This window comes from Pituophis catenifer, unplaced genomic scaffold (assembly GCF_029215685.1).
Source record: "Pituophis catenifer annectens isolate HBS135680 unplaced genomic scaffold, rPitCat1.0.hap2 SCAF_1, whole genome shotgun sequence".
In the NCBI taxonomy this organism is placed as follows: Eukaryota; Metazoa; Chordata; class Lepidosauria; order Squamata; family Colubridae; genus Pituophis; species Pituophis catenifer.
In genome coordinates, this window is record NW_027256881.1 from 284,621,727 (window position 1) to 284,693,815 (window position 72,089).

A 72,089-nucleotide genomic window follows, 5' to 3' on the forward strand; every position below is an offset into this window, starting at 1 on the left:
TAAATGAACTATATCTCTCATCTATCTATCTATCTATCTATCTATCTATCTATCTATCTATCTATCTATCATTTCTATCTCTATCTATCATCTGTCTTTGTATCTTTGTATGTAGATGATTATAACTCTTTTCTTTAAAAAAAAAGTCTGAAACAATGAACATAATTGTTTACTGGATCTAAAAAAGTGAGTCCCTCTCTCCCCCCTCTCTCTCCCTCTCCCTCCCTCCCTCCCTCTCTCTCTCTCTCTCATATCATTATAGTGAGAAACAAATCAATATCCAAATTCCTGTCAGATTGATTCTTGGAGGAATTTAATAAAAATACAGTTTTATAATTCAAATAAGAGCCCAGTAAGACATTGGTGGCAGTAAATCCAATCTTTTGTAAAATTTAAGTCACATATCTGAACACTACTACCTTCCAAAATTCAAGGAATTTCTCATCTATTTGATCATATTCAACTGCAGAGTTGATTCATCAATAAAGCATTGCAACTCAAGTGTAATGGAAGTGATTCCATTATGTAGTAATCAGCAATGGAGAAGACATTTATTGACTGATTTGAATGTAAAGTTAACTGTTTTTCCATTTTCAGTCTTTAAAATGCATGCATCTCTGAATTTTGCCACACAGTTTGCCAATTGTCTTCAAAAAGTAGGAAACCATTCACAAAAATGCAAAAAATGTGTTTATTTATTTAAAATAAATAAATAAATAAATAATTTTATTTCTATACCGCCCTTCTCCCGAAGGACTCAGGGTGGTGTACAGCCTATTTAAAAACACAGAAACAAAACCATAATTAAAATTTAAAATCATTAAATAATTAGGCTCCAATTAAAATCCCAGAAATTTAAAATACCCCAATTTAAAACGTTATGATTTGTATAGCTGCCCATCTCAGCAAACAACTCTGGGTGGCTCATATAAAAACCATACCTGAAGCAAAATGCAAATATTTAGATATTAAAGTATATCTACATAAAAACATTAGTTACCCTTGAAAAATAACATCTGCAACTGCTTTGAGAATGGGATAAACCAAAATTTAAAATGAAAAAGAGAGAAAGAGAAGGGGAGAGAAAAATAAAATTTGCAGACAAGACAAACTGAGAGAAATTCAAACCAATATATTCACACATACCGGTAATTATAAGCAGTTACAGGAGCTACTCAGTTAATCCATCTAGGGGCTCAGATCAGAGATAGGTTTCAGCAGGTTCTGACCAGTTCTGGAGAACTGGTAGCGGAAATTTTGAGTAGTTCAGAGAACCGGTAAATACCACCTCTGACTGGCCCCGCCCCCATCTATTCTCTGCCTCCAGAGTCCCAGCTGATCGGGAGGAAATGGGGATTTTGCAATATCCTTCCCCTGCCATGTCCACCAAGCCACGCCCACCAAGCCATGCCACGCCCACCAAGCCACACCCACAGAACTGGTAGTAAAAAATTTTGAAACCCACCACTGGCTCAGATGTGAACCTGAGTTCCACTTGATCAAGTCAGATATGTTCTCACATTAGACTGCACTAGGTCTCTTCAATGTACAGTAGAAGAAAAAGCAGAACAAAGTTAGTTTTTTAACCATCTTCCCTCCCCATGCCATTCTACTTCCCTTACCACCCTATTCCTAAAATGGGGCATCATTTTCTTCTTTTAAATTACAGAAGATGGTTGTTTCCTCTTATGCTGCTTTAAACATTTTCCCAGAATTAGGAATGGGCTGAGTACATCCATCAAGAATTGCTCTCAATTGGTGACATTTGCCATCCTTGCAGACAAAACATTTCTCAGGTCAGCACATACCCAAGATGGTAAAATTAAATCAGCCACCAGGCTAAAGTTTGTATCTTTAGATTATATCTGTAATTGAAATTAAAGGGGCAGTTTCTGGATACAGAAGAAACCCCATCTTTTAAATTTGGAGATGGGCTATTGATCAAGACTGGAAGCACATGAAAAAGAGTTAGTGATATGATTTAGGCACGAATTCTTCAAGAAAGAAACTTCTTTTCTTCTTAGAAGCATAGTTGAAAACAAAGAAATGAACGCCAACGATTTGTCAACTTGGAGACTTCCCAAGTTATATTTTAACTTCAATCTTACCTGACTCTAATGCAGTGGTGAAATGCAGCTGGTTCTATGCAGCTCGGGCAAACTGGTAGCGCCGGTGGCGGGAGGCTCCGCCCACCCACCCGGACGTCATCACATTCGTTTTTGACCCTCTGAGCATGAGCAGAAGGCTCTGCAGATGCGTGGAGGAAGTGCATGTGCTCACATTTGCAAAATCCATTTGTAAGTGGATTTCACCCCTGCTCTAATGCAATGGTCAAAATGAGCCAGAATAGCAGTCATTTCAGTCATGAAACAAAAATTAACATTGCTTTGCCTTGCTTTTCCACAGATATGGTACATATTTACAATCATGGACAATTCATCTTTTTGCCTAAGGTGACTGCCAGAAAGAGCAGATTAATCTTGCCTTGAAAGATCTTGTGTAAATAAAGTGGTATATCTTGTGGTATATCTTGCGGGATGTCTCCAATAAAATATGATGATAAAACCTGTCTGAAACGGATTAGTAGTGGCTAGACTTTCCTTTGAAGTGATATTGTTGGCTATTAATACACTACTCACTTCTAAAGAACACAATTAAAATGAGGACTCTGTCTGGGATTTCCCCAGTATTATTCCTGTAGTGCTTTCAGTGTTTATAGTATTGGTAGTTCTTGGCATTAGGTACTTAAGAATCAATTGATAAGATGCAATTAAAAGGAAATCATCAACTGGGAAAGTTTTAAAAAACAGGAAGACGTATATAGTCTTCTGTGTTGTCTGGAAAAGATTTAAAAACAGGAAGATATATATATACAGTACTCTGGGTTGTCTTGGGTTGATGTCTTACTAATGACCATTTACTAATGTAGAATGTAAACTGAAATTCCCCATCTCCAAGTGTGGAACATCAAGATGTGTCCCATCTGAGATTAAAGAGGTGATGGGGAGTCCAAATGACTCATGAGGGAAACAGGATAAGTTATGTGCTAGGTCTATGCAAAACTTCTAATAAGTATGTTGCTCACTCTTGAAACTGCCTCATGAAGCAACGTTGGCCTAAGACTGAAGCGATACATGATCAGCCTTGAACCTCCTCCATTGGTGGAGAATTGCTTCCAGGCTGGCTGAATCTACCTTTTATTAACTTTTTTTTTTTTTTAAATTGAGGTCTGCAGATGATGTAACACTGGAGGAAGCAGAGTCAATTTTTCGCTCTTTGGAGGATATTCAAAATGGATGCTTTATCTACCAGACCAGGAGTGAAATCCAGCAGGTTCTGACAGGTTCTGGAGAACCGGTAGTGGAAATTTTGAGCAGTTCGGAGAACCAGCAAATACCACCTCTGGCTGGTCCCAGAGTGGGGTGGGAATGGAGATTTTGCAGTATCCTTCCCCTGCCATGCCCACCAAGCCACGCCCACCAAGCCACACCATGCCTACCAAGCCACGCCCACAGAACCGGTAGTAAAAAAATTTGGATTTCACCACTGTACCAGACCATTAACATCCCCTATTTTAGGGTTTATTTTATCTTTAAAATATAAAAGTGCACATGTCTCCAAGCAGGAGCTCCGAGGAGCTTAGGGAGATGAAGCGCCGGAAAAGACGCCTGGAGAGTAGCTGGAGGACCAGCCGCTCCGAATCTGACCGAACACGGGTGAGGTCTCATATTAAGACCTACCTAGTGGCGATAAAAACGGCGAAAACTAGCTATTTTGCCGCTCTTATCGCGTCATCAGATAATCGCCCAGCCGCCCTGTTTAGGGTGACCCGCTCCCTCCTCCATCTGGAAGTGCGGGATGACCCCTTGCAGGGTCGAGCTGAGGATTTTGTGCAATATCTGTATGACAAAATCGCTCAGATTCGAGAGGGGCTGGCCTCTGACTGGGTATGTCCGGACGGGATGACTGAGGCAGGTCTTGAGAGTGTTATCTGGGGGGAGTTCGATCCTGTGACTCCCGAGGACATGGACAGGATCCTGGGACGGCTGAACGCGACCACATGTTTATTGGACCCGTGTCCCTCCTGGTTGGTACTGGCCTCCCGGGAGGTGACGCGAGGCTGGCTCCAGATGATTGTTAACGCTTCTTTGGGTGAGGGGGTCCTGCCGGCCGCTTTGAAAGAAGCGGTGGTGAGGCCCCTCCTCAAGAAGCCCTCTCTGGATCCGGCTGTTTTGGCTAACTATCGTCCAGTCTCCAACCTTCGCTTCGTTGCGAAGGTTGTTGAGAGTGTGGTGGCGCAACAGCTTCCCCGGTACCTGGATGAAGCTGTCTATCTAGACCCGCTCCAGTCCGGCTTCCGGCCTGGGCACAGCACGGAAACGGCATTGGTCGCATTGGTGGATGATCTCTGGAGGGCCCGGGATAGGGGTCATTCCTCTATCCTGGTCCTGTTAGACCTCTCAGCGGCTTTTGATACCATCGACCATGGTATCATGTTGCACCGGTTGGCGGGGTTGGGGGTGGGAGGCACCGTTTTGCGGTGGTTCTCCTCCTACCTCTCCGACCGGTCGCAATCTGTGTTGACAGGGGGGCAGCGGTCGACCCCGAGGCACCTTGCTTGTGGGGTGCCACAAGGGTCGGTACTCTCGCCCCTTCTGTTCAACATTTATGTAAAGCCGCTGGGTGAGATCATCCGTGGCTTCGGGGTGGAGTTCCATCAATACGCTGATGACACCCAGCTGTATATCTCCACCCCAGGCCACCCCAATGATGCCCTTGAAGTGCTGTCCCAGTGCCTGGAGGCCGTGCGGGCCTGGATGGGGAGAAACAGGCTCCAGCTCAACCCCTCCAAGACCGAGTGGCTGTGGCTTCCGGCGTCCCGATATAGCCAGCTGACGCCATCGCTGACTATTGGGGGTGAATCACTCGCCCCCACGGAGAGGGCTCGCAACTTGGGCGTCCTCCTGGACGCACGGCTGTCCTTGGAAGATCATTTGACGGCCGTGGCCAGGGGGGCTTTTTATCAGGTTCGCCTGATACGCCAGTTGCGTCCCTTTCTAGATCGGGACTCCCTACGCACAGTCACTCAGGCCCTCGTCACCTCCCGCCTGGACTACTGCAACGCTCTCTACATGGGGCTCCCCCTGGGGTGCACCCGGAGGCTCCAGCTGGTCCAGAACGCGGCCGCGCGGGGGATCATGGGGGCGACGAGGCGCTCCCACGTGACACCTCTCCTGCGCGAGCTGCACTGGCTCCCGGTGGTCTTCCGGGTGCGCTTCAAGGTGTTGGTGACCACCTTTAAAGCGCTCCATGGCTTAGGGCCGGGGTACTTACGAGACCGCCTTCTGCCACCAATAGCCTCCCACCGGCCAGTACGCTCACACAGAGTGGGCCTCCTCAGGGTGCCGTCCGCCAGGCAATGTCGGCTGGCGACCCCCAGGGGGAGAGCCTTCTCTGTGGTGGCGCCTACCCTCTGGAACACCCTCCCCCCAGAATTACGCATAATAACAGACCTCCGGATTTTTCGTCGGGCCCTAAAAACCTATTTATTCCAACAAGCTGGGCTGGCTTGACCAAATTTTTTAATTTTTAAATTGATTTTAAATTGGAAATGGTTTTAATTCGGCCAAAACATTTAATTATTTTAAATAGTTTTTTAGATTCACCATGTTTGTATATATGTCTTGTTTTTACCTTGGCTGTGCACCGCCCTGAGTCCTATTTTGGAGAAGGGCGGTATAAAAATTTAATTAAATAAATAAATAAATAAATAAGCAGGAATTTGCTGTCGAATTTTAGCAATGAGATTCTAGTGGGTGGAAATGATGGAAATCACACAAACACAGGTGGTGGGGATCTATGAGGGTCACAAGTTGCCAACTTCTTTTATACTGTGTCCTGAGACACAGGTAGGAACAGTTAAGGGCAGGTGCACTTAGACCATTTAGTGCTGCCTGAAGTTTCCAATTGTGTACAAATATATAATTGTCACAGTAGTTCAGTTAAGAAGCTACTGCTGCTTATCTCTATGCAAGATGGCTCTTACCAAAAATGAGAACTCAAGACATTACTACTTGGTACCAAAAAGATGAGAACTCAAACAAGTGAAACATTTATTAAGTGAGTTTTGCCCCATTTTACAACTTTTCTTGCCACAGTTGTTAAGCAAATCATTGCATTTGTTACGTTAGTAACATGGTTGTTAAGTGAATCTGGCTTTCTCATTGACTTTGCTTGTCAGAAGGCCGCAAAAGGGGATCTCGTGACCCCAGGACACTGCAGCCATCATAAATATGAACCAGTTGTCAAGCATCTGAATTTTGATCATGTGACCATGGGGATGCTTCAACGGTCGTAAGTGTGAAAAACGGTCATAAGTCACATTTTTCAGTTGTAACTTGGTAAGACCACTGTAACTTTGAACGGTCACTTAATGAACTGTTGTAAGTCGAGGACTACCTGTATGTGGTAGTCCATTATATCCTTTTCCAAGATACAGAGATTTGCATAGAAGTCACGGATTTTCTGACACTTTGCAGGTTTAAAAGATAAGACTACTTCTACGCTGCACATCATTTTATATTGGTCACTCATAACTGTCTTCCAATTGGAAACATAAACATATGAAGCTGTTTTTGAAAAAAATCCCCTGAGAATATACTGATTTTAAATGTGAAAGACTTGACCACTTTAGCATATGTTGCCTGCAAATTTCAGTAGCTCTTTTTAAAATATTAAATACAAACCCATGTATGTCTATTTAAAATTTGTCAAGATTCATTACTGATTAATGACCCTGTTTATTTCTAATTGTGCAAATGAGAAGAGCATGTAGATTTCCAATGATAGTCAAGAGAAGGAATGAAGATCTGATTTTTGAAATAAAGATTGATGCCTCAAATCAGGTAAGTAGAGTTCTGAGCTGATTCTAGATGAACTGGGTGAATCTCTGAATCCATGAAACAGGACCCGGCCGAAGAGGTTGTAAAAAAAATGCTTTTAAAAGGCTCTGACGATCCCAGCTGAGCCGTGCGATCATCAGAGGCTTTTTTTTTTACTTTTAAAAGCATTTTTTTCGGCTGAAGAGGCTGTAGAAAAAATGCTTTTAAAAGTAAAAAAAAAAAGCCTCTGATGATCACGCGGCTCAGCTGGGCATGGTGGGGGGGGCAGGGATTTTTGCTACTGGTTCTCCGAACCACCCGCCGCCATCACTACCGGATCGGGCGATCCGGTCCGAACTGGGAGCATTTCATCCCTGCATCCACTGTTTTTAGTTATCAGCAGTCTGTTTGTGAATACGAGTTCCAATTTAGCACATAAAATTCAAGTTAAAAGTCAAATTTAGGAACAGAACTTGTTCTTAACCTGGGGACTGTCAGTCTTTACAAATTAGCCAGAATATCATTATCACAGAAAAACATTAAATTGTTGATATTATGCATAGTTTATTAATGTTTAATCCTAAACCTTTTTGGTTAAGGAGTAGTACTTATTACCAAGAAAGTGCTTAGGCTGAACAAATGTGATTAACTCTAATTATACAAATGTCACATCTCACACGAATGTACAAAAGTGTGGAAGTGAAATGGGCAGAACTCCTGCATACACATACTTACTAGATATTAATTACACACAAATCAATCATTCATCCAGGTTTCCAAATTCATATATAGCTTGTGCAATAAAGACAATTTGATCAACATGCTAAAGTACAAAGATGCTTATTTTGAGTAGAACTCCACTGATTGATCAGTCCAGCTTGCTTGAATTATCATGTTGGCCTTGATCACACAAATATCCTTAGTTTTAGATCTTTCTGCAATGCAAGAATACTTACAATCTATTTCTCCAAGCCTAGCAACCATCAAACTAGAATTAACAGATAGCTGGTTGGGGAGGGGGGGAGAGTTCTAATCTAGAAAGTACCATATTCAAACTTAGAAAAGCAGCTGTATTAGGATAATCAAAATCATGTGCATGAATGAGGACAATTATCTTTAAGAGTGATGGTCAATTTAGAAGTTCTGATATTAATTTATGAAACAATTTGATGTTCCCATGACAAGTTGCTCTGTACTTTTTGGAAGAGAAGTAAGCTACCTTAGAAGTCAAGAATTAAGGTCTTATTTTTATTTTCCACATGTTGATAACTTCCCATTTCAAAGAGATCAGTCAGCAAACAGTCCATTGTAACTTGTACAAAATGATTGCCAGATGAAAACCAAAGGTATCTGGGAGCCAACTTAGGAAGGAATAAAACTGTCTTCCTGCTCAGCTCTTAATTTTCATGAATCAATAAAGGGCACCTGCAGGCTGAAACACACAATTCTTGGTGCGTCAGTGCATAAAGCCCTCGATTCACCTCTGTATTATTGGAAAACAATGCAGCCACAAAGAAGCCAGCAGGCCTCCACTATCAGACACACCTCATTCAGAATTATTTCCTTCTTTTCTTCGTGGCTTCCTAAGTTCAATTTGAGAGTTTCACTCATTGCCCCCACTTGCTCTTCCCATATTAAAAATTGATGTCCTAGTGGAATTCAATAGGGGTAGCATTTCTTTACCAAGGCAGCAAGTGGATCAGAAAGGAAGCATCAGAACTGCGGGTGGGAAGGGCAAAGAAAGAGGTGGAAATGGTCGGCTGGTTCGCCTGCTTCCAACAAAGCAGCAGAGAGGAAGCGGGGAGAACATCTGGCAGGCAGAAACACAGCTGAAGGCAAGGTCAGAAACAGGACTGGTGCTCAGACAGGTCATTTTATATGTACTTTGGGACTAAACAGCGGAATGAGGAGGGTGTAATGCTATCCCTTTTCTTTTTAATGCAGCTAAAGTGGTAAGTTCTGCTATATAGTCCTGTGTTCAGCAGCAAGCCTGTTACGACAACAGTGGTAAAAAATATCTGCACTGGGCACCATCTTCAGACTTAGATTGACAGTCGAGTTCAGTGTTTTTAGAGAAGGTAATTAAAGAGGGACAGAGATCCTATATAAGCTGATAAACTATACCAACACCTTTGCTCAGGTGTCACAGTATCTTTCGAGTGTTTGAAATGAGAAACGGCAGTGGGCTGAATGAACAGGAAAAGAATGAACAAAGCACTGAGTGTTAAGTTACTTGTAATTAACATTATCATGAAACTTCCGAATACATAAACTGACCATGGAGGTTTTTTTGGCTTTAAATGATCACTTCTTCCCATTATGAACTGAAATCAACAGCGAGCATAAGCACTCCCAAGATATACACATTGCAGTCACTTAGTAGTTTATTTTATTGGTATTGCCACCAAGTGTGCATGGACAAACCCATCAAGTCACCACGGTCTGAGCTTGAGGGAAAGTTCATCTTATTTTACCTCGAAGGTCACACATAAATGTCACTTTGAAATAAGCTGTGAGTCAATGTAGGTAAATATTGCCTACATTTATCAAGGGTCATACTTGTTCTTCCCTATTGGAAACGTTACTGAAACTTAAGTTCATATGATTCCACATGTGAATATTTTGCATGCAAATGAAGCATATAAAACGGGGTGTGTTGTTATCAAGAATAAACGGTCTTAAAGAAAACAGTCTTAAAGAAAACAGTGACCCCTAATGGCTAAGGCTGATTTTATTCTTTTTATTCCTTGTTCAATGTGGTACAGGTAGTCTTCATTTAGTAACCACAATCGGGACCAGCAAATTGGTCATTAAGTGAAGCAATTGCTATGTGAAACCGTGACTGGGCTTATGATCTTACTTCAACTTTGCTTTGCTTTGCAGACCTGCTAAGCTTATAAAAGGTCATGAAGTTATGTTATCAACACCATTCTAACTGTGAAGTTACTAAATGAGGCAGTCACTAAATGGGTATAATCTATACTATAAGAAGTTTGTTTCCTGCCTAAGCAGGGGGTTGGACTAGAAGACCTCCAAGGTCCCTTCCAACTCTGTTATTCTATATTCTAAGTTAAGGGCTTCAGGATAAATGCATGAGCAGCAGCCACATGAACCTTATTTTTGTTCCAAAACGGTTTCAATTATTGTATCATATATGACATAATAAAAACCTGTTATATATTTCTGTTTGTTGTATAATAATATTTAATAAGTTATTGCCAATTTATCCTTTAAAATTATATTAAACAGTTTATGTTGCTTTAAATAGTAAATATGGTCAACTACTTTGTTCTCAGACTCAAATACGACAGGGAATTTAGTTGTCGCAAACATCAGAAGTACAATTCATAAAAGGTTTCTGCCTTGCAGCTTTCCTAAATATCCCATTTGTTCCTAATTTGGCTCCATGAGTGTTGGGCTGCCATTAAACAAAGGTGTCTTTCTTAGGTATCAATCACATTCTACTTTAATATACCACAAATTTAGTAATAAATGGTCTAGTAATTTGTATCTGTACAAGTAGCATTCATATAAAAATACAAGAGATTAAGCAATAAAAACTCAAAATAAAACATTGGCCAGAAATTGTTTATCAGAAGTGATCACATAGAGCCAACAAGAAGCTAGCTTATATTCTAGTGTTATACACTAACATTGCAGCAATAAGTGATTCTTCAGTGATTCATCTGCAAATAATACAGTACAGCTACTCATATTTTATCCCCTGACACAGCAATTTTTAAGAGAGACAGAATTTAATCTTACAAACTTACAAATCTTACAAGCCAGAACTGATTTAGTGTAGAAGTGCAAACTTTCAGTTTATGCTTTACCAGAAAACAACTTCTCTGAGGAAACCAGATATTCAAGCAAAAAAAGAAGTGGAGTAGTCTTAGCTAGACTGTGAGCTATGTAAGAACATGTATGTTCATACATCATGCTATGTGGTAGTTTTCACCATGGGTTGTTGAAATCCACCACTTGGTTGACACATTAACACCACAATTTACAATACTAGACTCTATTAGCAATCTCAAAGCAGAAATGGCGAAAAAGCAAGAACAAAGTACAAAATAGAAAGTCATTAGACAATAATTTCAGGACTCTTTAATAGGCAGCTAAACACAAAAAGCATAATTAATTACAAATCCATAGTCATTAAAGGTGTTTTAGCAGACAAATCTTTTGATACAATTATGTGATGTTAGTCACGGTAATTTGAAACCAGTGCTCACAGAAAATGTGGTTTTTAGATACAAAGTCCCTCTTAACTACTCTTTAGCTTGCATTCCCTGTTACCTAAATCTCTTGTACATTGTACATCACACTCCTTAAAAGAGAGATGAATCAACTTTTAGCTCCAAACCTTCATTCATTCTTCTAACTAAATGTTCCGGTTTAATCATAAATTATCTGAACCATTTGCAAAGTTTACAGCTCATGGCATGTAGGATCCTAATATTTTTTGTCTAAATGCCACAAATTCAGATAAATATGCAGATGGCAGTAACAATGACAATAATGACAATGCAATAGAAAATATCAAGTGAAAACATGGAATGCTTTCAATCATAGTGCTGTAGGTTATGCAAACAACAGCTTGCAGCTACCCAACTAAATTTTCAAGGAAACCCAGAAAAAGTATAAGATAATTTCAATGGACAATAATCAAAATATAGTATTTGTGCGTGCTTTGACTGAAAATTATATGTTGGGAAGCTTCCTTGCCATATCAATATACAATTGGGATGTTGTCAGAAATGGGACCTCGTGCATAATTTCTATCATTTATGAATTTTATCTAATGTCATATGAGTAGACTTCTCTTTGCACATTGAAGCACTATCTTCCTCATTTCCATTATTCCCCAATTCTCCTATTTACCAATAGGGTCCATTCCCTTGACAGATTAATACATTTGGACATGACCTTGTGTATCTATTAATAAGAACCAAGTGAGCTCTTTGCATGAAAACAGGGTAAGCTTATGCAGCTGGGCATCCTCACCTCTAATTATTCATAGAATTATTTTAATTTGGTTTCTCAACACAAAAATCCATATAGTATTTAAGGTACGAATGTCTCTAAATTTATATTAGACAAATAGTTTAGTAAAACAATCACTGTCACTGACCATTGTCATTGTGAACTGATTCTTCACAATTAGTTTACAAAGAGCAGGATATAGTGCTTTTTCAAACCTATTTAGAATACCGGGAGAATATCGACCAAGTTTCATGCTTCATAGGCAACTTCATTCTCATATCCTACAACCAGCTCTGCATCTCTTCTTGATATCTCTCTGGATCAATGAAAGGCTTATCAATGGATCGGATCATTATGTCACCACAATATACACATTCAGCTGCCACAATATCATCTATATCAGCTTTTGTCTGTTCTCGACTTGGCTGACCTTTTCCTTGACCAAGAGTATCTGCTGTATCCTTATGGCGGTGATGGGATTTGGAAGGCTGGCTTGCAGCCAGCATCTTCTTTTGAAGGTCTTCCAGCTTAGCTTGCTTATAGGCAGGCAAGTTTGGGTAAACTGCCTGTAGAAGACAATCATAGTGAAACATGTGGCCACAAAGAAAAAGGTAAAAAGGACGGTTTAGAAGTGGAAAATCACACGCTGCACACTTTTCTTGTGGTTCAACAGAGCCATATTTGTTTCTCATCTCCTGAATGTCGTCCCTGATCCTTTCAGCACTTTGGGTGGCTTCCTCCATCTCTGTCTTCAGCTCCTCTATGTGCTTGTTATAGGCCTCTAGAGAGTTGCAGATAGCTTCCTTGAAATGATCGATGGTGACAAAGTCTGGGAAGAAAGGCAACACATCTTCAATCTTCAGCAGATTGCAACTAGAAAGGCAAGCCATGGCCTTCTTAACATCCCTCTCTTCTTGTACAACATGACGAGCAATCTTCAGCCACAGCTTTTTTCTCAACTCTTCATCCTCTTCAGGAAGATCTGCACAGGATTTTGCCATATCTACATCCACCTTAAAGAGGGAAAAAAAAAACAGAAAGAAGGGGAGGGGGAGAGAAAAGCAAACAGTTATCCTATCTCCTATCATAAAAACACACTGTTGAAAAAGTGTGAGGGAGATAATGTTGAAAGCAATAACACAGGGATACAAGAAGAGATATTGTAGCTATATGTCATTATCTTCAGCCAATACTGGATAATGTTTTTAGTAGTGGCAGATCATTTTAGAGATCAGATATTCTAAGATGCAACAAACCTAAAATTGTGGGAGAATAACATTTTCCTCCTTATCCCATCCTATCCCTTTTTGCTGGGGAATTCCTAACCTGAACTGTGCCTTCAATCTGTTTATGAGTTTCCCATGAACAATGTTAGTTGTTGTTGAGATAAAGTTGGCTACAGGTCCTTGATTTACAAACAGTTGTTTAATGACTATCTGAAGTTACTGCAACCTCAGAAAAGTTATTTATGATCCATCCTCAAACTTACAACTGTCCCACTACTTTCACAGTCACATGTTTACATTTTGGGTAGTTGGCAACCAATTTGTATTTAAGATTGCATCATCCTGCGGTCATGTGATCATGTTTGGTGATGTTTTTGCTGTTTTCTGTCATTGGATGAGCTAGATTCAGATTTACAGTGGATATAGAAAATCTATAAACCCCTGTTAAAATGCCAGGTTTTTGAGGTGTAAAAAAATCAGATCAAGATAAATCACTTCAGAATTTTTTCTACCTTCAATATAACTTATAAGCTCTATAATTCAATTGAAAAATAAATTGAAATCTTTTAGGAGGAAAATAATTTAAAAACATACAGTATGGTTGCACAAATATGCACACCTCTTATAAGGAGGGATATGGCTGTGTTCAGAATTAACCAATCACATTCAAGCTGATAGTCGATAGTAGTCAGTACACACCTGCCATCAATTAATATCCACATTTTGCAAAAACCTACATCAAGCGTGCTAAAAGTGTGTGGGAAAATAGTTCCAAAAAGTATGTTTGGCGAAAAAAGCCAACAACACTGCACATCACCAAAAGTACAACACTGCACATCACCAAAAGTACACCATATCCATCACAGTGAAACATGGTGATGGCAGCATTATATTTTGTGGCTGCTTTTCTTCAGCTGGAACTGGGGCTTTAGTGGAGGTGAAGGGAATTATGGACTGTTCCAAATAGCAGTCAATTTTGGAACAAAACCTTGGTTAAAAGGCTGATCATGAAGACGAATTTTACTTTTCACATCTCCAAATCAACAAGAATGGCTACACCAGAAAATCAAAGTTTTGGAATGGCCAAGCCAGAGACCCGAATCAAATTGAAAATCTGCAAGGAAGATTCCCAAGGCAAGATGTTGCCATACTGGTAGGCTCCTATCTTAGAAGGTTGAATGCTGTCATAAAATCAAAGGTGCTTCAACAAAGTATTAAAAGGGAGTGCACACTTATGCAACCCCACTATTGTATTTTTTAAATTTTCCCCCTAAAGGTTTTGTTTTTCAATTGAATTGTATAGCTTATATTAAAAGAGGAAAATATTCTTAAATGACTATTGTAAAAACAGTCATAAAATCAAGTCCAGTCATACGGTGACATGACAATGACTTATTATCAGAATTCCGGGTTCAATTGTGGTTGTTGGTCGACAACTATCTGTAAACAGGCCTTCATCTAGTGCAGCAAGATAATTTTCATATTAGAGAATCTGTTCTAATAGTGTTTACTTTCTAATCAATAAATGTAATAGTACTTTCCTAATTCATTCTTAGTCTTCAGTCAGCATTTGATCCTGCCTACCGTTTCAGCTTTTTAGATGATTAGATTAAGGCAACCTGTTATTTATACAGAAGCATATTTACCTGTAAAGCTAGATCAACAGCTTCTTCATACATCTCCATAACTTTATAAACATGAACACAAGCTCGGTGGTGGCTATGTTCTGCACAAAGCCTAAGTGCATACTTCAGGTCATAATGGATACTGTCAGCGAAGGTTCCAGCATGTTCCAAGTAAGACAGTAATGAGTCAGGCCGACACAAAGCATAGAGAGACAACAAATAATTGTGAATGGCCTCCTGAGTTTCTTCTAGCTCATTCACACAGAATTCCATGTATCGAATGGCTTCATTGATCTGCTGGGTACTCCCACTCTGACTGTAGGTGACAAGAGCAGGAATTAGCCTCTTGGCATCCAAGTCCTTGCCCATTTCAATCCAAGCATCTACCACTTTCTTGGGCATATGCTGGATCAAGATTGGAGAAAACTTGTAAAAGAGTTCCTCATTCTTGATTCTGGATAGGACTTTTAATGCTTCGTTATAATTTTCATGTTGACAGTAATGGGCTATCACTCGCTCATAATCATTCATTATGACAGCAAAGTATACCATGTGGTCGGTGTCCCCATGACTTGCCAACAGCTCATGAATAGTTGATCGATTGTTGCGGAGGGAGTCTTTGATTTTGGGGCTACTCAAGAAACTCCGGAACTTCTCCTTGGTTTTCTCATAGAGGTCTTGCTTTGCCCCATCCCCTTCCAGCACACCCAAGCGATTTAAATATAGTTCAGTTAACCAAGTGGTCAGCAGAGTTATTTGTGTTGTTTCAGACTGCTTCAAGCTAGCCAGTTTCTTTATCAAAAATTCCATCAGTGCCTCTTCCTGTTTAGCTTCAATAAACTTAAGAGCAATCTCCTCAAAGTAATTTTGGGTCATTGCATAACACTTTGCACTATCCAGATATCTCTTGTTTTGGAAACAGTATTCTGCTTCTTTTGCCAGCACAATATCTAGGCACTCAGGGCGGTCTTTACAGTACTCTTTAGCCAAATCAAATTTGTTGATATTCATGTACATCTTCCACACATCACGGGATTCTCGCTGAACGTTATACCGAAACACAACTTTCTCGGTGTGAATCCAGATTTGTCCAAATGCAGGATCTTTGATCATACGCTTTAGTGAGCCAAACTTTTCTAGGAATACGTCCTGGAAGACAACTTGCCCATTTAAAGTACATACAGCCTTCACTCTATCAGGAAAAAGCAGCAGAAAATGAAACTGGGTGAGCACTATGGAGATGGGTTTATTGGCTAGTATGTCTACATCAGAAGGATATTCCCACACTTGCTCATCACTCAGAACAGAATCAGGACGTCCGTAATCCAGAGAACCATACAAGACTCCATTACCCATCATCCAAGCAAAAGCACTGGGCGAAGAACGAAGCTTGGGAGTGTAGAATGCAATTTCACTGTAGCCAAGACTAGCTGGAAACTCTCGAAATCCAGGCAAATGATCTTCAGGCATGCTAAATATGGTGCCAAAGGCTTGAGGCTCTGACCCTTCCGGAATCTTGCCAACAAACTGGAAAAGCCTCTTATGAGTGGTGGCAATGATAAACCATTTCCCATCAACTCCTCGTTCTATTTCAAGGCAACAGACTGGGGCAGGACCAGCTTCCTCCTCCAAGGTATAAATCAGGCGGAAATATTGATCAGGATTAGTACTAAAGAGACTGCCTTCAGTGACAGAAATCTCAGCCTCGTATATTTGGCCTTGTGATGTTCCAACCAAAATGGGGCCAGTGTTTATCTCTGTGCCAAAAATTTTATTCCAACCCACACTTTCAATCAAATGACCTTTCCAACGGGAAAGAAGCCGTATCTTTTGAGTACTTCTATTCAAGTAGAGACACTCACTGCTATTCAGAGCAATGATAAGATGAGAACCTATAGAGAAAGAGGATAAAAAGGAATTAATCTAGAATTACAGGAAGGACCAATGGGAAGCTTGTATGTTTGAGGAAGGCTATGAATTTAAGATTACACAGCCCCCAAATAATTCAAAAATATTCAGGATTATATTTTTCAGGGTCCTGTTGGATAGTTTTAAAGGCTCATCTATGCTAGCCAACATCCAGTTTCCAATAGCTTAATATCTATAAAAAGCCATAAGGAAAACAAAACAGTAGATTTTCTGAGAGAAAATATACTGAGATAAAACACAAATAGTCAGAACACAATATTTATGCTATTTACCAAAAATATCAAATAGCCTTCTGCAATCCCTATTATCCTCTTACCTGTGTGGTCCAAGAAAAGCTTATAAACATTGGCTTCATCTTTTCGTCCAAGTTCAACCTGATTGGGCTCATCAGCCTTGGCTACATCAAGTCTACATAAAAAGGGAGAAAATTAAATTTGAAAGATTGGAAGAAAAGAGATAAAAACACTGTCATAAAACAGTTTATGAAGACAGTTTCATGCAATTTTTTTCAAAAATAGATTTTGCTTTTTTGTAAATCTACACTCACTTCAACAAACATCATGAGACTAAGAACAGCCACAATCAAGGGTCTATGATTTTATTGAGGCACAAATACTTTTTATTAATAGCAATAATAAACCGCATAGAACCTATCTGAGGGATAGGTCTTGCTAGTTTTCCTAGTTAACTGAATGAGCCACGGAGGCCCTTTGGAAAGTGCCCCATTACCAGAAGTTCACCATCTGGTACTCATGTACCTCCCTGCTAGGAAATGCTTTCCCCGGGGAGGAGTGATTGGGTCCACTTTTCCAGTATAATTTCTGTAATTTTGATGACTATTAAAGACTATGGTCTGAGGGCAAGTTATTATAAAAAATATGTATTTACTTTTGTACATGCAGTTAGTGGTCCATTTAATATTATTTTCACTATGGGTAACCAGTGGCCTATTTTTCTTTTCTTTCCAGGATAAACTTAACCTTAAACACAGATTAATACAACTGCTGTATTTGCATAACATGTTATGCTCAAATAAGTAATGTCATGGTCAAATGTGACCATCTGGTTTACACAATAAGGAAGAAAATTACAGAATTCCCCAGATGCAGAGAATAACAATCTATCCATTTTCTTTTTAGTGTAATTTAGTATGTTGCAAAAGCCCAAATGTAAAATAACAACATACAAGATTAAAAAAATTATTCAAAACGTGAAGAACTCAGAAATCAGTCATGAAAACTGACAATCTCAACATTTCCATAAAACCAGGAAAAAACTTCCTGTTGTCTTTCACATTTGAAATTATTTTAATACTAGGCCATTTTTAAAAATCTAGCCCAGTATAATCTACCCTGACTAGCAGAAGCTTTTCAGGGGCTGATGCAGAGAGGATATATCCAACGTTATCTGGGTACAAGTTGATTTGTTTTTGGGGGTTCTTTTTTTTGCTGAAAATATCAGCTATAGATTTTAAGATTTTAACTCCCAGAATACAGTCAGTATTTTTTTTTCAAGTGTGGGGTGGGATGCAAGCTACATTTTGCAACAGCAAGGTACAAGAAATAAACAAAAATATCAGTCTATTTAGTGTATACATAGTCTGAAGGAGAGGGCAGAGATGCATAAAGCACTGTCCTGGGTCAACATATATTTCTATTTAAGCATGAAACCCGGAGATATACCTGAATGTACAGTACTCTTGTCACTAATGCCGCAGAGGCTTTTGATAATCTTCCAAATGAGCTCAAATAAACTAGTGTATTATGACTGATTATGCACAAAACTGCAGGGACTTCTCCAATCACCAAGAGTCAACACAAGGAGGGAGGGAGGGAATTAAAATGGATCTGCTATAATGTCAATGGGTGCAGCAAAATGGAATGATATTAAGACTGATGGAACACACTCTGCATTGGTTTCCAACTTTTTCCAAACTAATTCAAAGTCTCCATGGCTATTTTTAAAGTCCTAAGTGACTTTAGATTCAAAATCTGAAAAAATACTTCTCTAGCTATATCAGCCTGCCCTATTTTTAAGATCTGCAAGGAAGGCTCTCCTTAAATATATCATATTCATGATGTGATAATTAGAGAAAGGTTATTCTCACAAAACAAATATTATGCAAAGATGCAACTGGCTCTAATCTTGCAATTATCGCAAATTTTGATTTCCCCACCCTTTTAATGCTTTAATTTGTTTATGTTTAATAAAGCACAGACAATTCTGTTCTAATTTCTTTTGAGGTCTCTAAATATGTAAATAAACTCTAAGTAGCGCTTACCTAAATATTATGTCTTTTCCAAGACTCATACACAGTTGGTTAGATGAAACAATCATACTATTAATCTTCTTGGGAGGTGTGAAATCAATTCTCTGTTTGTTAAAAATTGGTGTTTCTTTTTCCAGGCGAGCATTTACATATCCTTAAAAGCAAGAAAGAAATCAATAATTCTTAAAAAATAAAATCAAACAGCAATACAACCTAAGATTTTACAAGATTTTCCCTCCCTCATTCCAGAAAATGAAACCTCCATTTATGCTAGTTAGTTGCTATTGCTTTTATTATCTGATTGATTTTGATCCAAATTTTTTCCTCAATTCTGGCATAATAGGGAACGGAGTGAGGAAAAAATAGATGTCTTAAATCTTAAGATATAATATTAAGGCATCCACCTTGTAACAACCCGGATAGCTCCAAAAGTTGATCATGGCCCCCACTTATACTTTTACAATGACTTTTGACATGACATGGGACACAACCCATAAGATGATATTGCACTTTCCTAGTACAGGGTACCACTGAGATTTTATTAAGCAGAAAGAACATGTACAGGTAGCCCTTGACTTACGACCACAATTGAACCCAACATTTCTGTTGCTAAGTGGGACATTTGTTAAGTGAATTTTGTGCCATTTTATCATCTTTCTTGCCACATTTGTTAAGTGAATCACTGCAGTTGTTAAAATAGTAATCCCGTTCTTAAGTGAATCTGGCTTCCTTATTGACTTTGCTTGTTAGAAGGCCACAAAAGATGATCACATGACCCCAAGACACTTCAACTGTCATAAACGAGTCTGAATTTTGATCATGTGACCATGGGGTTGTTGTAATGGTCCTAAGTGTGAAAAATGGTCATAAGTCATTTTTTTCAATGCCATTGTAACTTTGAACGGTTACTAAATGAAGTATTGTAGGTCTAGGGCTACCTGTATTATAAAGTTTAAGTCTAGTCTTTTCCAAAATTTTGCCAAAGCAAGTATCTCTTCTTCTGAAGATCAGAGAGAAACTCACTGCGTTCAAGCAAACTGGAACATAACATAATCCTTATGAAACAAAACAGAATGTGTGGTCAAGTACAAATAGATAGCATCAGAGCTTTGAGACCACATATGGCTTTACATATGCCCACTTTTCTAGGCTTACATTTCTTACAAATATACAAAGTACAAGGAAACCCTTTCAATAATGTCTGCTAAAAGGATATGCCCAATATACCACAGGGTAAGTAATAAGAAAGGGACAACCACTTGTGGGTAAAATAATAGCAGTTTCACTGGGACTGGAAAGGGACTTTTATGCAGAATTGTGAGCCTGGGAAAATTTTACTGGTAATATTTATTCAGAAGAACAAGAAAAACCACAAGTCTTTTTTTTTTTTTTACAATTAAAGTTGTGTACTATAAATTTGTTTTTCATTTTACCAGAAAGAAATCCCTGTTTCAGCATTTGCAAACTGTTTCATTTTTCCAAGCAATTGGTCTCCTGCCACTTCTTTTTTGAGAAGTTCCCTAAGAATGGTCCTGCTGGCATATCATATAGCCACCTAGTGGCTGCCCTCAATAACAACTCTTTAATGTGAAGAAGGGCACACTGCCTTAAATAGAACAGTTTCAACTTCCCATTAATTATATTTGTTTGTTTAAAAGGGTGAAACAAACACTAAAGAATTGGAAGAAACTGTGTAGCTGTAAAGTATCATAAACGTTAGGTTGTTGGCTCCATTTCTTCTTTTTTTCAACTATCATATGGGTAGTGCTCGATTTATGACAATTGAGCCCAAAATTTCCATTGCTAAACAAAACTGTTGTTAAGTGAGTTTTGTCCCATTTTTATGTGACCTTTCTTGCCACATTTCTTAAGTGAATCAGTGCAGTTAAGTTAGTAACACGGTTTTTAAATGAATCTGGCTTCTCTGTTGACTTCGTTTTGCAAAAGGTAATCACATGACCTTGGGACACTGCAACCATCATGCAATTGCCAAGCATCCAAATTTTGATCATGTGACCATGGAGATGCTGCAATGATTTTAAGTGTAAAAAATGGTCCTAAGTTACGTTTTCAGTGCCATTGTATCTTCAAATGGTCACTAAATGAATGATTGTAAATTCTCTACCTCTATTTACTCTCCTTTAAAACTACCTAATAGCTTCAGAAGGACTATTATTCCACATACTACAGGAAGCAAGGGAAGCCTCTACTACTGAAATGACCTGAATAGGACCGAGAAACAGAATGAACCTTTTCAAAACAAGAGCCAGACTATGGAATTCATTGGCCTTCTACATCTGCCTCAGGATCTCTTTGAGTGTTTTCAACTACATTTTAGTGCCAGCTGTTATTCTCCAGATGTTGCACTGCAGACCACTATGAGAAAATGGTAAAGAGCAAGGATATAATTTTTCTTTAAAAAATAAGCAAACATATACTGTTCTAAGCTGAGGAAGGAAAAGGATGAGAAACTCATCTGAGAGTGGGAAATAGAACAGAGGACAGGAAGGAGTTGTACCAATCTTGTCTGGGACATTTAAAGATCAAAGCTGAGATCCTATTGCCCCCACACAGCTTAAACGGTTTGCTCAGGAGAAAGTAACACTAGGCTAAGGGACATTAAAATAACATACACAATCATTTAGTCCATTCACAACCAAAAAGAAGCTCTGTATTAAGCACTTCATTTTCTGACCAAAAATTATACTTCTGATTTGATTTTAAACTATATAGAGAGTGTTTATATATATCCTATGTTAACAAGAAAAAAAACCCAGACAATCAAGAATAGATTATAACAAATGTTGCTCATGCCAAAGTGTTAACAAAGTAATGATGTTAATATACTAAATATCTAAAAATAAGTTAATTGAAAAAATAGTTTTGTACAGCAATGCAAACAAAATGTGCATATTTTTCCTCTCTGAAGTTTCTCTGTCTTTCTCTCTCTCGTTTTTAATTAAGAAAGCAATATGCCATACAGCATAATCTTTACCCTTCATTGCTTTTCAGAGGCAAGCTTCTTCAAAACTAAAGAGTAAATGGAACGGATGCAACAAAGGCAGTCCAACTGAAAGCAAGCCCTCAAGAAATATAATGTATATACTGTGCACACTTAAAGAAGCCAGCAGATAGCAGGCAGCTAAAAATATGCAAAGGTTCACAATCCAAACAACTGTGGGCATTTTTTTTATTATTGCTTAGCCATAACATTTTTTTTAAAAGATTGTAGAAATTAATTCCAATTCTTAGTTAATTCTAAACTATAGGAACAATAATTTAACAAATACACCCCAAAGAAAAATAATCTTTTCTACCAAGATGAATCATATTAACAAAACAGTTATTGAGCAACCCTACTTGTGGTTTTATTAACTTTTTCCTCCCTGTGTCACATTGCTGCATTAACTTGGCACTGTTTTTCACTGGCTACTGATTTGGAATATGCAACACCATTAAGTCCATGCAACTAAGATACTGAATTCTTGGTCCAACGAAATGTTCAAGTTATTATGCTGCAGTCTTTTTTGTTTGGGTATCAGTTCTTCACTAATGCTACCTAGCGGAATTGAAAGTAAATATATTTTTTTACTTAAGGGCTTTAATAAGTTTGTTGTTTTTGTGAAAATAAATGCATAAGCTTTGCGGAGAGATGAGCAGCAAACAAATTTTAAAAATAAATAAAAATAAAAGAAATAAGTGATTCCTACTTAAATTCCTGGTTAAATACTTAGTGGTTAAATACTGTGTTTTATGTTTTTCAAATTGACTTTCCCTGTATCAGGAAACCACCAGAATGTTGGATAGAATGCATTAAAGCCACACAGATACATTAACGAGTCTTTAGATCCTAAGTAGAGCAACCATGGTATAATGGTCTAGACCAGGAGTCAGCAACCTGCGGCTCTGGAGCCACATGTGGCTCTTTCATCCCTCTGCTGTGGCTCCGTCACTCAAAATATATGTCACAACTGCCAATGTGTGACACCCGCAAGCACACAATTTATTGAGCTTTTCGACCTGTGGTAAGCCAACCATGGATAAATCCATGAAAAGAAAAGTTTCAGAAGAAAACAGAATCTTTAATTCAACTATATATGCTAGTTTTGTGGCCGCTCAGGAAACAGGCTTCCCGGTTCTGCCGAGCTGATAGCGGTGACAATATGACATCACCGAACTGGTTCTGCCCCCCCACCCCCCCGCATTATTCTTACCTTTTATTTGGCCCCACCCGCAATCTATTGCTGCCTCCTGAGTCCCAGCTGATGGCTAGAGGGAAAAAAAACTGTTTAAACTCTTGCCATGGGGCTTCAAAGGGCCGCCCTACAGCTGATCAGTGTTAAAAGAAAACAAATGAGTAGACCGGTGCCTGCAAAAATACATGAGTAGATCAGTGCCTGCAAAAATGAATGGTTAGATGGGTACAGCCAGGTAGACCAGTACCTCTGCTAAATCCTAAATAATTGTCACATGACCATCAAGCCATGCCCACAAAATAAGCCACACCCACAAAACCGGTAGTAAAATAATTTAGAACCTACCCCTGGTCCAAATGGCTGAGTGTTTAAGGTTGCTGACCCCTGGTCTAGACTTAAACAGTAGATAGTATCTTTCAGATTTTTAATTTGTTAAGTGACCGGATACTTATTTGGGGATGCAATTAAGCCTGCCTGCAGTCACCTTTTAAATCAGGACGAGCTATTTAAGCCAGCATCTTATAAAACCTTTCATCAAGTTTTGCGTAATTTTCAAGACTGCAAGAGCAATTCGAAGCACCCCCTGACGCTCAGCAGCAGCTCGACAGAGCTAATTCCCAGAGAAATAAGTGTAAAAATGCCGCCCGAAGCTTCGTGATCCGTTTTTTTTTTTAAAAAAATAAAAATAAAAAAAATAATAGCGGAAGAACCCAAAATTTGCTTTCAAAGCACGTCAAAACGAACCCCTTTAGTGAAATGCGTCCCTTTCTGAAACGCTGAGAGTGGGTGTGTCAGGAAAGGCCCGACATGGTACACAATTCGGCTGAGACAACCGCGGCTGCACACCAAGATAACACAGAGCCCATTTCGCGGGGAAGCCCGTAAGCCCACCAGCAAAAAAAGGGGGAAAAAAAGGGCGATATAAAGACGGCCAGAGCCCTTTTCTCCTCTCCTACCCGTGTGCGGGATGCCCAGGTTCACACGACTCTGCTGCGAGGAGGTGGAGTGGGAAAGCGAGGCCACATACTCGTCCAGAATGGTAGCCATGGCGGCGGCGGTTGCTACTGCAGTGGCTTCGGTATGGAGACCCCACTCTGTCCCTCAGCCTAACGATCTTCCCGATGACACCCGCCGGGCCTCAACGCCTCAGCCGATTCGCCTCCCTGAAAGGCTCGCGGCGCTTCCTGTTTCCTGTGGGACTCTATAACCATAGAGATGTTCGCGTGAGAACGGAGAGGCCCCGTGGAGCCGACCCTCGCTCGGTTGGGGAAAAGCGTCATTGTAGACGCAGAGCGAGGGGTCAGCGAGACGTTGCGTCCTCCCGGCGTGGAGAGGATGGACAGAACAACAGAGGAGCCTTTTTCCTCTTCTAACCCAGGAAGGTCTTCCAACCATAGAGTGAAGAGGCGCGCGCGCGTCCGTGTGTGTGTGTGTGTGTATGTGTGGAACAGGGGAAGAGAACAAATTTTGCCAGATTGCAGAAGTGCAAAAGGAAAAGGGCCAGTATTACTTGGCTTTGTCCTTTCAGCGCCCCGGTTTGATGTGAAATTGATCTGAAGATGTGTGTGTGTGTGTGTGATACACACACACACACACACACACACACACACACACACACACACACTCGAATGCACACCAGCTGGGGTACATCAGACCATGTTCAATCTGTGGTATAGTTAGTGTGCTGCATGAATCCAGCTGTACGATATATATATAGGCTGTGATCTATGGCTATGCCTTAACAGGATTTTGGACTTGGCTTTTTTAACATCTGGCTTGTGGGTGTTTAAATGGAATTTAAGGTAAACTGTACATACTGACATGTTGTTAACATGTGGACCCTAAAGAAGGTACTGCTGAGTCAATTCCTGGTCTAAAGAAGATGAGCTGCCACCCATCACCTTCATAGCTTATTAACATAGCCCATCCCAGACAATTTATGGATACCTTATAAATGTAATAGATTTCAGCAGGCACTTGTGAAATTTCCCAGCAATCTAGTGGGCAGTTCCATCAATTGCCTACATAGCCCCTGGTTCTTAGGACAGTTGCTCCCTAGATGCCTTTGTTTGCTGATCAGAGCTGGCTTCTTGGTTTACTGACAGTCTTTGGGAGATGAAGCAGCGGAAGCAATACCTGGAGCCCCAGTGGATGAAGAGAAGAAATGAAGAGCATGGGTACAAACTCAGGTTTGAGGGAGTAATGATAGTAAGGGAGGTGAAGTGTCTCTACTTTTCCTTCTTTATTATATGGATGGGTTGCCAGTCAATAGCCGCCTTTAGGGTGGCAAACTCTTCAAAGTAGGGAGACACAACTAAATCTATAATCTGGTATCTGTGATGGTTTTACACATATTCTGCTGGTAAAGTCATACAGATTTGCCAAAGTTTTGACTCTAGGAGGTCTGTGGGGAAGATTGGAGAATGGTATAGACAGCTGGATCCAGTAAGTAGTCAGAGAACTATTTCCTGCAGGCTTGAAAGAGGTTGTGCCCTCTTTCTTGATCCAATTATATTAGACAACCAGTCTCCAACATTCCCTAAAAAGAGAAGGTTGCTGGGAAGCAACTTCAGAGCATCCAAAACAAAGAGCCTTAGTTGGACCTTTTTCAGTTGGGATCAGGCCTGGACATAGGATGGAAATTGTGTAGTTCATGTTGCCTGATAACCTTTGCCAGAACCTAGATGGAGGAGTGTAGCCTGCTTAGTCTTCATATCCTTTGATATCACTGATTATGGCATCCTTCTGGATTGTGTGCTGGAGTTGAGGATTGGGGATACTGCTCCAGTGTTAATAGCCTTTCCTAAATAAATTGTTCCTTCTACTTTTTAATGTTCACATTAAATTATTGAGAGAGGACATTTGTTGCTTTTGCTTGTAGTGTATCAGTTGGCTGATGATACCCAGTTGGACATCATCTCCCAAGGCCACTCAAATGATACAGTTGAAGTTTTGTGCTAGTGCCTGGAAGCTGATGGGATAATTATATCAAAAGAGGGGGATTAATAATACAAGCATTTTTCTTCTATCTCTTTTGTTCTGTTGTAGATAATTTTTCTATTTTTTTTTAGTTTCTGCCATAATTGTATTCATTGAATAAAAAGAGGAACATTTCATTTTAAAATAAAACTTATCTGTACTCATTTAATTTTCCCATGAAATGAAAATAGCTCAGAGGAAATCATTATCTGAAAATCTATCTGTGACCAGCTTTTCCAAAGGAGGCATGAAACAAGAAAACCAGCAAGCTAGTGCTGAGTGCCACAGGGAAGCCAAAAAAAGGGCCTTCCTTTCCTGAAATAAATTCAAATGCTTGCTTTTTTCATCAGTATACATTCTTTTTTTATTCTGGGCAAAACAAGCGGTACATAAACCTAACAATTTTAAAGAAATCATTCCGGGCATAAATGTAATTAAAGATTAATGGTGTGTTTCAATCATTAAATCCATAAATCATTTTTTTTCTTTTAATGAAAAGTCCATAAAAGATTTTCAGATTTTACCACAATAATATATGTTGCCTTATTAAACTTGCTACATATAACCAGATTTATTTCCCCCACATACAGTAGTGGTTGATGTCATGTTAATGATTCCGTTTACGTCTTCATTGCTATTTTTCTCCTCTAGGTGGCAACTCTTACCAACAAAGAGTATAACAAAAGCTAATGACTAAAGACAATCTGTATCAAAAGGAGCCACAAAATATTATAGTGTTATTTCATGACTTTTGTTGTAGGAGGAAAAAAAGAGAGAAAAGTTGCTTAACTTCTTTGGAGTGAAGTTTGATGATTACACAATAAAGCACTCAGTTGTGCAGATTTCTTTCTGCTTCAGCAGTAAAATCTTATCTGCACTTGAAGTAAGATGGTAAAATACAGTATCTGAAATTGTTTTGAAATATTGACCATAACTGTAAAATTTAAAACATGCAACATGTAAAATCTAACTATAAAATCTAAAATACGCAACGTGAATGTTCCAAAATCAATATCAAGGCAATATTTTACAAATATTACAAAGTTAATTGATGATTTAAAAAACTTCAGAAAGCTATTCATGCAGAATGGGTTTAAATCTAAAAGAGTTTTTGGAACTCTTAAAAGTGTACAAGTATTTTCAAATATTTAATTAGACTAATAAATATAGAGTATTGCCTCAATGAGGACTTAATTCCTGCTGTCCTCACTTCTTAGCATAGTTACATTTTAAAAACCATGGATCTCTACTTTAAGGTTTTCTGGTTTTTTAGATAGATACCTAAATCCATTTTATCTTATATTCTGTTACTTTTTTACCATGTATATATAGTACAGATTCAGTCTACCATTGTATTTTAGGACCTAGTGACTTATAATTAGAAATTTTGGATTTCTAGTACTATACTTGGGAAATTTTTGACAGATGTTTGATATCACAAAAAATAAAGGTTTTTTTCCATTCAATAATCTAGTTTCTTAAAAATATGTAAATTTTCCACTGGTTTATAAAACAATAGGTAGTTGATCTCAGTGATTGCTTTTCACATCTATGTTCTAGTAGTTCAAATGTTTCTCCGTCTATCCAAATGCTTGCATAGGGAAATCATAGCCTATCCTGAAAAGTTTGGATTCCCTGAATTCAGTTGATGAGCTTATGCTCATATAAATTACTTTCTGTGATTGGGCTGCAAAACTGTCCTGAGAAAAGTTAGATTTACCGTAAATTTGCTACAGAACACGGGTGTCAAACTCGCGGTGTCATGTGACATATTGCGACTTTTCCCCCTTCGCTAAACCAGGCATGGGCATGGCCAGCGCATGATGTATCCGGCCCGCAGGCCATGAGTTTGACAGCCCTGCTGTAGAACATCACTTACTTGCCGGTGCTTTTTGTCTTGAGGACTGAGAGAATCATGTCCTGCTGGTTAAGCTTCAACCAACATGTGAATTGTTGCAGTTCAGTTGTTCAGTTGCTTCAGATTCTTTGTGACACAAAGACTTTCTGAGTAACTTCTCTGAGGTCTTGTAGGATTGTGCTTGTCTCATCTATCATGGTATCTAGCCATCTTTTCCTCTGTCAGCCTTTTCCTCCTGAGTTTCTTCTATTTTTCCAAGCATTAGTGTCTTCCAAGGATCGTCTATCTAAAGTATCTAAGATTTATTTATTTGGCATATACAGCCACCCATATTGTAATCACAACCCAGAGCAGTTCACAAGACTACAAAATCAGCAACCTTCCCTTGCAACAATCCCAATAAAAACTCATGGTGCCTGAACAATAATCTCCCACACAACAACACAGCATCTTGCTGCACTCTAACCTTATCCTTCTCCAACACTTTAGTTCAAGTAGGTCCCTCCAGTAATCAGTCTTATTTTATTTCACCCATTCTTATTTTATTTCACCCATTAACTAATTGCTTGTTCTTCCCTCAATTCTAGATGTTCTCAATCATTGTTTCCAGCACAATAAATCAAGGGCATCAAATTTTTCTTCACTCATGTTTTCTGATGCTTGTGCTTTACAGCCATATATTGCAATTGGGAATATCATGGCCTTGACAAAGCATACTTTTATATTATTGATGTATTCAGAGGCTAATTTTATATTAAGACGTAATTTGGTATGCTGCTGCACAGGTAGTCCTCCACTTATAAACAATTTGCTTAGTGACTGTTCAAAGTGACAACGGCACTGAAAAAAGTGACTTATGACCATTTTTCAGACTTACAAGCGATGCGGCATTCCCATGATCACATGATTTACATTCGGATGCTTGACCACTGATTCATATTTATGATGGATGCAGTGTCCCTGGGTCTTGTAATCACCTTTTGCAATCTTCTGACAAACACAGTCAATGAGGAAATCAGATTCACTTCACAACCGGGTTACTAATTTAACAACTGCAGTGATTCATTTTACAAATGTGGCAAGAAAAGAATAGAATAGAATAAAAGAATAGAATAACATTAGAAGGGACCTTGGAGGTCTTCTAGTCCAACCCCCTGCTTAGGCAGGAAACCCTACACCACTTCAGACAAATGTTTAATTGCTTCTTTAAAACTTCCAGTGTTGGAGCATTTACAACTTCTGGAGGCAAGTTGTTCCACTAATTACTGTATCTTTTGGACTATAAGACACACCGGAGTATAAGACTCATCAAGATTTCAAAGAGGAAAACAAGAAAAAAAATAGTTTTTGTTCTCCCCGCCCCCCAGGAGCATTCTGCAGGCCTCCCAAACCCTCTGCACATCCCGTTTTTTTTAAAAAAAAACAGGTCTGTTTTTGGCAAAAACGGGACGTGTGGGACAGGGTTTCAGGAGGCCAAAAATGGCTGTATTCATTGTATAAGACACACCAATATTTCCACCCTCTTTTGTGGGGGTGGGGGAGTGCGTCTTATACTCCGAAAAGTACGGTAATTGTTCTGTCAGGAAAGTTGCTTCTCTCCTTGATTAGTTTCCACTCATTGCTTCTTGTTCTACTCTCAGGTGCTTTGGAAAATAGTTTGACTCCTTCTTTGTGGCAACCCCTGAGATATCAGAACACTGCTATCATGTCACCCCTAGTCCTTTTCATAAGACTAGACATATCCAGTTCCAGCAACTGCCCTTTATATGTTTTATCTTCGAGTCCCCTAATCATCTTTGTTGCTCTTCTCTGCACTCTTTCTAGAATCTCAACATCTTTTTCACATCGTGATAACCAAAATTGGATGCAGTATTCCAAGTGTGGCCTTATCAAGACATTATAAAGCGGTATTAACACTTCACGTGATCTTGATTCTGTCCCTCTGTATATGCAGCCTACAACTGTGTTGGCTTTTTTGGCAGCTGCAGCACACTGCTGGCTCATATTTAAGTTTTTCCTTTTTTGAATATGGGAACTACATCAGCTATTTTCCAGGCCTCTTTTCCAATCCTCATAAAATGGGGCAAAACTCACTTAACAAATTCCTCTCTTAGCAACATAAATTTTGGGCTCAATTGTGGTTGTAAGTTGAGGACTACCTATAGTTTGTTTGTTGACTTAGCAGGATGTGTGAGCCCAGCCATTATGTTTTATTAGTATGTATGACCACTACGGCTCATTCAACAAACCGTACTTAAAAATTTCAGCTTAGCACAACATCCACTCTTTGTCTTTTAATCAATAACTAATCTTAGAAATATAGAGGCTGTGTTCAGATAAGATGCTTAACCTTAAAGCTCCAGATTGAATTACTGAAAAATGGGAGCTAATACTATAGGATTGATGTTGTGAGCCCTGGAGGCCATCTTTTCTTTGGAGCTTCAGGACCGCCAGATTTAGTGCCTGGGAAAACGGGAGGGCAGGATTTGCAAGGAGTTGGTGACGATATATAGCCATAATAACATTACTTTCTCTGAGAGTCAAGGACGTTCAGCCTGCACCTGGATAGGAGTGACAGGGGGCTGTCTCCAGTTCAGACAGTGGATTGATTGGATCATGTGACAGACATGTGGGTGCAGGGGATGGGTCTTTGACTTTCTTTTGGGTGGGGAAAACCCTGGAACTTTCAGATTTGGGTTTTCCAGATGTGCCAATAATGCATCTCTAATAAAATGGATCTTTGAGGAATTGTTAGCCTCGGAGTCTTCTTTAGTTGGGGGTGTTACTTGAAACCCTGACATATGTGTTTATATCACATTCTATGCGTGTATAAATCACAGTGCAGCTTAACACAATGGCCTCTTCCACACGCTTGCTAAAATAATGATGGAGTTTCTACCCCAGTTTTACCTAATCTGGCATATGAAAAGGCAGCTAGTACATTCTGAACACTTTACTGTTTTGCTGTCAGGGAAAAATTGGGTAGCAAATCAGTAGAAAGCAGTTTCCCCAGACTCTGACAAATGGAACATTGTGGATGTGCTTAGTTGTTCAATGCCAGCACCTATTCAATACTCACTGCAAGGCAACAGTATTTATATTTTCTAGTTTGACGTCTGCCACAGAGATAAGTTATTTGATCTATTCTGTTTAACTTCTGCAACAGAAGAAAGGGATAAGATGCTTATTTCTCAGGGACAATGGGCTTTGGAAATGGTAAATAATTGTGAACCAGTCAACCTATTGGCAATGCAGCAATAGAGTATCTATTTTGTTACAGTTAGAAATCTGTGTCACACTAAGTTTACAAAATTTCACATCTCCGATTAACACAGTACTTCTTTGCAGCATAATCTGAGTTCTCTCAGAATGACCATGACTGGAAGAAGAAGGGATGTGTATTGTGTTTTTTTCTTTTTCTTTTGAAATTAGGGAGTTGGCTTTTCTTTCCCACAGTGCTGAGGCTGTCAGAAGTGCGCAATGAATCAGCATTTGTTGATTTGGTCAATAAATAATTAAACATGGGCTTGACATGAGAAATACATGTGTTATCTCCAGAAATTATCTACCTTGGTTTCACTAGGTCTGTTCTGATTGTCTTTCTTGGGCTGCCTCTCCAGTTACATCTGCAGAGATCCTGATTCCCACCCACTCCTCCTGCAAGGTTTTTAATCCTTGACTGGTTGCAAACATCTCTCTGGGTACACTCTTGATTTTATCTAACAGACTTCCTTCCAAGAATAGCTGCATTGGATAGAAGGGGATGAGCATTCAGTCATCAAGAGCCACGTGTCTTCTTTGAGAAAGAGAAACCACCCTGCAGATATATTAAACTAAAATTCTACTTAAGAAATTATAGAAGCTACCTGGAAGGCACTTGATCATGAAAAAGCAGTGTATAGATTACTGGTGTTGAATTAAAGCATTTTGAGACAAAAGCGTCAATTTCATCTTGAGGAAAAGTGTTATTTAGGTGTGGGTTAAGTGCTGCATTATTTGATTCCCATGAAATAATTTATTATTGGCTCTTTGTATTCTTTGAGGAAATACTAAGCAATCAAGGTATATAGGGTATAGTTGATTGTTGCAGTTAATTTTGTATGGGATGTTATTTTGTATTGTTTTACATTGCCTGGAGCCATACAGTGAGGCATATTCACCAGCAGTGGATTTTCAAAGTGACAAACAAAGCCAAACAAAGTCTGGTGACCCTCCTCCAATGAATTCTGTTCAGATTTGACAACTTTTTGTGAGAGTGAAGGCTGTCACACAATCAGTAGAGGCTCTCTGTGAGTTTTAGCAAGGTTAGAGGTAAATAGCCCAAAGCCAATCTAACCCATTACCATAACATGGGACACTTCTCCCCAGGAAGAGGGAGGCTTAAGACCATAACAACAGGCCACCAAGAAAGTCAAAGATTAAACCCAAATTTACTATAAAGTGGGCTTGTATTTTATACTGGGCAGTCCTTGGAATTCTTAACAGCTTCTATTACTCTTGCAATAGCCTTAGTTATCAGAGAGCTGCATCCTTGACTCTTTGTCTACACAATTTCCCATTCTGCTATCAGCAGTCAGAAAATCCAACAAATTGGTCAGTTCACTGGTTTAATCTGTCACCATTCTTTACTCAAAGATGACATTTAAAATTTGAAAAGAATGACATAGGCGTTCTGCTCAATAGGTCAACAAATCTTGACCTTTTATCAGTCATATAAAGGTAAATGTTGACCTGTGGAGCAACTTCTCTGTTCTTTAAGACTAACAACTTTTGCTCCTCTTGTTTTTCTTGTTTGTAAACCGTATAGTTCAACACAACATATCTGCCCCCTCTGCCTTATTCTGAACCTTATGCCTATAGGAGTAATAGTCATCTACTTGAATTCCTATATACTTTGCATTATCATGACTTTTGAGTTTGATTGTTTTACAGTGTAGAAAGAAATATCCTTCTGGGTTCTGCTCCAAGTGGGGAAAAAGACATTGGAAACATGGAGACTGCTTGGAAAGATGGTTTAATTGTGGACAGGATCACATGGCTTGAGTTCCTGAACAGAAAAGGGGCTGAGAGTCAGCAAGTCCCTGGGTTTTATGCTCTCTCTCTTCAAAGGAAGCTTTGAACTTCCTGGGGTCCCAAAAGTGTATCCTGATTGGTTGTCAGACTCCCAGGGGGTGGGGGTCTTAGCTAGCCTTGCTGGCTGATGTAATCTTCCCAGGTGCCATGTGGTGAGTTTCTGTCCTAGGTGGGTCCCACTGTCTTGCAAATGAGGTCCATTGACAAAGATTGAGTTTCTGCCTTTGGCCCATTAACAAAAGGGTGGGGGCAGGAAGGTGGGAGCTGCTTTGACTTTAAAACATGCTTCTCCATTTCTCATCCAGGGAAACATAATATTCTGCCTTTTTAATATTTCCCAAAATATTTCATTCTTCTAGGAAAGGGGTAGGTGCTAACTTCCTACAACAGAAAGCAAAAATATGGGAAATATTCTGTGGTAGAGGCAAGTGAGAAATGAAATCCCACTTTGCACACCAGATTTATACTTACAAAAAGGCAGTCCTCATTTAACAACCACAGTTGGGACTGGCAACTTCATTAATAAGTGACACAGTCATTAAGTGAAACATTGTGTAAGCACACCCAATTTACATCAGTTCTGCTGCTAGCATTTAAGTGAATTACATGTCATTAAGGGCAACATCACATGACCACAACTTGTGACCTTCTGCCATCTTTACCATTGACTTTGCTTGTTGGAAACCAGCTGTGAAGCTTGTTGCAAATGGTGATCACATGGACATGGGACACTGCAACCATTGTTAATAGTGTGTTGATTGCCAGACACCTAAATTGCAATCACATGGCCATGGAAATGCTGCAACCATTGTAAGTGCTCAGGCTGGTTGTAAAACTTTTTTTTTAGTGCTGTTGTAAGTTTAAACAGTTGCTAAACAGGGCAGTAGTTATCTGAGGACTACCACTAGGATTGAATAGACAACTTCCATGCAGAGTCAATGACAGCATTTTATTCTTGGACTGGTTCCAGGGCCCCACTAGTTATTCTTGTCTCTGATACATAGACATCAAAAGAAGGGGATAAGTGATGTGCAGCCATGATGGAAACCCCACCCCTTATATGTTTTGAGTGACATTGCAATTCAACTAACAAAAAAACAGAGCTTGCATCATGACATCACAATGTATGTTTTATAATTTTGGCATTACCATGATTTGGAATGGATTTCTTTCTTGAACGTACATTAATTGTCAACCAGCACAGATAAAATATAGCTGGAGGGCGTTGAAGTGTGATATACCTGGAGGAAACAAGGTGGGGAAAAAACTGAATTAGGCACAGTAGAAAATATAATATTAGCTAAATTAAACAGCCCCTTGTCCATCTTCATACCAGGCATGGCAATAAAATCATTGATTCTCCAAAAGCTCAGCTTTGCATCTGGTAACAGGAGAAGCTTCATAGACTTGCCACAGATAGGTAAGTTGCTATATTCCAGACAAGAAGGAAGTCATATATATGCAGAAGATCTGCTTAATACGTGTGTGAGAGAGACACCCCAGGAATTAAATTCTAGGTCTTTCCCTCCCATTCTTTCAAATCAACAGACTTTTTAATGTATTTTTTTCCTGTCCTTGAGAACCAGAAATATCTATTCCATTCTAACCTTATAATTCTGTCTCTGCCCTGAGAATTGTTGCTTCCTATCTCATACTTCAGCCCTTCTCCCATGATAGCCAGGATCTTCTAACAGAAGAATGGACACTTCAGTGGACACAACCCCAAATCTCCTACTACACTATATAAATGCATATAAATTAGCCATCATTTTAAATCATAAAGTAATTGGTATGAGTACCGGTGGATACTTCATACTTGCTGGACACATGGATGATGTCTTTTGCCTGAAACTATGATCTGCTACGTCTGCAATATAGCAGGAAGACGCAGCTTGGGCCAAGATTTGTTTCCATTGACTTGCATGGCCTAGAGATGCCTTTATGCAAATAAATCTGCAATGGAAAGAAGTACTAATCAGAGGTACTGTGCCAAGTTATATTTGCATGCAATAACCTTAGCAAAAATTTAAGTATTGTTCCTGTGCAAAAATTAGATGGATAGGATGTGATTAGTCTTTCCAGAGGGACATATGGATGGTGCATATATATCTGTCAGCCTCCACAAACAGCCAAACAAACTTGCATAAAGTACAGCTACTTTAATGATTTGAAGAGAAAGCTTCATTTCTGTGACAAAATGTTGCAAAATACCTCTTTCAAATGCCTTGCACAACCAATATCTTGACTAATAATAATTTGAGGATAAAGCAAATAGTGGTGAGATGAAGCCCATGGCTGCCAAAATTATATGGCCAAGGTTATAGAATATGAGCTGTGAAAAAATCTGTTAAAAGAATATCCTCTATCTCCAGTCTGTACTGTGACTGAATGGAACTGTGAAAAGATTTCAGGATATATATTATAAAAACACACACCTAATCATGGTGGGAAATTAAAACCAGTCCTTTGTAAATTGTCATTACTGAGAATGACCTTTGTCCCATCTGTATCATGGAAACTCTGAAGTAAAGTAGGGTAATGGAAAGAAGCCCATCTTGTGTCTTCAAGAGACAGGTTGGGATGTATCTGGGAACTGCAGCTAAGGCTGGGAAAACAATAAATAAATAAGATTGGGTGAATCTTATTTATGATTCATAAGATTTATGAATCAGGTCCTAAGTGACCCACTTTCTGAAGCCTTCATTATTTGATTTTTTTTTTTTAATCATAGTCCTCCAAGGGCTCAGAAGAGGATTGCATGCATTTCCTTGAATCGTTTTGCCTATGAAATGTCCAGGCATTTTCCCCAACCAGGTTGGGTAATTCTGGGTATTGACATCCACACATCTTAAAATTGCCAAGGATGAGAAGAAAGGCTGACTTAGATCACATAGCTTTTTTTTTTGAGGGGGAGGGAAAGGTATAGTGTTGCAAAAGAGATAGTTGCACCAAACCACCTAGTTTGTTTGCTTGGGACTTTGAGGGAAGAAGATTTGCCCCCTTTATATTTGTTGTTTTTTTACGCAGGGAGCCTTTTGGTTGCTCATCCCACCGGCTTTTCCTGACCTAGCTGGCGCTCGGTTCCGAGAAGGAGAAATCCTGTTGCCGCAGCCTCAAGTTACAGGGAAAGGAGGTGGCCCTATGCAAATGAAGGAGGCTGTGGGAAAAACAAAAGCACCTGACAGACCTGGGAAGTTAAATGTAAAGCTTGAGAGGATGAAATTCCCGCCCAGGATACAAACCTACCTGTCCTGGCTACTCTTTCACTGCTCCGGGACACCTGAACGATGTAACCCTGAGAAAGAGAAGCTGCGGCTTTGCGTGGGAAACGGTGCCTCTTAGGTCGTCTTGATCCTCGGGTGTCACCGTCACCTGAAAGTTACTGGGCTGGGTTCTTTTGGTTTGGTTTGGTTACTTTAAGAAAATAAAGTGCTCTCCAACTGCAACATTTTGTGCTTCAAATCGTACCCCCTTTTCCAAAGAGGGAGCCGAAAGGGGCCCCTCCCGGCTCCTCCAGCAATGCCACCCCAGGAGCTCTTGGATTACTCGCCTACCTTACGAAGAAGCGGCTGTCCCAGCCGAGGCAGCGGCTCGGAGCTGGGCATTAAGTGTGTCCTCATCGGGGATGGAGCCGTGGGCAAAACCAGCCTGATTGTCAGCTACACAACCAATGGATACCCAGACCACTACCAGCCGACTGCACTAGACACCTTCTCAGGTAGGCAGAGCAGAAATCCCAGCCTGTCAAGGCAGGGTAGAGGGCGCTTGCTGGAGTTCCATCTATAATTCTAATAATACTGATATTTCATAAGCTTGAGAAGTTCTCAAAAAATGGAAACTATTATAAACACATCTTGAACTTAAAAAGAGGTTACAAAGCAAAACGTTTTACTGTAGCCTTTCACCTGAAACAAGGGTGGTAATTCTCCCACTCAGCTAGCAGTGCAAGATATCTAGTCTGTTTGACTTGTTTGAGGTGACTTTAATTGCTCTAGTAAAGCTGAGAGAGCATTACTTTTAAATTGTTTTTCCAGCTAAAATATAAGAAAGAGCAGATAATTGCATGCCATCTGAAAGTGTGTCAGTAATTCATTTATCAAGATGAAACTCCAACAGCACTTGGGGGTTGATTATCCCAAGTATCACCTACCTACACTACAGATCAAGTAGCCTAAGACTAAACTGGAAATGCAGGAAGGATGACTGTAGATTACCCCTCCACCCCAAGAAAGATACACATTCAATTGACTGGCTAAACTTAGCAATTGGTAAACCATGCTCCAGCACTGCAATTCTGTGCATGCCTCCTTAAAAGTAAATCCCATTAAGATCAATGGGATTTCCTCCGTAGAAAGTTTGTATAAGATGATAGTCTGAACAAACTTTTGTAGCAGTTGTAGAATAAGGTGGTGCTAGATTTTTGTGTGCTGGAGTAGATAATCCATCTGATTCATTCTTTTATTATTTTCAGTTTACCTAGTGTCTGCGACTGATTGATTACATGTCATCAAGACAGTGTCACTTTACTGACCACATAGCAATTCTTCTCCAGAACGATTTAATGATTATTATAACCATCTATAACCTATATCTCTATCTCTACATCTTAGTACAAATACTGTGGATTTTTTAAAAAATGGCTTTTGAGGATAAAGATTTCTCAATTGATTTTACTTTGTTTTTAATTTTGAAAATTATGTCGAATCTATTATGCTAGATACTGAATCCACATTTAACAATAAATAAAATGTAACATTTAAAAACAATAGAATATCTGCTTGCATTAGAAGAACCATTTCCCACGGTGTCAAAGTTCTCATTTTGCAGACAGACAGAAACTTAATTTTGGTCATTGGCCAATAAAAGATACAATCAATAAAATGAACAAAACAAAAGTATCGCCTAACAACAAGAACAAGTAGTAACTACTAGTGGGTGGAGCTTACACATAATGCAACAACATTTTAATGACTTTTAGAGGAATAAAGTGGTTTTGATTTTTTTAACAAATAATGTAGATAAAAGCTATCAGAGTGCCCTGGAAATTTAAATAAAAGAAGGATAATCAGCTGGTGGTGAACATACTGTAGAAGTGGCAATATAGAAGAACGCGAACTGTGTTTTCTATGGGATCCATATCAGAGGGGCAGTATTGGGTTTCATTTAGCCTTTTCCTCCATGTCCCTTCCAGGAGAGCTGTGGAGAGAACATTAGATCTATCTAAAGATAAGACTCTTCTAAAGTTGGGAACTGTGATAAACATGAGGCTGATTTAGACACTAAGATTCGGTGATTGCAATTATATTATGACAGAAAGCAGTGATTTGTGTTTGACCTTCTGCATCTAAGAACCTTTGCCCTAGTGTTGATCTAGCTAGCTTGATCTGACTCTAAGATTAAGATGGCATCTCTGGAGAAATCATAGAGGGTCAGTTTCTTTTGAATTGCTATTTCTCCAGGAAGTAGTTGTCTGCCAATATTATTCGATTGGTCAGTTTGCTAGGGTTGTCTATCACATGAGGATGACTGGCTGTCAACAATCTCTTAATGCTCCTTGAAGCCTATTAGTCAAAACATCTCATCATCTGAAGAGTTTCTGTCAGTCTGAACATAACCTTGTAAGGAGGGAAATAGGAAGTGCAGTTAGAACCAGTTGAGACAGTTTCTGTTCTTGATATGTTTGATGAATTGCTGTTGCACTTTCTCTAACCTGGTGTCTTCTAGATGGGTTTGCTCATCTTTCAGAGTTCCCAGCTAGCACAGTCATTAGAGAAGTGTTAAAAATATTTAATCCTCAGAAGTAAGAAACATGGAGTGGTTCATTGTGCAGTACAGAATATAGCTACAAAGGTAGTTACATGAAAAGTAGCATATTGGAATTTTGGAATTGTTTTTTTTAATTTTAAGTAACTCTCACTTAACAACCAAAGAAGAATTCAAAATATACACCGGCCCTCACATTTCAGAGAAAGATATAAGGCAGCCATCTCCAACCTGATGCCTTCCTGATGCATTGAACTTCAAGGACATCATCATACTGCCCCCCCCATGCTGGCTGGGAAGGCATGAGATGGGAGAAGAGTGAAGTAGATGTTTGTTCTCAACAGTTTGAATAGCTGCAAGATGTTGTGCCTTTACTGCAATGACTGATTAATGCAATTACTCCAATTTGAGTGTGAGCTCCTTCTCAACCTGGTTCACTGCATCCACATGGTCTTTTAAGGATTAGAAAGAAATCACCTGTGTGTTCTCAAATAATTTTGAGACTGCTTTCCAACAAATAATTTCCAGATGATCATATAAAAGAATTTATCTGGATGTTTTCAAAAAGGCTATTTCTTTATCTTTTGAAAATTAGTGGTATGCTACTCCGCAATATGAAGATTCAAATTCTGATTGACCTATCTGAAGCAGTGGGTAGGAATGCCTACAGCATATGGTTTTAGATTCATTTTATCATACAGCAAAAGGAACCATTGTATTAAAATGGCAGTGAACTGGAGCGCCATATAACCTCAACTTGAATTTCATTTTGAACATGAGCTCACTAGATGGCATCTATCTTCCCATGAGCAACATAGGATCCCACAACCAACATGAATCATCTTGCAGCATTTGTTGTAAAGAATATTTATACAATGTATTCACAGAATCATATAACGAAAGAGTTGGAAGAGATGTTGTGATCACATTATCCAACATCCTGCTTAGTGTAAAAATCCATATTACATCGGAACTCTGTGAAATGCCAGAACTCCTTTTACAGCACCAAGAGCCTCCAACTTGATCTTTTGACATTTGGAGGAGGGCGGGTGAGAAGTACAAGTAATCCTCAATTTACAACCACAATTGAACCCAACTTTTCTGTTATTAAGCGAGACATTTGTTAAGTGAATTTTGCTCCATTTTGCAACCTTTCTTGCCTCAATTGTTAAGTGAATCACTGCAACTGATAAGTTAGTCACCCGGTTGTTAAATGAATCTGGCTTCCTCATTGACTTTGCTTGTCAGAAGGTCGCAAAAGATGATCACATGACCTTGGGACACCGCAACGGTCATAAGTATGAAGCAATTGACAAGCATCTGAATTTTGATCAGACGGTCCTGGGGATGCTGCAAAGGTTGTAACTGTGAAAAACGGTCATAAGTCACTTTTTTCAGTGCTGTTGTAACTTTGAATGGTCATTAAGTGAACTGTTGTAAGTCGAGGACCCCCTGTAAAATGTTCCAGAAAGTTAAAATAGACTCAGTTTGCATTCTAGCCCCACCCATTTTGGAGTGTCTTGCTTAACTCCAGTTTGTTAAGTGATAATAGTGACCTGGAACAGACTAAAATATATGCCTGAATTAGCACACAGTATATGAACACCATTGCTGCCTCCCATAGGACAATGAGCTGCATAGTCTAGTCAGGCTTAAGTCAGCTTGCTCCAACCTGATGACTGGCATACTCAAAGCTATAGTCTCAATATATGTGGAGAGAACCAGGCTAGTTGGGACAGGCTGAATTTGCTGCTATATCCGCTGTTCTAATTTTGAACGTGTAATAATTAACTTATTGCTTGATTTGGCCTGTACTATCAAGCAAACTATGTGCAATCCAAAGGACAGTCTGTGGTTCAGTAAATTCTGGCTTGAATTTTATATTACGGTATATCCTTTAAGTTTATATTACAGGAGTCATTCATTCCACTGGTACATACTTAATATACAGTGTATTTAGCTTATTACATGTTGTACATGCTTTTAAAATCTGATACGATAGAAGGAATACATTATAAGAAGCCCCTTTTTTTAGCTCAGATTTTCTCCTTTTTTAAACAACGCTACAAAAGTAATATTGGATAATTCTTTTTAAACATGTAACCTAGTAGAATGGGAATTTGAGCCTCCCACGTTCAACTCCCAGCAACCCCAGTGAGAAGGCCAATAATGAGAGCTTCTGGAAGGTGTATTCCAACAATATCTGGAACCTAAAGGCTAGATGTTCCCCCTGCCCGCTTCGATTAAAGCCAGGTATTGAATGCCAAAAACGCCATCCTGTCTGTGCCTTTTCTTCTGTTTCCAGGACAATAGATCTCTAACCTTTGGGGAACAGGTGGGGACTAATCCAAATGAGGAACTAGTATAGGTTGCAACCTTCCTTATTTGCAACTTGCTTTGCATGATGCGATTTCTCCAAAACAATTTCTAAAGATGCTTGTTTGTTTTCAACACTTTTCCAAGGACTCCAAGCATCAGGATACAATGTGGTTTAATCTTTCTTCTTTTCATCTTCCTACAGCAGCAACACTGAAAGGTAGAGCTCTCTAAGGGCTGTCCAGTAAGCTTTCATAGATTTGATCCTTGAATGCTACTCTAGCCCAATCAGTGGGCTTCAGCAAACTGGAATGCTTCAAACGGAATCCAAACAGCTGTTCTCCGTAGTTTTCCTTTCCATTTTAGTTCAACAAAATGAGGGGATGTTAATTGTTTCCCAGTTTATAAATAGGTGGCTATCTAAGTCTCGCATCCAAATTTCAGCAGCTATGATTGAAAGACTAAACTGCTTTAGAATGATCCCAGGCAGGGTTTCCCACCCAATCAAATTGCACTAAACTTAGATTTAGAATAACTTTTGTCACTTTGAATGTATGCTAATCGGCATATATTAAAATGAAATTTCGTTGCATTTAGCTCTCAAAGGATCTCTACTCCAACATTCACTAGATAAACATGACTAAATAAATAAATAAATAAATAAATAAATAAATAAATAAATAAATAAATAAATAAATAAATATGCATATACCCACATATATGACACGGAGAAACAACGGTCTAGTTCGGATGTATACATGTACATCAGTAGTGGGTTCCACTTACTTTCGCTACCAGTTTGGAACTGTGAGCGCCTGCAGCGCTTCTGTACATGCGCAGAACCTTCTGCACATGCGCAGAGTGTCTGTGATGACGTCCGGGCGTGTGGGCAGAGCCACCCACCGACGCCACTAGCGGTTCACCCGAACTGGGGTGAACTGGTAGAAACCCACCACTGATGTAGACGGCGAGAAAAGCAAATCTTGCGAGATTACCAGATGGATGGCATAGGCAACAAAGCTGTTACAGTCCTGCTAGAAATACTTCCAAACCTCCTCCCAAAGGGGAGCAATAGAAACAGACCATGAAGTTGGTGTGTGGGATCTTTAACAAGACTTCGAGCTCTAAGCACATAGCACTTATAAGCAGTACCCTGAATGACAGGAAGTGAGCTTCCTATAATCTTCTCAGCTGTCCTTACCAGTCTCTCCATGGACTTTCTCTCTGAGGCACTGCAGCCTGCACTGCCGCCTTGTGTGTTGGTGAGGTTGAGCTTCTATGGTGGAAATGCCACATTTTCCTAGCCTTGAAATTTAGTATTGGCATCATTTACCATATAGCACATTATCCAGTGGTAGGCTGCTGCCGGTTCAGACCGGTTCGGGTAAACCAGTAGTTCCGACCAGGGCCCTGGCGCTATCACGTCCTATATAATCGCCAGGTTTTCAATGTCACATGCATGCACGGAAGGCACGCTCACATTTATGAACCAGTTGTTACAAGGGATGGAATTTTGCTTCACTGTGGCTAGTCCACACATTACACTAAACTATGGTTCATGTAATCAGCTGGGTTCCCATAATAAACTAACATTCAACTAACCATATTAGAACTGATTATGCTGGGTAAACCAACCTTACACGAGAGTTAAAGGCAATCGGTGCACAGTTCCAGGCCTGAACTGCAAGTGCCCAATGCAGATTGGTAAAACAAAGGCAAATATAAATGAATGAATTAAATAAGTAAAAACCGAGTAGCCTTGTGGAACTGGTTTAAATGAGTACAGAGGAAACTGTGCAGGGTTTCTCAAAAGGATGAGATAATCCATCATGAATCATGTGCAAGAATAACAGAATCCTTCAACCTGCTCCTTTCCAGATAGTTGAAGTACAATTCTTATCCTTTGTAATCAGTGTACTAGCTGGAAATGTCAAATTGTTGTCCTGTGCAGACAGAGGTCATTAGGTTGGGCTGATAGGGAAGGCTAGTGTTTCAGATAATATTGAAAAGTAATATTTTCCCATGCATGCATGCTGAGATCAGAACTACTGATATGTCACATTGCAAGACAGTTCTGCTCTTGGGGTCAGTAAATATTGACGGTCACCCACCAAACTTTCCTGCTTAACCTGTTTCTTTATTACACTGAAACTTTCCTGCATCACTTACAGGGGAGGCCAAAGCACAATTAAAACAAGACCTACAAATTTGCGTGAGACAGGTGGAGATAAACTTCCTCATATCAGTTTACCATGCTTATTTGGTGCATCCCTAGAAAAAGGCACACTTGGGTACCCTAGTACATTGCTGCATCAGGTCAATGTCTCAGTCCAGTTTTATTGCTATCATGGGATGGTGTAGCAGATGCATCCAAGAGGTTGATAGCTCTTCCAGTGAAGCTTATTTGTAAAATTTCTTTGCCACCTATCATGCCGCGGGGCTACTCTAGGCATCTTACAATAATAAAAAGGAAGAAGATGAAAGGAGTATAAACGGAACAGAAGCAAAAAATAGAGCCATAAAATAAACATGAAAAAGGGCCCAATGAGAATACATCACTATGCTAATCAAGTTTGAGAATAGTTGGTATTTGAGATGCTGTCTGTCATGGTCACCCAATCTAGTAGCTATTGACAGCTCGATCCTTTATGAATTTTTCTTGTTATCCTTTAAAATACTTGAAACTGGTATAATCACTACATCTGAGGGAGAATTATGTAGTTTAACTGTGCCTTGTCTGCTAACAATTATTTTTTTTATTAATCTTGAATCTCTTTATGCTCAAAGTCTGATTTAAGTGCATTGTACCACGTTTTAATAGTGTGTAAAAGAAAAATAACTTCCCTCGCTCTACTTTTTCCATGCCATGATGTTTAGATATCTCTGCTATGTCTTCCCATTGTCAGCTTTACTCTAAACAAGGAAGCTGAGGAATTGCAGTTCTTCCTTGGAAGAATGCTGCCTGCTACAGTCCCATCATTTTTGTTCTCCTTCTTGCTTTTAATCTTCGTCTGCTATCTTAATCATTTTGTCTATTCATTTGATCCGGACCTGAACTTTCTTTTCAAACTGGATAACAGTAATTAAAAGATAGTATACAGAAAGGTAAATGTTAAATATAATATGTATTAATATTTTAAAAAGTAAAAGTTAATGCTAAAAGAGATGCATCTTTATAGATTTTCTAATTACACAGAGAGTGGAAGCAAAAAGTGTATTCCAGGGGTATCAAACTCACGTCGTCACGGCGATGTCACATGACGTATCACAACTTTTCCCCCTTCGCTAAACTGGGTGTGGGCGTGGCCAGCGCATGATGCATCCAGCTTGCAGGCTGCGAGTTTGACAGTCTGGTATATTCTTGGCCTGGAGGAAAAGATGCTCACTTTGACCCAAATAAATGAGCCTCTCAAGAGCTACAAAATTTTCAGAAGGGTCAACAAATCTTAAAGGCTGGATACCTTCATCATAGATAAAGTTCTATGCCTTCTAGAGGTTGAAAGTGTAATACCAACAGCTTAAGTAGTATCTGGTAAATAATAGGCATTTTAAAATATAAATATGATGTGATTTTTGTTTCTTATACCAGCTATTTGCTGCAACTTGTAGGATGTTTCCAAAGGTAATGCCACAAAGAGTACATTGTGGTAGACAAGAGTCTTTTTTGAGGTGCAATGATCAGACCTACGGAGAGTAAAGTCATACCAAATGGCATTTTTACAGTGTTATATACATTACCAGTATAGTGGCATATACGTCACACAAAATATGGCATCAGATTTTTCCACACTAATGCTCTGGGCATAGCAACCATTTTATATTTACAATATGGGTTTGGCAAGTATTGAAATGAGAAATGAGACAAGCGGGAAATGCCCACTATCTTGAAGATCAAGTAAAATTCTCAGCAACTCTTTGACCAGGAACAGGTTAGTCTTCTTTCTTTACAGCTAAGCTTTGGCAACAGTCATAGTTGTGTCCTGGCCTTAACAAGCTTCTTTCACTTCTCCTATTTGATGGTTGAGTAGACATTGTGTTACCTCAGTCTATCATTCAGTGGAGATTAGATTATATGTACTCATAGATCAGTGCAGTAATAATTAAATGTTCATATTTTGCAAGATATTGTAATAAAAGCATGGGGAATCCAAGGCTGGCTACCCTGAAGTCTAAAAAAATCAGTAAGGATTTTATCTTGTTTTCCACATCTGTGATCAGAAAAATGTACTATGCCGGCCAAAGACACATCACAGGTAGCCCTTGACTTATAACCATAATTGAGCCCAAAATTTCAGTTGTCAAGGAAGATAGTTGTTAGGTGAGTCATGCCCCATTTTGCAACCTTTTTTGCCACGGTTATTAAGCACATCACTACAGTTAAGTGAATTGTGCCATCATTAAGAGAATATGGCTTCCCCCATATGACCCCCTTTGCGTGTCAGAAGCTCCCTAAGAAGGTTGCAAATGACAATCCCAGAACCCCAAGATGCTGCAACCATCGTAAATATAAATATACATTGGCAAGTACCCAAAGTTGATCACCTGACTGTGGGGATGCCTCAAAAGTCATAACTGTGAAAACTTTTTTCACACTTACAAAAAGTGTAAGTCACTTTTTTCATTGCTGCTGTAACTTTGACCGGTCAGTAAACGAACGCTCTAAATCGAAGAGTACCAGTGTGTAAAATAAATTCAAGCTAGTTCTCTTTCTACATCTATTATGTTTAACCATCTTATTCCATCCTAACTTGCTTTTTATACATCTGAAGAAGGTTGCTTCATTTCCAGAGCCATGTTTGGCTCTACTCCATTTTCAAAAAACCATATTGTATATTATTTATTTATTTATATATTTTATTGAATTTGTATACCGCCCTACTCCCGAAGGACTCAGGGCAGTAAACAGCCATGGAATAAAACATATAAATACAAAATTTAAAATAGATTAAAACAAATTAAATAATTTGGCTGAACAAATTTAAAACCCCAATAGTTTTAAAACCAGATTTAAAATTTCCATTTAAAAAGGGGAAAGACTTAGGTCAGGCCGGCTTGATGAAATAGGAAGGTCTTGAGCGCATGACGGAAGGTACGCAGATCCGGGATCCTCCGTATCTCCGGGGGGAGCTCGTTCCAGATAGTAGGTGCCCCCACAGAGAAGGCTCTCCCCCTGGGGGCCGCCAGTCGACATTGCATTTACTACCATGGTTAAAATAAAGCAAGATGCTTTTTATTTGACTTGTTAGATACAGCAGAAAAAGAGGGAAGGGGGCCAACATACCAAGGACTTTCATCAGTGTTTTCATGTATTGCAAAGTTTTTACCATTGTGAAAACATTACCAGGTTAATACAGGTAGTCCTTGATTTACAACAGTTCATTTAGTGACTGTGATTTAGTGATTTATGACCATTTTTCACACATATGACCTTTGTAGCAGCCCCATGATCATGTGATCAAAATTCAGATGCTTAGCAACTGGTTCATACTTATGACTGTTGCTGTGTCTCAAGGTCATGTGATCACCTTTTGTGACCTTCTGAGAAGCTAAATCACTGGGGAAGCCAGATTCACTTAACAACCATGTTACTAACTTATCCACTGCAGTCATTCACTTAACAACGTTTGCAAGAAAGGTTGTAAAACCTGGGCAAAACTCACTTAACAAATGTTTCACTTAACAACAGAAATTTTAGGCTCAATTGTGGTCGTAAGTCAAGGACTACGTGTACACTTTTTTGCTCCAGTTCCAAAATATGGGAATGTGAATTTCCATGTATATGTACATGGCATAGTTAGGAAGCATTTGCTTGCTTTGCTTTATTTTTCTGCCTTTTAATTTACAAATTGAAGGACCTTATTCCCCAGGAGGCTGTCTGGACATTAAAATAATTGCAGAGAAATCTGATGGCTGTCTTTTAATTGTTGACTGTCTAACACCTGTCTGCCCTGCTTTCTCTATATATTCTAACAGAGTAATTTTATTACATAGAATCAGTCTAGCACACTCTATATAGGGGAGATTACAGCTTCCCTCAGTTTTTCAGTTTTGGGCTTAGAACATTGATATAGGTAACAATTCAACCCATTTAAGAATATGCATATTGGGGAATGTTGTTGTCTGAGATGAAAACTAATATTATTGCACCCAGAAATATACACATTTTTCCTGTTTTTAACATATAGTCTTTGGATATTCCTTAATTTTATGACATTTTCAAGATTTCTTTCTTTTTACTGCAATGCCAAAATGCCACTGATGCCCTTTGTACAAAATTATAAACAATACAATATTTGTATTATTACTCATGTTTTCTAATAGAAAAAATACCGTATATTATTTTGTACTAGAAAAAAGGGATTCCTCCTCCAGTTGATGTATTCGTTACTACTTCTATTGTGTTGTGGAGGTGCCTTATTGTGTTATCACAATATTTTTCAAACTTGACAATTTTAAGGTGTGTGAATTTCAACTCCCAATAATCCCCAGCCAGCATGCCAGGCATTTATGCTGGCTAGAGAATTCTGAGAGTTGAAATCCACACATCTTAAAGTTGCAGAATTTGGAAAACACTGAACTGGGATTTATTTATTTATTTATTTATTTATTCAAATTTCTATACCGCCCTTCTCCTTTCGGACTCAGGGCGGTGAACAGCCAAGATAAAAACATCTATACAAAACATCACAGTTTAAAAATAAAGTTAAAATAATTTATAATTTGGCCCATAATTTAAAACTTGTCAATTAAAATCAATATTAAAATTTTAAAAACTAACCCTAAAATCAAGACAGACCGGCTAACTGGAAAAAATGAGTTTTTAGGGCCCGACGAAAAATCCGAAGGTCGGAGATCACTCGTATCTCTGGGGGTAGATTGTTCCATAGGGTAGGTGCCACCACAGAGAAGGCTCTCCTCCTGGGGGTCGTCAGCCGGCATTGTCTGGCCGACGGCACCCTGAGGAGGCCCTCTCTGTGGGAGCGAACCGGCCGGTGGGAGGCTATTGGTGGCAGAAGGCGGTCCCGTAAGTACCCTGGCCCTAAGCTATGGAGCACTTTAAAGGTGATCACCAACACCTTGAAGCGCACCCGGAAGTCCACCGGAAGCCAATGCAGCTCGCGCAGGAGAGGAGTCACATGGGAGCGCCCCGTCGCTCCCATAATCCCCCGCGCAGCCGCATTCTGCACCAGTTGGAGCCTCCGGGTGTACCCCAAGGGGAGCCCCATGTAGAGAGCGTTACAATAGTCCAGACGAGAAGTGACGAGTGCTTGAGTGACCGTGCGTAGGATTTGTGCTGAACTCATTTCCTGAAATGCTTGAAAAACTAAACTGTGTGTTTTGAAAAGGATATTGAGGTCTCCAGCAGATGGTTTCAAGGATAGCTTGATATTGTCTTCTTGACAGCAATATGGAAGTGGTTTGCTCTTGCCTTATATTTTTTTACTTCCCACTTTAGTCTTTAGCCCAGACGTTTCCTGGTGGTGTTTGTGTATGAATGTGTGTGCATATACATACACACTCATATGACATCATCTTATTATATTATTTATTTAATCCAATTTTGGAACCGCCCATTTCCTCACAGCGGAACTGTGGGTGGTATGCAAATAAAATATTAAAACATAAAATGTTAAATAAAATTTAAAAAGAGGCAAGGGTGATTGAAATCCAATGTTAAAAATTAATTAAAAGGCAGAGGGAAGGCTTTTGGGGTGCTAACCAGCCCCACTACTGTGTACTCCTCTATGCATCCCAAGCAAGGCCACAGGGCCATATTTTCACCCGTTTGTTTACATTTCAATATATTTTATAATTCTAAAGCTTCACATTGGGGCCATCTCTCACTCTGGGACTGGTTTTCTTGTTTGTGTTTTGTTTCTTCCACCAACTCTCTCTCCATCCAATCTTTGGGCAAGAACTGAACAAACAGATGAGAGAGTCTGCCTGTAAAAATTCACGGTAGAAACTTAAAAAGCAAGAATTTTGGGAACAGTTCATGGGGCATTCACAATAGAGGGGAGTAAAGAGGCTGGTTGATATGGCCACACTCAATACCCAATTACTCACATTATGGCTTAGCACAATGTGCAAACCGCTCACACTCTATTCAGAAGATGGCTCTGATCCCCACACCTTCCTGTTCCTGATCGGCTCCAGCAAGCCTCCAAATATCTAGACAAGAAATTGTGCCTCAAACACAATCTATAATTTGGATTCATTTTTTCCACATCTGAATGGTTGTGCCATGAATAGCTAAGTGCTACCTTTAGCACATTCATTTGCCCCCCTCCAAGAGAGAGAGAGAGAGAGAGAGAGAGAGAGAGAGAGAGAGAGAGAGAGAGAGAGACTGCAAAAGTTGCTCCATCACTGGAGGTTTTTAAGAAGAGATTAGTGACATCAGTCAGTATTTGTCTGAAATGGTATAGGGGAGGGGTCTCCAACTTTGGCAACTTTAAGACTTGTGGACTTCAACTCCCAGAATTCCTCACCCAGCAAAGATGGCTGAGGAATTCTGAGAGTTGAAGTCCACAAGTCTTAAAGTTGCCAAGGTTGGAGTTTAGGGTCTCCTGCTTGGAATTGGACTAGAAGACCCCCCCAAGGTCTCTTCCAACTCTGTTATTCTATAAGTTCTATAAGACCAGCCAAGGCAGGGACCCAACTCCAGAAAAGTCCTCCATATGCTGTGGAGACTAGTGACTGTATTCCCAGGTGGCAAAAGTACAACCGACAGGGTGTACTAAGGATTTTGAGGTGACTCAGACAGAGGCTTTACCTGATTGTACCGAAAGACCCTGAGGCAACAAGAGTTATTTCATTCACAACAGGGCTGCAAACGCTATAGCCTTCATTTCCCTAATGACAAGATGCCTGAGAAAAGATTAGCAGAGTTCTTTTTCTCCAAAATAAAGAACTTCTCTGTACTCAAGGATACCCTGGCAATATCTCTGGTTGGTGTTAAGTGCCTTCTGTTGTCTCCTCTAAGACAGGATGTCTCCCTTCCCTCCATTACACTCTCCTGCTAATTGTGCATTTTGCCTTGATTTGTTTTTATCACCTATCTCCTCTGCTTCCTGCATTTTCAGTTAGCTCTCCACAGTTTTCACAAATGGTTAAAGGAGAGTGAATTGTTCTCAGTTCTTTTCTACAAATTCATTCAAAGAAGTTTGTTTGTTGGAGTCAGGGAGCTGTAGGGAGTTTTTGAAGGTTTATTTTTAATGTTCATCCTGTACACGCCCCCCCCCCCCCAAGTATTTCTCTGAATACTTGAAATTTTTGATGTGATATCCTTTGGAGCTGCAGAGATCAGAGGACCTGACATATTTAGTTTAGAGGTAATAATGAAAATTTCATTATCCTCAAGTAGCAGAAATCACCATAAAGGAGAGGACAGAGTATTTAATCTTAGCTATTCCATACAACAGGGTTGGATTAAACAGTAGGAGAAATGTGTTGATAAAAGGTGGTGGGTTCTCCCTGATTATTTCTTCAGTTCTCAGTCAGTGTCCATTAGATCAGGGGTGGCCAACTGTGGCCCTTTTACAACCTGTGGACTTCAATTCCCAGAATTCCTGAGCCAGCTTGGCTATCTCAGGAATTCTGGGAGTTGAAGTCCACAGGTTGTAAAAAGGCCACAGTTGCCCACCCCTGCATTAGATAATGTGTAAACCATTCGCACTCTGAATTTTATGAATTGAATTGGATCAGCTGTATTTTAAAGCCAGACCAATCTCATTATTAAGTCAGGATGTCAATATTTATATTTTTCTTTGTATTAGGTTAAGAAGGAACTATGGAAATATTTGAAAAATTAGGAGGTAAAGTTTATTTTTAAATGGTTTTTTATACTTGGCATTTAGCAGACTACATTTTTAAATGTGTATTTTTTAGACTAACGGCTTGCAAGACTATTTGGGTATATTGTTTGGTTACTTATGTGAGTTAATAGTTCAGCTGTGTTTATGAAAGAAATGGCATACAAGAAAGTTGTCTTATTTATGAGGAAAATATTCTTTTTCAGTTTGAACTACAATTCTTGAGCTGATTTGTGAGGATATACTGCACAACAGACAAATAGCCAGGCCTTTCTGGGCCTCCTCACCACTGTATAGAGTATAAAGCTTCACCTTCTACGAAGGAAAATTTGGACAAATAAATTGTCTTTCAAACAAATACTGCCTGCCACCATTGATATTCATGTTCAGCAACCTTTGATAGCCCTTCAAGGAATTTGTGCATTTACTATGAACATAATATGAAACCTTGTGCTCCAATCCTCTCCTTATGCCTTTAAAGCCATTTAGAAATCAAGGGGAAAAAAAGGAGAGAAGAGGATGAAGCAGAGGGGGAGGAAAGAAAGAAAGAAAGAGAAAGAAAGAAAGAGAGAAAGAGAGAGAGAAAGAAAGAGAAAGAAAGAAAGACAAAAGAAAGACGTAATTGCCAGTTATACATGTCTCTGTTTTGCTTTTCCCAGTCAACTTGCCCTCCAGGTTTTATCAGTTCAGATCCAATTGCTTTGGCCCACAAATGCAAGGATAGATATATGCTGCTTTGAAGAGTTGCTAGAAGCAATAAGAGAAAAAAGGAAGCCCCTGCCAGTTTCAGCCCTAAGGGACTGCAGGCTTAATAACAGGTTGTTCTTATGGAAGGTGTTAGGAGCTGCCGGACCCCCACTGCTTCAGCAATCTTGAGAACAAGGTGTACGTTGCAATGGGGAAGCTAGAGGGAGGTGGGAATTTTTATTCTCAAATGCCCACATCGGAGTAATGTCCCGCTTTCAAATATCTTAAGTCACAGAGCTTAGGACCATTAGTGGACTAACCCTGACCTGTTATAGCTAAGATGAACAAAACATGAAGGTAGGTAAAAGAAGAACTTCTGGGCCTGCTGGGTGGAGCAGTTTTTAAAAAACTTTGTCAGAGTTCATTGCAATTATGCAATGATGTTTGTGGCAAATACTAATAAGGTTTCGCTGTTAATAGTAAACAACTCTGGATATGCAGCATAGACATCAGCTCCCAGAACATTTCTGAGCTGGCAAAAAGCAGAAAGGATAGCTGAACATGTAGACTTCTCGCTTTTCAGTTGTTTGCTTTTTGAAAAGTTACTTTCCTGTACTGTAAATAGAGACACAAGGACATCATGTTTAACTGTGTATGCGTTTATTTGCGTTAGCTAAACATAGCGTACAGATACTAAAGAACCATTTATCAATTAGGATGACTGCAGCTCAGACCTGGTTCTGTATTTTGATACTTAAAGCCCTCCTAACCAACCTGAGGCACTATATTAATAATAATATTAGCTAGGAAGCAGCTGCATTAATCCTTGTCTTCTGTGTTTAAATATTTGGCTAGCTTAACATGTTCCCTTGTTTGACTGCCACCTTTCTATCTGACTGAATGTTAACAACACTGCCCTATATGTAGAAGAGTAGCCAAATTTGAAATTGCCTGACTTTTCTAGTGCTTTCTCAGGGGCCATGCTGACTGGAGTTGATAGAAACTATCATCTTAAAACATCAGATTATGAAACGGTGATCCAGAGTTTCATAATATCTCTAGAGCCTACTTAGATCATAGGCGCAATGGCATCCACTCTCGGTTATTGGTTCAGCACATCAACATAGATGGGAGTGTGGAACATAGATACTTCAGGACCTGGAAAAACTGGCTCATGTTTGCTTTGAGATGGAATATATACTTTTCCTGCAATCGTTTGTTGAGATGTAGGTGGCCAGACAGAGGCAATACTTCAATGCAGGTTTAAATTATTAGTATAGAGTTGGGCGTGTTTTAGTAATAAATCTTCTACAGCATTTGCTCAATATTTTCAAATATTCTATTCCAGCATTTGGGATAATATCTGTGCAGCTTCCCACCTTCAAAGCCCCCTCTGGAGAATAGACCAAGGCTGATGCTAGTGAAGCTGAATGGCATACATCAATTACTTAGTGATTTTCTCTTTCTCTTCACAGTTCAAGTCTTGGTTGATGGTGCACCCGTTCGTATCCAGTTGTGGGACACTGCAGGACAGGTGGGGCCTATAAAAGTAAAGAATATTTGCAGCTCTGGTTCAAATGCCATGCTAAGGATGATATCAGAAAACAAATTAACAATAATTCAGTAAAAAAAATGACATTCAGTAGCAATCTACAGCATAGTTCTGGCATACTTTACATTAAAATAATATTTCAGTATTGGAGAGGAGACACGCTGTTTCCTTCTGGTGAGTTCTTATTTGAAATAACCTTTGAATTGGGAATTCCTGGCATTGCATAATATGCTAAATATGTTATGGATGCCACCTTACATTCCTGGAAGAGAACTGGGTTATAAATCTAACCAACAAACGGATATAATTTTCTTGTTTGTGTGACTTATGGCTTGCTAACTGAAATTTATTTATATTTTTGCAGCAAAAATTCCTTTTATAAAATATGTCTGGAGGCCCATGACTTTTTAAGGGAAGCATGAGCTCTGAAATATTAATTGGGACAAGAGTTTTGGATTTGATTGTTTACATGAATGAGAAGCCATTTTAATAGGCATTAAAAGTCCCTCACTTCTTCAATGATCTAATTAGCAAATTAACCCATTTTTGAAAACATTTATTAACTAAGCCACAGTGGCTGCATTTACACATAACACTAGCCATTAACTGGGAGACCTTAATATTTTGGGAGCAATGGGCACATCTGGGATTTTGAGAATGTTCTGAATATGCTCAGAGAATGGCTACCAGAGGGGATATTTCTGATTACAAACATCCACTTTATAGGAGGCAAAACAGTGAAGTTATTCTCTTGCCATATTCCCTCCAGGGTATTTCCTAATATCTGTTTTATCTTGCTTTTTTATTGGCACATTCCAAATAGAGCGGTTTTATTTTCTAAGAATGGGCTCTGGAGTTTATGAACACCCCAGCTTAGAAACATTTTGGGAATTTTAAAAAAGGTGAATTATTGGAAAAGAACGTACATATGAGACTGAAGATCGTTGGCTTCCTGGGTATTTATTTATTTCAATGATCAAAGTCTCAAAATATAAAATCTGGAGAACAAAAGAAACATCCACAAGGACATTGATGTCCTAGCTCAGTCAGGGACTCTGGCCATAAACTGTAATGGTTGGGTTTACCCAACATGCTGAGGCAAAATTTGTTTTGTTTAGTTTTAGCTTAGTATGATGTGTGAACTGAACCATTAATTTTATACTTGGTAGCTATTAATTGACTTAATTTTCTTAAAAGCACTTGGGAAAATTCAAATGATTTCTAACCTTTGGATGATTTTGCTAGTTGAAAGTTGGAAAAGTTTGGCTTTAGAGCTTTGTAGAAAAGACGACATTGCAATACCTACTAAGTGTAATTAGTACAGTAAATACCTGTCACAAATTGATCTCCATGTTTCTTTTCTCTATATAGGAAGACTTTGATTGCCTCCGCTCTCTTTGTTACTCTGACACAGATGTCTTCCTGGTCTGCTTCAGTGTTGTAAATCCCACCTCCTTCCAAAACATTACAGAAAAGTGGATTCCAGAAATAAGAACTCACAATCCCCAAACACCAGTGGTGCTAGTAGGGACACAAGCTGACCTGAGAGATGATGTCAAAGTATTAATCAGCCTGAATCACTACCATGTAAAACCTGTGCCGAGAACACAAGCAGAAGGCCTGGCTGAAAAAATCCGGGCTCAGACTTATGTAGAGTGCTCTGCTTTGACTCAAAAGAACCTGAAGGAGGTTTTTGACACAGCCATTGTTAGTGCAGTTGAATACAAAGCCCAACAGGAAAAGAAAATGACAGCTAAAGGAATCAAAACTCTCTCTAAGTGCCGATGGAAGAAATTCTTCTGCTTTGTCTGACACTGACTCCAGTAAGAAACATTTGTAAGCCAAAGTAGTCTGGAGCTCAAGCTCTTGTTGGATTATGGTGAAACTTGCCTGGGAATGAAGAAGGAGAAGTGTAGCATCAAATGGTCCACGCTACATTCAAACATCTGGGACGGGATGGTCTGCTGATCATCTGATCTGCTGATGTACTGAGTCCAACAGCCAAGTTAATTTATATATACATATATTTCAGGCAAGATGACCAGTTTTTACAGCTTTTGAAGGCTTAACAGCATATTAATTGAACAAATTAATTAAATCTGGGAGTAGCAACCCCAACCTGCCTACAGGGCACGAGAGCAGGAAAGGTTGAATGAAACTTGATTTAATAAATTTGAGAGTTATATCTCATTTTCAAGTCATAATAATGAATAGAGGAGTGATGCAGAGAATTAATGCAGAACCAAATTTCCACTTCAACCCTCTTAAAAGTAAAAGAAAGTAAAATAACTGAGGATTAATCCATGTTTGGGGTGAATAGTGGCTATGTCACATCCTTAAAACAACACAATATTTCCCAATGAAATTATGTGGGAAAATGCCTATGGCTCAAAAAAAAACAAAACCCCAGTATGATATAGTGCTATTCTAAGAATATTTGGATTCATATGTGAAAAGCATATCACAAACTGAAATATTGCAGAAAATATGTGGTTATATATGTGTGTATGTTTGAGTGTGAAATACTTTCTGAACATTTTCAACAGGAATTTAGTCTGGCCATCCACTGAAAAGATTGATGCATGATTTGCTTTGATGTAAACTTTCTGTGTGAACAAACTTTCTGATTCCTTTTTAAAGTCATCCTTAGAAAGTAAGAATTTAGCATAATCAAAGTTTAACACGTTCAAACTAAATTCAAGATTAAAAGTCCAGCAGCTCTGAGTATACATTCTTTTTCCTCCCTAAATTATGGCCTGTTCACATATTCTTAGACTTTCCATACTAGCCAAACTGATACTGTATTGTCTATTTTAATAAGGTGCCACCCAGTACCATGCCAATAATACTATTTAGGTGGAAGGAAATTAGCAATTCTTGTTATACATTTATATCAGGGATTGGGCACTAAATCACATTTCTTTGTATTTCACTGCTAATACTGAAGGCTTAATGTTCCCTCCCTGAAACCTGTAGCAGAATAATCAGGTTTGCCAAGTTAGCAATTAATATTTATGTTGTGTAACTATTACAGCTAGATGAAGTTTACATCTGAGATGGAAAGATAACCACACACAAAAAGACTGAATTAAAAGCATAATCTCAAAGGGAACATATGACACAGTATTTTACAAAATTATAAAGCAACTTCCCCAGCCTGATATTCTCTGCTCTAGGTACATTGGGATACAATGCCCATAAATCTATAGCCCAACTATAATGAATGTGTATAATGGGAGAATAGTCCAGCACATCTGAAGAGCATTAATTAAGAAAAACTGTTCCCCGGACATTGATAATGTTGACTCCAAAGTTCCAGAGAGCTCCAATTCATGTTCCATTTTTGGCACATGTGCAGCACAGCCACTGAAGAGGAGAGGAATGTCTACTTTAATGGTCCAAAAAGGAAAGAGAAGATTGCCACCTTTGATGGCATTCAGGTCTGGAAATGTTTGCCATTTAAAATGATTCAAGACAAATTCTGCTTGAAAGGTTTGAGGAAAATAGAGATAAAATATGAGAGGAAAGCAGAAAATAAAAAAGGGAAGAAGCATGTGATAGAAGAGGGAGAAGTAAGTGATAGCAAGGAGAGACAGAGAGAGAGAGATTGAGAGGGAGAAGGTGAAAGGTGGAAGGCAGGCAAAGAGAGAAAAGGAAAACTATATAGGTAACATTGACAAGGTTAGTCCATCATGGATATTAGAGTTGAAATAGGCTTGTTGATCGTACATGTTCTCTACAAATTATTTCCATAACTTGGAATAACATCTGAAGTTGTTTACACATTGGATTCTTTCCTAGGTAACCTATAATGCATATAGAAGTTGAATCATATTATAGATCCTCTCCAGGTATGAAGACAAATATCAGTCATATTTCGAATCACATCCAAACCAGATACGAATGATCAAATGTGATCATCATCTCTATATCCTTTTTTTTTTTTTTTGCCACAGGTATGTACACTGGGAAGCTGAGCCATGACTACTCACCTTTGTGGTCTGCACAGAAATGTCTCGATGTCCTGTTTGCGGAAACAGCCATTGAGCATTGCTCATTCCATGTTGTATACCTCAGTTCTGCTGTATAAAAAGAAAGTGTTTACAAATGAGTCTTTATGCATTTCCAATGGGCATCACAAAAGAGCCCTGGAACAGCCTTAGCTGAGGATCAGACCTCAAAAGTAGTGCCAATTTAGCAGGAATTCATAAATACTGTCTTATTTTCCCCCCCCACCTTTATTCAAAATTCATTAGAGATATTTGGTTGTTGTTGATTCATATTGATGGTACCCAACAATGTTCTTTTACAGGAAAGAAAGAATGCTTAATCCATGCTGTTATTGCCTTAGAGAATGCAGATCATTCTTTTTTCTGTGTCAAATATTTTCTATTTCAACATAATTATTTTTTGCATTGTATTATTTTCTCTGTTCTGCTATATAATGCAAATAAATAAATAAAAACCCAAAGACGACAACTTCAAGCCACAGACTATTGTACTCAGCCATTCATTTAGATATCTGGTGGTAGAGACTGCATATTTAAAAATCACTTGATCACCATAAAATTCATTTTAAAAAAGTCATTACAACATGACACATGAATTCTCATTAAAGTTCTAAATATAAGCTAAATTAAATATTACATCATTTCTGTTTATGTTGTTAGTCTTGAAATCATGTCCGACCCATCGCGACCCCATGGATGTTCCTTCAGGCCTTTCTGTCCTCTACCATCTCCCAGAGTCCATTTAAGCTCACACCGACTGCTTCAGTGACTCCATCCAGCCACCTCATTCTCTGTCGTCCCATTCTTCTTTTGCCCTCAATTGTTCCCAGCATTAGGCTCTTCTCCAGTGAATCCTTCCTTCTCATTAGGTGGCCAAAGTATTTGTGTTTCATCTTTTATGTTTATGCATACACACAAATTGTTGACGGTATTCATATACAGAGGTTGCTCAGTAATCAGTATGTTCAAAAATCAACACAAAATTGTGTGTTCAGCAGAGAGCACTTAGGACCTCTAAAACAGATTGCCCACTTGACAAGTTCTCAGGATAAGCACTTCCTGAAACCTATGAGGTTCCTAGTTTATAAACCTATCATGGAATACGCACCCACCTAAAATCAAAAATTGAAAGCAGAAACTCCGAAAATAAGATGACACTCAAGCACAGAATTAGATATGTTATTGTCAATAGATGCTCTGTATAGAAGTTATGTGGCTGATTGGAATGTAGACACTTTATGATTCTGGCCTTGAACTATTGCTACAATCATTTGCAAGTATTGCAGCTATCTGAAAACAAAAATAAATGGACAGTCCCTAGCTTGTGGCAAGCATCTACATGTTTCAGCATCCAGGCATCCTTTAGTAATCGTGGAAAAACACAGTCTGTCTACCAATGTGTGATGAAATCTGGATATTGTAAGCAGCTTACCATTGCGTGAAGTGAAAGTCAGTGTGTGCAGGTTTTTAAAGTAACAATATAGCATCTGAATAATTGCGTGATTTGGGTTGCAAAGATATGACAACAAACAAAAACAAAAAAAATACAGCTCACAAGCTTTTATGGGACAGAAAAGGAGCAGGCTACTCACAGATACTATTTGTACTTTTTCTCCCTAAAAGACAATAATTAGAAAATATCTGATCATCAAAACAGCTGATTGAAATAAATTTTGGGAAGTGCTACGTAAAATTTGAGGTATTTGTTGCTCTGTGCCATCTTAGTGCCTTTCAAATGTATTGGCATTAGAGCATCTAAATTAGCCATATCCTGACAAATCCAGAAACTTCAGTCATATTTATCTAAAAGATACCAACTAATCTAGAGCCCAGTCCAGATAATTAAGCAATAGAACATTAATCTACATGGTAGAACTTCATCCATCTGATGTCCTTCGTTGCATTATATCCTAAAATATTTACTGTCAAAGTAAATGCAAGGTTTGTTTGCAAAACTAATATTTTTCTAGACCTTGCTTTTGGATAGCTTCTATCCACGTGTTTACACAACAGCACAAATGCAACATATGTATTTCAGAGGAGAAGATAACTTATGGGTCTCTGGATTTTGTTGAATAACTCTCAGAAGCCACCATCCACCTGGTCAATAGTGCAGCAGCACAAAAATGATCACACTTTTTATGCTTCGTCTTTAAAATGAGTGTGGATCCATATTAGTGTAACTGGAGGCAGCTTTTTAATGTTTTTCTCATCACTGCCATTGAAGAAGTGGCCAAGTGTGCCGGGAGATCACAGAATAGGCAAAGCCAAATATTTGCTTTTTTAGATTGTAGGGCTTTTAAAAGACAAATGCTGTGTTAAGGTAGGTTTGCCTTTTAAAATGGGAAGGGAGGAAATAGGAAGGAGGCTACATTGTTTTAAGTATAAAATGGAAGGTGCTTCTGAAAAATCTGCAAACTCCCACAAAAATATGTTTGGCTCTGTTTATTCTACTAATGCCATTGGGGCCCACCAAACTATTAGCTCTGGTTTATCCAGCTCTGCTCTATAGAATGCTCCAGGGACCCTAAACCTTGCCAATACTCATAATGAGTATGTTGTGCTTGGTATATCTTCTTATCACAACCAGTGATATACAATCTGCGAAGGACACCTGTTTCATTCTCAGCCAACAAAACAATTGTAATATTCAACATTTCAAGAGTTAGCATGATTAAGCAATATTACCTGGATCTGCACCAAAGCAATTTGGAGGCATTTAGTCAGTGGCTATAAAGAACACCCATTTACAAAAGATCAATCTTGCTGGGAAGTGTAATTATACAGTCCTGTAGCTGATGAAGATTTGTAAAACCATTGTGCTATTTCTTTTAAGAGTAAGAAATATCATGCAAAGCATAGAAAAAGTGAAGAAATCAGCAGAAGATTAGCAAAAGGATATTAAAATCAATTTAAACTTAAACTTAACTTAATTCACTATATCTCTGCCTGCCTTTCTATTTTCACAAGCATTTCCTTGTTTCCATATGTCAAAATACAGATATCACACATTGCCTTTTGGTTTTAAAATTCTCTTACCACAGGGGTGTCAAACTCACAGCATCATCACGTGACGTATCGGGACTTTTTCCCGCCTTTGCTAAATGGGGGGGGATGGGGGGTGGGCATGGCCAGCACGTGACTTATCCAGCCCAAGGGCCATGAGTTTGACACCCCTGTCTTACCTCTTGGAAAATAAATTCCAGCCAGCCATAATTGCCTTGGTCTTCTTACTTCTCTCAACCCATTTACTCTTTCTCAATATATATTTGCTTTGCAAATCAGATCTCTTTCATTCTCTTTATAAGTTATATAGGATTTTTGAGTTCAGTTTGCATTCATTCTTCACTTATTCATTCTTAATTCATTCTTTTCTTATCTGTCCCTATTGCAATCAACATACCTTTATGGGTTTTTTTTGATATACCCCAACTCTCAGTTCCATGTAACAAAGTAGGCAAAAGTCTGTTGTTATACACAACTACTTCTTCTTCCTTCAATCAACATTCATTTCTGGTAGATCACATAATGTCAATTACTTTTGTACCAGCATATCTAAAATTTCTCTGTCCTTTTCCTCCTCTTTAATAAACATTATATTAATATTTATCTGCTTGTTTAAATTTTTTGCCATTTATGTATAATTTCCATTTTCCCAACAGGCACAATTGTCTTCATCTTCAATTATATTAGTATTCATGTCTATACTCCTTGTTTCATAATAAAATCTATTTTCAATAGAAGAGAATATTTATAGCTCAGGGTTCAACTGTGTTTTTGCACTGATGATGGGTAATGAAATGTCTGTAAGCGAACAACCAAGATCAGAAAACACCAAGTACTCCACAAAATCTACATTCACTGCAAATCTGATTACCAACAAAAGGGCAAAATCTCTTTACTATCTTTATTACAGACCCAAGTTCTTATAATTTTACACAGCACATTTCAAATGCTTGACACATACTCATCACTCTAAATAAGGGGTGAAACACATGGAAGCCTAATTTCACTGCTTGGTTTCAAAAGGGATAAAATTAAGGGATAATTTCAGACTTCTTTACTGATGTTGGAATTCAAACAGATCCTGGAAAAACTTCTGTTTGACTAATAATTTTTGATAACTTTATGTCCTGGATGGGTTAACTTGAAATTCTTTTAATGTTTTTTTGCACTCAGCTCAAACTTCAATTATTTCTCATATCACCTTAAGCCAAGCATTATATTTGAACCATGGAACAAATGTCATACTGTGAGAAATAAGGTTACCTATTTCTAGGTCACTCTCTATACATTTCCACAGATTTATAGTTAACCAGATAATGTGGTGACATTATCAGTAAGGAAGACAAGTTTTAGGTTGCTACAGTAATGGCTGTACACTGAATCACACTACCACAGCCTTGTAGGCTGTGAACTTTGCTATGCTATTCTCTGCCCTCACATATCCAGTTTGAGACTTGATAAAGATGGGCAGGTAGAACTTCTTTCAGGAATGTCCCTCATTTGCTTTCTTTTCTCATTTAATTCTCATGATCATTTAAAGTATAGCATTAGCAAAGATGGAAAAGCACCCACAATCTCTGCTGCCTACCAGACACATTTCTCAGCCCATTGCTTTTAAGGTCGTGTTTTTCTAACTTGGCAATTTTAAGATATGTGGACTTCAAATCCCAGAATTCTCCAACCATCAAGTTAAAGATGCCAAATTGGAAAAACGCAGCTTTAAAGTTTAAAGGTTTACTTTCTCCTCATTTTCCTTTTCCACTTCTCATCTCAAGGTGGAATGTTAACAACTATCCATTTCAGTGGGATTCTTCTTTCCAAGTTAGAAGCAAGCTTTGAAAAGTCTTCCCCCACCTTCCAAAGATAATCTCACTCCCTACTGTCTTTGTTCAAGTCTGATTTACAATGCATGAAAAATTGTAAATGATGACGTTGACCTGTGTCCTTCAGCTGAAATACTTCACTCAGTAACGCTGATGAGACCACAAGAGAAGTCACACAACTGCGCAAATTACTGTGGCTTTGAGATAAAATGTAACTGATTTTTAACAACAATGGTTCATTGCCTTCACTGATTAACAGTGAAGGACATTATTATTCTCTTATAAATAGACCATTCAAAGAAAAGGCAGCTTTGCTATGAGGTATTAGCAATATTACTATTAATCTGGTCAGCATACTAGAGTGTTTGTGTCAAAATCGCTAGAATTTTTTTACTTTAGCTAATGTGTTTTCATCCCTGATTTCTTTTTTTTTTTCCTTTTTGCTTCTGGTTTGCTTAATTTTCATCTTGAAAATTAATTAAAAGTTTCAAATTTATTGATTTTCTTCTAGCTCACCTTTCCCAAGCATAGTGTCCTATGAATGGTGGGAGTGGGTTTCATTTGTACCCTTTGCCATATTCCCTGAAATCATCAGCTTCTAAAACATTGCTTTTAAAAATATTGCATATCCTTGAATGGAGGGAAAAATAGCCAAAGATCAGGTTGACAGGGAGAACGGGAAGGAAGAAACTAAGGTCCGTGCAAAGCCCTAGTTGATCAGAAACACCAGCTGATACTGAGCAAATTTGAGTTTGCCAGATCACAATCTATAGGAAGGGCAGAATAATTTGTCAAGTATTGCAAGCTTGTTCTATGCAGTGTGTAGCACAGCTCTGGTTTTGAGAATGGAAGTTCTTTTTAAAAGGCCATGTTCTTTGAAATTAAACCTGCTTACTCATGAAACTTGCAAGTCCCTTCTTCACTAGACAGAGCTTCCCAAACACTGATAAATGCTTTATTGTTCTTTCGTGAAGCTCAATTGTGCAAGCAGGCAAAGAAAGGGAGGGCGGGGGGGGGGGAGAGGGAGGGAGGAGTAATTCAGCCCTCAGCCCTGAGAGAAGAAGCATGGACCATATCATGTGATATCAATTCCCAGGCTGACATCATGCCCTTTCCATTTGTGGGAAGCTGTGCTTCTCCAGCTCTAAACTGGTCTAGCCAGTCTGGGAAGAAAAAGATCAGCTGTGAGTCCCTGTTTCTCTTCCTTCCACCAACCCCCCCTCCCCCTTCAGCCTCCTCCTGAGACTGCGTTGTGCACCTGAAGCATCACATGTGGTTTTGCCTTCGACGGAGGTGCATCGGGTGTGTGAAATTTGGCTCCTAAACAAGTTTCGCCACATGTCGACAAGCTAGACTTCTGGTTCCCATGAGATAATCCTGGGCGGGGCAGGCAATCACTCAAAATCGAAAAATAATGAAAATGAACAGCTTCCCAGGGGTTATTGTAAAGCTCCCTCAACTGATTTTCTCAAGGAGAGAGCCAGACTAAATGAAACTGCTGGAAGCATCCCAGCAAACACAAGATTATTATATATCAACAAGACCTCTCCAATTGACAGAAGTTGACCCAAATTATAGTTGTATCTTACTTCAACAGTGGTGTTAGGATCATCCTTTTCACCAGACCTGAAGAACATCATGGTGGCTTTGGGGGTGAGGTGGGACTGGAGCAACCTGAGACCCCACATTTTAAGTGCAACTCCACAAAAGCATTAAACATTGCCATCAAGTTATAATTTTAGGGCGAAATTATATGGTGGGGGAGTCATCATATTAGCTATATTTAATCAATATATTTTAATCAAATACAGGGAAGATACATCAAAAGTAAGGAGTGTACCTCCAACTCATTCCAGGCCCTTGGCCTGGAAACAGTTCTACCACTGTGACTTAAGGGATGCAACGCAAAATGCGAAGACATTTTAGAATTTCTTTCTTTCAACAACTCATTACTTCCCCCAAACCCCAATATTTCATTGGAAAAAACTACTATAATAGGGCTAGGTAAAGGTAAAGGTTCCTCTCGCACATATGTGCTAGTCATTCCTGACTCTAGGGGGCGGTGCTCATCTCCGTTTCAAAGCTGAAGAGCCAGCGCTGTCCAAAGATTTCTCTGTGGTCATGTGGCTGGCATGACTAAATGCCAAAGGCGCACGGAATGCTGTTACCTTCCCACCAAAGGTGGTTCCTATTTTTCTACTTGCATTTTTTACGTGCTTTCGAACTGCTAGGTTGGCAGAAGCTGGGACAAGTAACGGGAGCTCACCCCATTACGCAGTACTAGGGAGTCGAACCACTGAACTGCCAACCTTTCGATCAACAAGCTCAGCATCTTAGCCACTGAGCCACCGCGTCCCTGTCCTTGGTATATCCACTTTATTTTGATGCAACCTTTCGATCAACAAGCTCAGTGTCTTAGCCACTAAGTCACCATGTCCCCTTTATAGTAGGGCTAGGCCTGCCCAAATCCACTAATTTATGTTAGAAAGACCATCCTTCATTTTAGAAAAACACTGGGATCATGTCCTTGAATCCTCTGTCAATAGTCTTGGCTGTTTCTTCAAAAGCTTTTATACTTTAAATCTTAAGTGCCTTTGGAATACTAGAGTTATCTTCTGCATCTCACAGAGGAGCCTGTCTTGCCTCTGTTTTGCTGCTATTAAGTACCATCAATCTGAATGGTACAAAGGACAGGATCTTTCCTTGGTGGCCCTCCGTCTTCCTAACACCTCCCTTAAATAAGTGCATATGACTTCTTTGTGTATGGCTTTTAAGCAGTTTTTGATTCTTGGCTTTTCTAATGTACGTTTTGAAATTTTAATAATTTTATTTGGTTAAATGGTTGTTTTCTATGATACATTTTATTGATTTTTGTTAGTCACCCTTGGCAAAAATTGGAAAAAACTGGACAGACATTTGTGAAAAAGAGTTGTATTATACTGAAAAGTCCAAATTAATAAGCAGTCCTGGAATAATTATGATAATTATTGTCACACATTCCATTAGCATCCACAGCAAATATACAATCATATCAGAATGCTACCCTTAGATACTTGTACCCTTATATCTGACACACGTACACAACTTAATTCCTAGTCATAACTCGCCTTAGTTCTGCAGACTCTTTTTCTAAAACCATTGAAGACTGGGAGTTTTACATATTCTGTTGGGAAGTATAATTTACCAAGCTTCTCTGCAGTTTTCTTAGAATCTGCTTTTGATCCCTTCTCATGCTTCCAAACAGGGGTGTTTGATTGAAGCTCTACCTGTTTTTCATGTACATCACAGGTGGAGATGCATTCACACCACTGAGGCAGTTTTCTGGAATTGTTTTTACTATACCCTCTGGGCACCCATGCTGCCAACTCTTTGAAGGCTCATATCTCCTCTTTGCTTGTTTCACACACACACACCAATGGCAAATACAACTATGCATATATCTACTCCACTGCACAGACTAAGTAATAATGTGGTTAAGTGTGGGGTTATCGTGTTTATATAACTGCAGATTGGCTGTTCAACATATCTCAGCCAGAAAAACAAGAGCTCATCTTTTATAAATGAGAAAGCAAGGGGAAGGGGGTCAGGAAGAACTGGCCATTCAGTTGAATTAAAAGCTTAGTTGCAGATTAGTTGCCTAACTTTCTTTAAATGTTAGTTTACTTAGTGTAGGTTAACCTTATCTGGCATTTAGATAATTATAACCCTCAGCTTTGAGAGCAAGAGAAGAAAGAATCTCAAGGCAGGAAGAATGTCTGCGCCAAGTGAATACAGACTCTACCCTTCTAGATCGAACGCCATTTTGCTAATCATATCAATGGCATAATAATATATTAAAACAACCTTTACTGCGTCCCCGCTTGGCTATTTAATTCTATTGTGATTTTCTTGTAATTTACCACTTAACCACAGAAAATGTGTGAGAGAAATAGAAGATGGGGCAATATCTGAGGACACATCTCCGTAACTGTGGGACAAGCTCAAACTGAAAGGCACTCCCTTTGTACTTTCATACCTACTGAAAGCCCATCTGAGGGAAGAATTGTATATGAGTCTGGGTCCCACACTTCACAAGGCTGCAGGGACATGTTGCAATTGATGGCTGTAGAAATACAAGCCTAAAATGGTTACGAAGGGCTATTGGAACCCTGCTTTCCTCTTTCCTTCCAATGAGTCAATACAGTGCCTCGGGCAGTTCACTGACGCGTTGCACACCTTCTTAGATCATCCCTTTCATGGGAATAAACTCATGAGAGAGGAGGAGAGAACAAGTCGGTGAGACTCTCCCAAGACTTCAGTCACTGTCAGCACTCACAATGCAGATTTTCGTCAGATAATCCCAAAGCCTTTAATAACCACAAGGGATTTATACATAAAAACCTTCCTGAGCTGTGCCAGGAAATGCAGTCATCTAAGGGACAAAAATTTCAACCTTATGCAAGTTTATTAACTGCTTTCAGAGAGAGAGAGAGAGAAAGAGAGAGGGAGTTGTAATGATATTTACCAAAGTATTTGAAACACTAATTGAAATTTAATTATATTTTGATTAGAAGTTTCTTGCTCTGCAATAGAGGACTCCATTATATACCATACAGATGAATTAATCATTAGGCTAGGAAGATCAGGCTTTGTGAACTTAACTTTAGGGTACATTCACACATTCACAGTGCAATTTTGGGAAAAAAATATTTTCTTTTGCAGTTCTCACAGATACATAACATCATCCTATACTCTTCTGTCCCAAAGAGCTATATTGCAAGTGGAACTATTTGCCAAATCTAATCGGATTGGCACACCAAACATCATGGTATAATTTATTATCAGTCTACAAGAAAAAATATTTGATTTTTCATATGCCTCTTTTATCCGACCCAAAATTTGCACCACATCGAAGGTATAAAATGTAGCCCATTACGTACCTCCCATACCTTCATTTCTTGCATCTCTTTTTGGTGTGTTTTTAAATAGTAAATTCCTCTCATGACAAAAGCTACCCCAACAGTATCAACCACAAATGGGCAAGTCCTGGGTTTTATGAAACATTTAGAGGCCTTTCCCAATACTCTAATGGGTTTAGAGTATTTTTGTAGACCTGTTTGTGGTCTGCAAAATTGACACTCAGATGAGTAATCTCTGGGGAGAAGGAAGAAGTCTCCTGTTTGGGTAGATTAAAAAATGTGAGAAAATGTATTTAGATTCTTTTAATGCTAAATGTTTATTCAGAAAAGGAGCAATGGGCTAGGAAGACAAGCCTGACTGCCAAACCCTGGTTAAAGCTGAGCCCCAGGAATGTCTTAGGACTGCAAGAAATGTAGTGAATATAATAATGTGCTTGTTATATCAAAACAAAGGGGGTTATAAACATTGACCTTAAATCAAGAAAATCTCCTAAATCAAAGTAAGCTGACGATTGAAGGCATTAGTAGACAACTACCATTTTCAACCCCACTTTATAGACAGACCAAGAAGTCAGCTCTGTGAGAGTACTAAAACAACTTTTATTAGCTATACAGTAATAACAGAATCTTGCAAATCTGATTGTGATGTCCCCTCTACTTATAGCTGAGTGAATAAGAGAGATCTGTGTCTGAACTATTTCCAAATTTTATCTGGATATTTTGGATTTAACATGTTTTACACTGGTCATCTTGGCAACATCCATCAGAGTCATCTTCCTTACTCTCTGCAACCCCTGAATTTTTCAAAAAACAGGTTGAAACTAGTTCACAATCGCCTTCACTTCTGCTGACCTTGAAACACTGAGAATAAGGAACCTCTGTGGAGGAAGAGAAAGAAGCCAGGAGGTTGGGTGAGGCAGGAGTTCCATCATTAGGAGGAAAAACAACCCACATATTTTGCAGAGCAGCAACTCTTCAAGGGAAAAGAGCAGCTTTGCTGTGGTTCCAGATACACTGCAGCCAGATCAGCAATAAATGGTCTCAGTTTCTGGACATAGTCAACCTCAGGAGATTGGACAAGCCCAGACCTGATTCTGAAATGGGACAAAGATCTTACGTGGCAGTGCTCTAACCATATACAGTTAAGAGGAATGATTCTCTAGATGAAAACCATTCCATTAGTTGGCATAAGTCAATTGACATAGATGGCAGTTTGGGTATTTCCATGAATAAGAATTGTAATAAATTACATGATAAAATAGGGTGAGTCCCCTTCCCCACTTGTATTTAACTATGACACAATCATAACCTGACAATTCCCCTTGACTTTAAGGTATTGTCCTCACCTTGTCCTCAAGCCATGATGGAGACAGCTTTAAGTAGTACTGATACAAAGCAGGATTATCCCTTTATTCCCATTCCATCCCATGGATAGTCTTCAAACATATAAAACTCTTCTTTGCTGCCATGTTGTGGTAGCTAGTGGACAATGTCGTCCCACAAGACCTTCAAGATCAAATGTTTCCTCACTAAGAAGCAGAACCATCCCATTCCACAGTGGATTCATATGAAAATTGGCAATAAGATCAGGTACAATTCTAAAAGGAGGCATTGGAGAAGGACCAAGCTGGGCCTGTGAAGAGAAGCAGCTGCAACCCTCACCATATCTATCTGGCAGCAAGTTTTTGTGCCCCAAAATGGCTGCCTTCTAAACAGGCCCCTATTTTCAAGACTGAATCTCCTCATGTATTATATACTTTTTCCCCCGCCTTTACATTTTTTATTTCCACAAAGATTTCCAAATGTATAAACTCTGTAGTACTTCAATCCCAATTATTTTAAAGGCAAAGATGTGCAATCAATGCTGGGTATGATCACATGCATTTTGTGAGAATGAGAAAACAAAGGTATGCATCATTATTGACCTATATGTTTACCTTAAAATGCGGCAATCTTCTTTTTCCTTATTCAGTGTCAAGAAAATAATGATTGTTGACGTTTTATTCTTTATTTGCTAATTTCCTTATATTTCATTTACTTCCCTTCATCTCTGTTCTCCTTAGACTAAGAGAACTGGTTGAGCAGAGCTAGTCAATTTTGGTTGTCCTACACTATAGGGCAGTGATGGCTAACCTTTTTGCTGTCCCGTACCAAAAGCAGGGGAACACGGGGGGGTGCGCACGAGCATGCCCACACCCATAATTGAATGCCCCCCCTGCACCCCCCATGCATCTGCGTGTGACCCCTCCGCACTCCCCCCCGCTTTTGGCACGCGATGGAAAAAGGTTATCGGTGGGCCTGGTAGACCCGTTTTTTCGCCCTCCCCAGGCTCCAGAGGCTTTCTTGGAGCCTGGGGAGGGCAAAAATGGCCTTTCCCACCCCCTAGAGGCCCTCTGGAGGCCAGAAACGGTCCGTTTTCTGATTTCTGGTGGGCCCAAAAGGCCCGTAAATCAGCTGGCTGGTGTGCGCGTGCACGCTGCAGCTGAGCTAGGGCAACCTCGCGTGCCCACAGATATGGCTCCACGTGCCACCTGGTTCGCCATCACGGCTATAGAGCATAGCTAATTGCACAATGGTGGCTTGGGATGCCTACCTCCTCTGCAATGCTAATTAAATATAATGTGATTTAATTTTCCAATTTTGAGGCTACCCAACTCCATGATGATTCTGGGAGCCCACAATGAAATAAAATTGAAAAATAACATATATCAAGCAAAAGAAGAGATGGCTAATTGGAAGACCATCCCATAATATCCACCCCAACCCAAGGCCTGGGGAATGTCTCTGGTATTGTGGGGAGAGAGCAAACAAACAAAGCACTTAGTGTGGTCAGGATTGAGTTTGAGTCTGTTCTTCCCCATTCAGGCCCACATGGTCTCCAGGCACTGAGTCAGGACCTCAATAGCATTGGTCAGCCGCAAGTCAGGATGTATAACTGGATATTATTAGCATTAGTCTTCACTTAATGCTTACTTGTTCAGTAACATTCAACAACAGCACTGAATGAGGAGACTTACGACCGGTGCTGGGAGTTGCAACTGTTGCAGTGTCCCAGCGGTCACATGATTACAATTCTGGCACTTGGCATCTGGCTAGACAATTATGGTTATAGCATCCTGTAATCATGTGATCGCCATTTGCAGCCTTCACTGCCAACTTCCAACAAGCAAAGTCAGTGATGAAATTGATAGGAGATCACAAACGATGATCATGTGACACTTTGCACAGAATTCATTTAATGACTGCAATTGGAACTGTCATGCTTGATATTGGATAACTGTCAAGCATAGTCCTGTGACATCATGCTTTATAACTGGGTCACTTACCAAGGAGTTGTTAATTACCATCATCAAGTGAGGCAGTGGTGGGTTGTCCCCGGTTCGGACCGGTTTGCAAGAACCAGTAGTAAAACTGGTGGGAGGCCCTGGCCACCGCCCTGGATGTCGTCATCAGCGATCTGTGCATGCACAGAAGCAAGGTGCATGCACAGAAGCAAGGTGCATGCGCAAAAGCAAGGTGCATGCCTAGAAGCAAGGTGTGTGCCCGAGTGAAACGAGCATGCATGCATGATCCCATTGCGAACCGGTGGTAAAGGTAAGTAGAACCCACCCCTGAAGTGAGGGCTTCCTATGTCTATATATGGAACTCACCCAGCAGTTTCAGATAGTTGTTAAATAAAAGGGGAACGAGAGTCAAGCCCTCCAGGATCTCATAAATCCTGTCAACCAGGATTGGCTATTGAGAAAGGAGGAGAACCAGCATAAATAATATCTCCCATTTCCAGTCCTTGAAGCTGGCTAAAAAGAATACCATAGTTAATGGTACTGAATGTTTCTGAGATATCAAGGAGTCTCAGGATAGATGGATCACCCCCATTCTGGCTCAGCCACAGACCACAGGCAACCAGTGCTGTCTCCATACTGAACCCCAGGCTGAAGTCTGATTAGAATGGATCAAGATAATTTCTGCTTAGCTCCATTTTTCTTGATTTTATATTATGTTAATTCAAGAAATGTCCATATACGGTATGGAAGGAGAGGTAGGCAAACCAGCTTAGAAAAGACAGGGCAGAGCTCCAAAGTCAGACTTTTGTCTTTCCTCTTCAGAGCCATGATCGGTTACGAAGTCAGTAGGACATAACTTCAGATATGGCAACAAAACTAGAGCAGAAAACCAATAACCTTGTCTGGAATGATTGACACACTGACAAATCAGAACATTATCAGAAGAGTGACTCAGAAGAGATACTACAGAGGCAAGGATGGATCCCAGCAACAGACATAATGACCACAATGATGATCCATGTGTCATGACATCATTGTACAAACTGTGGTGGATACACATATCAATTGGACAATAAAGTTTATGCTAACTTTGCTTTCTGCAAACTCGAATAGAATGAATAGCAGTGTAACTCAGTTACAGAAAAAGACCCTGGGAGTGACCAAGGGAAAGGTGTTTTTTTTTAAAAAAATTATTTGGTCAGATCAAGGGAGGTAAGGACTTTGAACAAAGGTATTGCAAAATCTTCTGTTTTACCTTTCAGCTTGAAGGTTTTATAGGCTTTAACCATTCACTGCTGTCTTTGTTTAGCCTTAACACTGAGGCTGCCCCTGAGTGAATCATCCATTCTTGGAAACTTTCCAAAATTTGTGTCGCCATTGGTTTCTAATTGAGCAGAACTAAAACTATTTCCCCCTAAGAAAAAATGTATAAGGGGGAAAATTTCTCTCACAAAAGCACAATGGCTTCAATCCACTGAAAATAAATTGAATGGGATCGGATCCTTCCTTCCTTCCCTTCCTTCCCTTCCTTCCTTCCTTCCTTCCTTCCTTTCCTCTTTCCCTCCTCCCTCCCTCCCTTCCTTCCTTCTATGGTACAATGCAGTGGTGAAATCCAAATTTTTTTACTACCGGTTCTGTGGGTATGGCTTGGTGGGCATGGCAGGGGAAGGATACTGCAAAATCCCCATTCCCTCCCCACTCCTGGGGAAGGATATTACAAAATCTCCATTCCCACCCCACTCTGGGACCAACAGGAGGTGGTATTTGCTGGTTCTCTGAACTACTCAAAATTTCCGCTACCAGTTCTCCAGAATCTGTCAGAACCTGCTGGATTTCACCTCTGAATCCTAGACTGTAACAAGGAGGAAACAAGCCTTACTCTTGTTAGTAGTACAATACAGTCTCTGATTTGGAAG

At 39.3% G+C, this 72,089-nt stretch overlaps 2 protein-coding genes and 1 pseudogene across 2 annotated transcripts; 2 read left to right on the forward strand and 1 right to left on the reverse strand.

The window, feature by feature from the left end:
* Positions 1 to 10,455: 10,455 nt before the first annotated feature.
* On the reverse strand, positions 10,456 to 24,264 carry VPS18 (VPS18 core subunit of CORVET and HOPS complexes). The gene is made up of 5 exons (XM_070940033.1): positions 24,069 to 24,264; positions 18,929 to 19,070; positions 16,964 to 17,055; positions 14,740 to 16,610; positions 10,456 to 12,880 (listed from the first exon to the last, which is right to left on the reverse strand). The coding sequence occupies exons 1-5, from the start codon at positions 24,157 to 24,159 to the stop codon at positions 12,149 to 12,151; spliced, it is 2,928 nt and encodes a 975-aa protein (XP_070796134.1). The 5' UTR covers positions 24,160 to 24,264; the 3' UTR covers positions 10,456 to 12,148.
* Positions 24,265 to 36,454: 12,190 nt separating this feature from the next.
* Positions 36,455 to 54,964, forward strand: RHOV (ras homolog family member V). Its single transcript, XM_070931317.1, has 3 exons — positions 36,455 to 36,740; positions 53,076 to 53,134; positions 54,524 to 54,964. Exons 1-3 carry the CDS (start codon positions 36,542 to 36,544, stop codon positions 54,962 to 54,964), a joined length of 699 nt encoding a protein of 232 aa, XP_070787418.1. The 5' UTR covers positions 36,455 to 36,541.
* A 13,414-nt stretch (positions 54,965 to 68,378) lies between these two features.
* Positions 68,379 to 68,528, forward strand: LOC139307958 (large ribosomal subunit protein eL39 pseudogene; annotated as a pseudogene).
* The last annotated feature ends 3,561 nt before the right edge of the window (positions 68,529 to 72,089 follow it).

What these genes read in the sequence shown, in the direction of transcription:
- VPS18 (XM_070940033.1), bottom strand. Translation starts at nt 24,159, where the DNA reads ATGGCTACCATTCTGGACGAGTATGTGGCCTCGCTTTCCCACTCCACC. An exon ending in CCTGGGCATCCCGCACACGG is followed by an intron (nt 19,071 to 24,068) that starts GTAGGAGAGGAG and finishes CTTGCTTTTAAG; the next exon opens with GATATGTAAATGCTCGCCTG. An exon ending in GGAAAAGACATAATATTTAG is followed by an intron (nt 17,056 to 18,928) that starts GTAAGCGCTACT and finishes CTTTTTATGTAG; the next exon opens with ACTTGATGTAGCCAAGGCTG.
- RHOV (XM_070931317.1), top strand. Translation starts at nt 36,542, where the DNA reads ATGCCACCCCAGGAGCTCTTGGATTACTCGCCTACCTTACGAAGAAGC. An exon ending in TGCACTAGACACCTTCTCAG is followed by an intron (nt 36,741 to 53,075) that starts GTAGGCAGAGCA and finishes TTCTCTTCACAG; the next exon opens with TTCAAGTCTTGGTTGATGGT. An exon ending in TGTGGGACACTGCAGGACAG is followed by an intron (nt 53,135 to 54,523) that starts GTGGGGCCTATA and finishes TTCTCTATATAG; the next exon opens with GAAGACTTTGATTGCCTCCG.